The sequence below is a fragment of the Gracilinanus agilis genome, chromosome 4, assembly GCF_016433145.1.
Source record: "Gracilinanus agilis isolate LMUSP501 chromosome 4, AgileGrace, whole genome shotgun sequence".
Taxonomy (NCBI): domain Eukaryota; kingdom Metazoa; phylum Chordata; class Mammalia; order Didelphimorphia; family Didelphidae; genus Gracilinanus; species Gracilinanus agilis.
Window position 1 is genome coordinate 199,211,133 of NC_058133.1, and position 65,010 is coordinate 199,276,142.

The 65,010-nt window shown below is 45.0% G+C and overlaps 1 protein-coding gene across 2 annotated transcripts; it reads right to left on the reverse strand.

Annotated features, from left to right (window-relative positions):
* Positions 1-33,185: 33,185 nt before the first annotated feature.
* Positions 33,186-60,390, reverse strand: MPP2 (MAGUK p55 scaffold protein 2). Of its 2 annotated transcripts, none has more exons than XM_044673153.1 (12): positions 60,360-60,390; positions 53,590-53,708; positions 45,946-46,098; positions 45,234-45,383; positions 43,512-43,739; positions 42,698-42,829; positions 42,292-42,397; positions 42,134-42,202; positions 41,660-41,821; positions 38,229-38,431; positions 36,845-36,973; positions 33,186-33,362 (listed from the first exon to the last, which is right to left on the reverse strand). In XM_044673153.1, the coding sequence occupies exons 1-12, from the start codon at positions 60,388-60,390 to the stop codon at positions 33,186-33,188; spliced, it is 1,659 nt and encodes a 552-aa protein (XP_044529088.1). The 2 variants fall into 2 exon arrangements, with proteins under 2 accessions (XP_044529088.1, XP_044529087.1); XM_044673152.1 differs by lacking the exon at positions 60,360-60,390 and adding an exon at positions 56,543-56,624.
* Positions 60,391-65,010: the final 4,620 nt, after the last annotated feature.

Here is a 65,010-nt window from a genome sequence, read left to right on the forward strand (position 1 = left end):
GTAGTTTAAGGGGGAAGATCATAGCAGGAAACTCCCAAACATTTCAGATTTGTCTACCACTAACCTATCTGATTTTTTTTTCTCACTCGACACAGCAAAGTGAGGAGGGAGAGAAAATGCCTGGTGTCTAGAGATGGGATGTCTTATAGAAAGAGAAAGGAAGGTGGGAAGTAGGTAGCACAGTGGATAGAGTACCAGTTGTGAACCAGGGTCATCCCAACTCCAGGTCTGACACTATCCACTGTGCCACCTAGCTGCCCCTCACAGATTTTCTCTGATCCTGAAGAAAATAGGAAGCTACTAGTTTATTGAATAGGGGTCTGGCATGGTCTGATCTGTGCTTTAGGAAAATTAATTTGACAACTGAATGGGAGATGGAGAGAGATTTTGGGTGCCAGAGATAAACCAGTAATCATCCATTTGTGAAGTAATGAGGGCCTGTACCGGAGTGTTGGCAATTTCGGAGGAGAGAAGGAAGTAGATGCTAGAGATGTTACAAAGGTAAAATCAACGGGCCTCACAATAGATTGGATGGAGTGGAAGGGTAAGGAGTGAGGAATAAAAGTTCACATCTTGGTTAAAGCCAAAGTGATTGGGAGGATCCCTTGACAGTAATAATGAACTTAAGGGAAAGGGAGGGATTGGAAGAGAAAGATTATGAGTTCAGTTTCAGATGTGTTGAGTTTAATATGTCTACAGGACAAATCTGGCCTCAGACACTTCCTAGCTGTGTGACCCTGGGCAAGTCACTTAACATCCATTGCCTAGCCCTTACCACTCTTCTGCTTTGGAACTGATACACAGTATTGATTCTAATAAGGCAAGGGAGGAAAAAAGAAAAAGAGGAAGGAAGGAACCTAGAAAGAGGGTAGCCAAGAAAATAAGTCTCTTAACTAAGTTTAGAATAAAGGCATTAATAATAAATATGTGAGACCTTGGGATGGTTAGAGAGTACAAGAGTCAGGGAGGTAGAACCAAGCTGGAGACTGAGGTCAGAGGTCCCATGCCAGAAAAGGATTGGGCTGTGAAAAGCCTGCACTTCCAGCCGGGGCCAGACAGGGAGGTTTGGTCTTTGAAAAAATGTACATGACGTTAGGAGACTAATAAATAAAAGACAAGTTGCTTGCATTTTTGTGGACTGGACAAATAAACAGAAGTCAACAAGCCAGGAGTCTTTATACCCAGCTAGTCAGGATAAATCTTGTAGCTAGAAGAAAACAAATTCTCAGAGTTCTGAACTGGTTTGCACAGATTGTCCGTGATGACATTATATCAGCCACTGGAAAAGCTTACAATTAACCAGGAAAGAATCCACCGAAACATCCTGTGCTTTAACTAAAGAGCCCCCATAAGTCATCTAGTGATGACTGACCTGGCTGAAGTCCTAGCTCTAATTCTCTTCATCTGAATGACTTTGGACAAGTTACTTCACCCCATCTGGGCCTCTAGTGCAATCCAATCCCATTCATCAGAACAATTATAAAGTGTTTACTAGTGCAACAATTATTAGCTCATTTTAAGTCTTGGAGGTGAAAGAATGGACCTGTAAGATCCACTTTGTTCCTTGCTCTTTGACTTTGGGGAATTTATTTTAGAGGAAAAGTTCCAAGTTCAGTCCCAGTCCCTCTGAGCACCCAGCAGGAAAACCCTGGGCCAAAGAAACATCTAGGCCAAGATTCGGCTCTCTGACTAACCATACATTAACATCAGTTGGTTGTCGTGTCTGACTCGTTTTATTTATTTTTTTAACTCTCACCTTATGTTTTAGAATACTACAAGGGCTAGGCAATGAGAGTTAAGTGACTTGTCCAGTGTCACATAGCTAGGACATGTTTGAGGCTAGATTTGAACCCAGGACCTCCTGTCTCCAGGCCTGACTCTATCCACTGAGCCACCTAGTTGCCCCCTATGTCCATCCAACATTTAATGACTCTATTTGCAAAAAATACTACAGTTTGGCAAACTACCATCTCTTCCAACTCATTTTATAGATAAGGAAACTCAGGTAAACAGGGTCACACTGCTAGTAAGTGTCTGAGGCCAGGTCTTAATTAGCTTGTGACCGTGGGTAAGTTACATAACTTCAGTTTGCCTTAGTTTTCTCATCTGCAAGATGAGGATAATAATAGGCACATGTCCCACAAGGTTGTTCTGAAGATCAGATGAATGAAACAATATTTGTAAAGTCCTTAGAAGAGTTCTGGCACATAGTAAGTGCTTAAGAAATACTTGTTTCCAGAAGCAGCTAGGTAGCACAGCAGATAGATGGCCAGGCTTGGGAGCATAGAGGACCTGGGTTCAAATCTGGAACCTGACACTGCCTAGCTGTGTGATCCTGGCCAAGCCATTTAGCCCCAATTACCTAGCCCTTGCTGTTCTTTTCTCTTAGATTGATACTAAGACAGGAGGTAAAGGTTTTGAGGGGTGGGGTGGGGAGAAAGAAAAATATTTGTTTCCATCCTGAACTGGGGCAGAAATTGTTGGAGTCAAGAAAGAGGGATGGATGTAAGTGATATTGGGAAGGTAGAACTGATGAGCCTTGAACGGTAAGGGAGCATTCAAGGGAGAGAGACTGAGCTGAGGATCTGAAAATGGATGACTACATATATGTCTTTTCATTTGTAAAATGGTATAGTGCTAGGTTTTTAGCTCTTTTTTTAACAGATGCGGAAACTGGGGCAAACCCAGTGACTTGGTGACAAGGTTAAGTGACTTGCCCAAGGTCACACAACTAGGAAATGTCTGCAGTCAGATTTGAACTCAAGAAGTTGTCTTCCTGACTCCCAGCCTAATACTCTAGTCTTTGCTCCCTTAGCTGTTGGATATAATAACTGAGATCAAAGAACAAGGACAGCCCAATCAGATTGCACTGCCTATGGGACTTCAAGCTCTAAATCCATGGTCTTCCTCCTCTGGCTTCCTTTCCAAAATCCAATCTCCCTCCTTGGTTTCAGTCTTGCAAATTAGGAAAAAAGAATCATTTTAGGGAAAACTGGATCTGGTTTAATTGACAACATAGGAATGGGACCTTCCCAAGAGGCTGTCCCCTCCTGAAGTTGCCTGTGCTGTTTTTTTCTCTATAAGAGACATTAGAGTCCTACTATTTTCCATGGTCATCAATGGTCTGCATCCACTCATGTTTGTCATCAGTAAAAAAGATACTGAAGGGACAGGTAGATGATTCAGTGGATAGAGTGCCAAGCTTAAGAGTCCAGAGGACCAGGGAACAAATCTAGCTTGAGAATACCTTCCTAGCTGTGTGACCCTGGGCAAGTCATTGAATCTCAATTACCTCCTCTGTCTCAGAATCAATACTTGTATCAATTCTAAGGTAAGAGTTTAAAAGAAAAATACTGGAGTTGTTTGCCATTTTCTTCTCCAGCTCATTTGACAGATGAGGAAACTGAGGCCAACAAGGTTAAATGACTTGCCCAGGGTCACACAGCTAGTAAATGTCTGAGGTCAGACCTAGCAAAAAAAAAAAAATTCTCTTGGGCTGGTTCCCGGTAGAGAGAACCGAATTCCCAGGCTTTGGGGCTGCCCCATGTTCAAAAGGTTCGATGCTGGAAAGGGAGGAGAGTCATTCAGGCTGGACGAGTGTATATGCCGTGGGAATTGTTTGGATTCATTTCTCTGACTCCGATAAAAAGGACTGGGTACACCCGCTTCTGAGGAAAGAGCCTTCACAGCCACCGAGGCAATAACAGGATGAAAGGAGGCGTTTCCCTAGAAAGGATGGAGGTTCCCGGTTATCCAACCCAGAGAAGACAAAGCCACGCCCTCCAGAAAGGGGGCGGAGCCAAGGGGTGAGCAGCAGCCTGCTCTGAGACAACCAAACAACGGAGCTTGGGGGCTCTGACCTCTGTCAGGTGGCGCAACTGAGAGGTGGGACCGCAGCGCTTGATTGAAAGATATAGCCCGAGCTCCAGATCTAACCAACTGCTGAAAATTTCCAAAGCTGCTCCTTACTACGGCTGGTCACAGTGACCACACAGTGCAACCCACTTCCTAGCAACCATTAAGCTTGAAGATATATTAACTAGAATCATAATAGCTGGCATTTATAGGGCACGTTAAGCTCTGTGGAGCACAAAGTGGTTCACATGTACGACGTCACTTGAGCCTCCTGACAACCCTTTGTGGTGAGCGCCATTTTGATTGATTGATCCCATTTTACAGATGAGAAAACTGAGGTTCAGAGACGTGATGGGGTGGCTAGCAAATGTCGGGGGAGGGGGGTGTTGAACGTGATTCTCACCTGACTCTGAGGCCAGGGCTCTTTTCTTGCTGTTGACTTTATCTGTTGGTCTGCTCTGTGGAATATAATAGCAAGCATTAAAGGAAATTATTTTTTAATATTTTTATTTAAAATATTTTTTTAATATTACTTTACAGTCAGCTAGATGGCTCAGTGGATAGAGACCTAAGCCTGCGATCTGGTGGGCCTGGGTTCAAATATGACCTCAGATATTTACCAGTGGTGTGACCCTAGGCAAGTCACAACTCCAGTTGCCCTGGTCCTTGTCACTTTTCTGTCTTAGAATTGATACCAAGATAGAGAGTGTGTGTGTATATGTGTGTATATCTATACACATATATACATATATATGCGTGTGTGTATGTGTGCATACACATATATACTCACATTTATTTTTTATATATATGTATATACATATATATACATATACATATTGTGTGTGTATATATGTGTAGCATAAATAGATATAAATCACTTTATTTTCATACCTGGGAGGTAAGAGCTGCTATTAACATTCCCATTTTACAGATGGGGAAACTGAGGCAAATAAAGGTTAAGCGATTTGCCCAGTGTCACACAGCTAGTATGGATCTGAGATTGGAATTGACTCCAGACCCAGCACTCTGTCCACTTCACCGCCTAGTCACCCCTAATACAAAGTGACTTCAGGATGAGGTGTGGGAGCACTAGCATCTAGAAGAATCTGAAAAGGGACTTCCTGGTTAAGATGGTGGCAGAGTAAAAAGCAGCTGCTTAACCTCTCCTAACTGAAACATATAGGACTCCTCAAGAAGACATAAAAACAAATCCAGACGAATGAAGGAACCCCACAACAGGGCGCAGCATTGAAGTTACATGGAATTGGGGCATTTCCATGCTACAAGGGGGTGAAACAGCCCTCACTAAAATGCTAGCTGAGCAACCCCCTCCCCCACACACACACCACCTACAGGGCCAAAGCCAGCACAAAAGACTTAGAGCAAGTTTGGGGCACCCATTAAGTCCTTGGAAGCTACCTGGGACCAACAAGGCCTGTTCCTGAGAGCAGCAAGACTTAAGACCCCAAGAAGCTAAAGAACACACAGTCTTTGAACACAGACCCTGAGTGCACGCGTGGTTGCAGCTGCAGACGCGAATTCTGAGCTCAGGTACGGACCTTGAGTGGGGACCCAGTGCAGAGGGGTGCACGACTGTGGAAGCAGTCTTGGGGCAGAGGAACAAGCAAGGGGACCACCAGGAGGCTTGACCCTGAGAACAACTAGACCTGAGACCTCAGGAGCCTAAAGAGCACAGACAGACCCTGAGCATGAGGATAAAGCTGAGAGGACACTGGGCTAACAATGGCAAGCCAGAGACAACCCCAAAAGAGAAAGATCATCAAGAAGAAATCTGGGGGCAGCTGGGTAGCTCAGTGGATTGAGAGTCAGGCCTAGAGACAGGAGGTCCTAGGTTCAAATCCGGTCTCAGACACTTCCCAGCTGTGTGACCCTGGGCAAGTCACTTGACCCCCATTGCCTACCCTTACCACTCTTCCACCTATAAGTCAATACACAGAAGTTAAGGGTTTAAAATAAAATTTAAAAAAAAAATTAAAAAAGAAGAAATCTGTAACACTCAACAACTTTTACACAGAAAAAATCCAGACAACAGAGCAAACAGCAGAGGAGAACAAACAAGTAATCATAGCCAAACCTTCCCCCAAAAATGAAAACTGGTCACAAGCTATTGAAGAGTTCAAATCTGAGATTATGAGAAAGATGGTAGAGAACTGGGAAGAAAATAACAGTTTAAAAGGCAGACTTTTGCAATTGGAAAATGAGGCTCAGAAATCAAATGAATTGATAAGCAAATTGAAATCCAGAAATAACCAACTGGAAGCCTTGAAGAACCAAACAGACCAGATTCAAAAGGAAAACCAAAAGATTATAGCTGAAAACCAGTCTCTAAAGGCTAGAATTGGGCAATTAGAAAAAGATGCCCCCAAATCAAAAGAATTAATAAGCAAATTGGAGACCAAAATCAAACAGCTGGAAAACAGGATAGACCAAATTGAAAAGGAAAATCAAAAGAATATAGCAGAAAACCAGTCTAAAGACAAGAATTGAACAAGTAGAAGCCAATGATCTCTCAAGACAACAAGAACAAATAAAGCAAAGTCAAAAGACTGATAAAATAGAAAGGAAATGTGAAATATTTCACTGAGAAATTGACAGATTAAGAAAACAGTTCTAGAAGAGATAATCTGAGAATCATTGGTCTTCCTGAAAAAGCAGAAATTAATAGAAATTTGGACTCCATACCAAAGGAAATTAGTTATTCAGCAAGATTATCCTGAAGTTCTAAAACAAGAGGGTAATATAGACATTGAAAGGATCCATAGATCGCCCCCTACACTTAACCCTGAAAAGATAACCCTCAGGAATATAATAGCCAAATTCAAGAGCTTCCAAGTAAAAGAAAAAATTTTACAAGAAGCCAGAAAGAGACAATTCAGATATCAAGGAGCACCAATCAGGATCACACAGGATCTGGCAGGCTCCACACTACAGAACCACAAGGCTTGGAATATGATATTCAGAAAGGCAAGAGAACTGGGTCTACAACCAAGGATCACCTACCCATCAAAACTGACTATATACTTCCAGGGGGAAGTATGGGCATTCAACAAGATAGAAGATTTCCAAGTATTTGCACAGAAAAGACCAGGACTAAATGGAAAGTTCGATATCCAACCACAAAAACCAAAAGAAACATGAAAAGGTAAATAAGAAACAGAGGAGAAAGAAAGAAAACTCTTATTTTTAAAGTTGCCTCTTTAAGGGCTTCAATAAGATCTAATTATTTGTATTCCTATAAGGAGAAATGTTATGTGTAATTCTCTGTAGTGAACTCTATTCACTATTATAGTATCCACTATTATAGTAATTAGAAGAATTATTCACAAGGAGAGGTTGGAGTACTAAATGGTCTAAGATGATAAGGGGGTAGGTGGGAAAGAGGGGGGTGAATAGTAGAGGACACCAAGAGAAACTTGAATGAATAAGAAAAATAGGATATTCTATTACACACAAAGAGGGCACGGGAAGGGGAGGGGATGAATACTATTATAAGAAGGAGAAGAAGAGAGCATTAAGAGGTAATATGTAAACCTTACTCTCAGTGGAATTAACCCTGAGAGGGAAGAGTAGCTATATCCATTGAGATACAGAACTCTATCTAACCCTACTAAGAAAGTCAGAAGGGATAAACCAAGGGAAACAGAGGAGTGGGGAGGTCAAAAAAGGGAGGGAAGGAGAAGGGAGAGGGAATTCATTAGGCCTTAAAAATAAAAATAGGGGAACAACAAGGGAGGGGGTAAAAAGGGTAGTAAATCAAGGGAGGGGACAAGGTTACTGGTTTAAAACAAATCACTGGTTTAAAAGGAAAGAGCCTAAGAAGAAGGGTTAGAACTAAGAGAGGATACCAAAATGTTGGGGAATACACAACTGATAATTATAACTCTGAATGTGAATGGGATGATTGATTATACTAAATTAAAAAGCTTTTGTACAAACAAAAACAATGCAACCAAAATCAGAAGGGAAACAACAAATTGGGAAAAAATCTTTATAACAAAAAACTCTGACGGGGCCCTAATTACTCAAATACACAAGGAGTTAAATCAATTGTATAAAAAACCAAGCCATTCCCCAGTTGATAAATGGGCAAGGGATATGAATAGGCAATTTTCAGATAAGGAAATCAAAACTATCAATAAGCAATGAGAAAGTGTTCTAAATTCTATTAATTAGAGAAATGCAAATCAAAACGACTCTGAGGCATCACCTCACACATAGCAGATTGGCTAAAATGAAAGAAGGGGAGAGTAATGAATGCTGGAGGGGATGTGGCAAAACTGGGACATTAATGCATTGCTGGTGGAGCTGTGAACTGATCCAACCATTCTGGATGGCAATTTGGAACTATGCTCAAAGGACTATAAAAGATTGCCTGCCCTTTGATCCAGCCATACCATTGTTGGGTTTATACCCCAAAGAGATCATAGATAAACAGACTTGTACAAAAATATTTATAGCTGCGCTTTTTGTGGTGGCAAAAAACTGGAAAATGACGGTATGTCCTTCAACTGGGGAATTGGGGAACAAATTGTGGTATGTGCTGGTGATGGAATATTATTGCGCTAAAAAGAATAATAAACTGGAGGAATTCCATGTGAACTGGAAAGACCTCCAGGAATTGATGCAGAGAGAAAGGAGCAGAGCCAGAAGAACATTGTACACAGAGACCAATACACTGTGGTAAAATAGAATGTAATGGACTTCTGTACTAGCAGCAATGCAATGACCCAGGACAATTCTGAGAGATTTATGGAAAAGAACACTACCCACATTCAGAGGAAGAACTACAGGAGAGAAAACACAGAAGAAAAGCAACTGCTTGAACACATGGGTTGAGGCAGACATGATTGGGGATGTAGACTTGAAACTACCACAGCAATGCAACTATCAACAATTTGGAAACAAGTCTTGATCAATGACACATGTTAAAACCAAGGGAAATGCATGTTGGCTATGGAGGGAGAGGGGAGGAGGTCGGGGGGTGAAGGGGAAAGTAAGAGCATGAATCATGTAACCATGATAACTTTTCTAAAAAATAAAAATTATTTTAAAAAATCTGAAAAGGCATCTTATGGGAGGTAGCACCTGAACTGAGCCCTGAAAAGTCCTAGGAGCTGCCAAAAGCAGAGGGGAAGAGGGAGAGCATTCCAGGGATGGCTGATAACCTGAACAAATGGTTGGAATGACCTCAGACACTTATTAGCTGTGTGACCCAGGGCCAGCCGTTTATGCTCTCTTTGCCTTGGTTTCTTCATCTGCAAAATGGGGATAATAATAATACTTACCTCCTAGCGTTCTTGTGAGGCTCAAATGAATTAATAATTGCAAATCACTGAGTACAGTGCCTGGCACCTAGTAAGCACTATTTGGGGGGCGTGGGGTATATACATTAGCTATATTTGTGTCTGAGACCAAATTTGAACTCAGGTCTTCTTGAACTCAAAGAAGCTAAGTGGCACAGTGGATAGATAGAGCACTGCAGATCCATCTTCCTGATGTCAAATCTGGCCTCAGACACTTACTAGCTGTAGGACAAGTCGCAAGTTTGCCTCAGTTTCCTCATCTGTAAAATGAATTGGGGAAAGAAATGGCGAATCATTCCCATATTGTTGCCAAGAAAATCCCAGAAGGGATCATAAAGAGTCAAACATAACAGAAAAATGACTAAATAATAACAAACTTTTGCCTCAATGCCCAGTGCTCTGACCAAATGAATAGAGATGAAACGTTGTATATGGGTAACATGATTCCCCTTTTGCTAGAATATATAGTAGCTATGGGAGAGTCGTGTCTGGTTGACTTGGAAAGATAAATTGGCTTTGGATAATCAAGCGCTTTAAAGGATAAATAGGGAAGTTTGTATTTTGTCCTAAAGGTAATAGGGAGCCACAACAGTTTCATGATCATGGAAGAGACATGGAAGTGTACAGTCCTAGAGCACTTCCATGTGGCTTGGAGGGGGAAGGGGCTTGATGCTGAGAAGCCAGTTAGGAGGCCATGGCAAGAATTCCAGTGAGCAGGACTGAACCAACTTGGTGGCCATACAAATGAAGAAAGGGAGCAATTGCAAGAGATGTTAGGTCAGAATCAGAAGGACTTAGCAACTCGATGTTTGTCCTTCTGTTCCAAAGACTAAAGACATTACCCTTATGAGTTGATGTCTTGTGTTAAAGTTAAATTAGAAGCTCCTGGTTTTTAGTTTCCATAGAGTTTCTTAATCACTTGAAATAGAGAAAGCAGATTGGTAGAGATTAAAGCCTATCTCTAATGTAATTCTAACCATGTGTCTCTCCACATGACTATCTCTCAGCCACAGTCCTGTGCTGCCACCGTCCAAGGAAATAGAGATCACCCACACACACACACCCTCTCTTTTATCCTTTCTTTTGGCCCAACCTGTAACCTTTAGTTCTGGGTCATGTCTAGGACTCTTCATCTGTGACCTATGTTTGGAGCATTCACATGATGTCCAGGGACGCAGGTCAGCTTTGCTCTCTCTCCCAGAGTAATCCAAGTCCAGTGGCAGGGCAAAAGTCGGGATGACTGGCGATGGCCTGGGATGCCATCTGGGATGCCTGACTTCTTCGATGTCTGACCAAGCTCTAAGCTCTCCACAGTGCCAGTTTCAGTCACCTTCATGGCTGTTAGAACAAATTGTTCTCTTCTGCCCATTCCTCCAGGGTTGTCTTCCCATGCTTGGGGTAGACATTCTCCCAACTCCCAACACACCAACTAGATTTGAGTGGTGTGGTTTACCCTCAATCTGATTAGTCCATCTTCTAAGATAATTTTATCAGGATGTGGTTTCGGCACATGCTACAGCTTTTTGGAGCCATGGGTGAGAGTTGAGTGTGAGATGGACACCAAAGGTGGATGGGCAGCCCTGGAAGTCCTCACAGCTCACACCAAAGATACCAGTCCTCCATGAGCACCTCATACACCCTACTGCAGTGATGACTAATCTATGGCACAGATGCCAAAGATAGCACACAGAAAGTTTGTTACTAGAAAGCCAGAGGGATTCAGGATAGAGCTGTTCCCCTTCCCCCTCTCCTTGTGCCTGAGGACATTCTCCACTTCTTCACCTCTCTGCCCAGCAGCCCAATGGGAGTTCTTCATCCCTCCCCTCTCTTAGGTAAGAGGTGAGGCTGGGGAGTGGGCACAGCACTGAGACTGGAGAGCGGAGTGGAGATAGGACCTGGCACTCTGTCTCTAAAAGGTTCGCCACCACTGCCCTACTGATTGTATATGGAAGAGAGGGATGAGAGAAAATTTCAGAGAGAAATCTAGGATGACTCTTGAGTTTGGCTACCTAGAAGGGATGCAATGTCTTCCACAGAAATAGGAGAATTAGCAAGAGGTACCCAAGCCCCAAGTCTGCTACTTAACTACCTCTGTTAAACTGGCCCCTCACTTTAGCTTCCTGTTTCCTCATTTGCAGGCAGCAAGGTGGCTCAACGAAGAGAACGCTGGATTTGGAACCAGGAGGACTTATCTGTCTGCTTTCAAAACTGGTCTCAGACACCTGCTAGCTATATGACTCTGTGCAAGTCACTTAACCCTATTTGCCTCAGTTTCCTCTTCTTCATTGGCAAAAGGAGAGGGTTGGGCAAAGGAGAGGGTGATCTCTAAGGTTCCTTCCTACTCTGACATCCTTTTTTTAATTTATTTTTTAGAAAAGTTAACATGGTTACATGGTTCATGCTCTTACTTTCCCCTTCACACACACACACACCCCATTAGCCAATGCACATTTCCACTGATTTTAACATGTGTCATCGTTCAAGACCTATTTCCAAATTGTTGATAGTTGCATTGGTGTGGTAGTTTCGAGTCTACATCCCCAATCATGTCCGTCTCAACCCATGTGTTCAAGCAGTTGCTTTTCTTCTGTGTTTTCTCTCCTGTAGTTCTTCCTCTGAATGTGGGTAGCATTCTTTACCATAAATCCCTCAGAACTGTCCTGGGTCATTGCATTGCTGCTAGTACAGAAGTCCATTACATTCTATTTTACCACAGTGTATTGGTCTCTGTGTACAATGTTCTTCTGGCTCTGCTCCTTTCTCTCTGCATCAATTCCTGGAGGTCTTTCCAGTTCACATGGAATTCCTCCAGTTTATTATTCCTTTGAGCACAATAGTATTCCATCACCAGCATATACCATAATTTGTTCAGACATTCCCCAATTGGAGGGCATCCTCTCATTTTCCAGTTTTTTTGCCACCACAAAAAGCGCAGCTATAAATATTTTCGTACAAGTCTGTTTATCTATGATCTCTTTGGGGTACAAACCCAAATGATATGTGGGATCAAAGGTATGGTATGGCTGGATCAAAGGGCAGGCATTCTTTTATAGCCCTTTGAGCATAGTTCCAAATTGCCATCCAGAATGCTTGGATCAGTTCACAACTCCACCAGCAATGCATTAATGTCTGACATCCTTTTTAAAGATTTTTTTTTTCAAACCTTCCATCTTAGAATGAATACTGTGTATTGGTTCCAAGGAAGAAGAGGGGTAAAGGGCTAGGCAATGGGGGTTAAGTGACTTTCTCAAGATCACACAACTAAGAAGTATCTGAGGCCAGATTTGAACCCAGGACCTTCTGTCTCTAAGCCTGGATCTCCATCCACTGAGCCACCTAGCTGTCTTCCCCACCCCATACTCCCAGAGCCCAATTTTAATGCCAATTCCAACACTCCTAGAGGGTGAGGTAATTAGATGTGGGCAAAGATACCTTTGTGGTGTCATTTCAGTCAAGTCCCATTGTTTGTGACTCCATTTGGGGGTTTTCTTGACAAAAATACTAGAATGGTTTGCTATTTCCTTTTCCAGCTCATTTTATATGGGAGGAACCAAAGCAATCAGGATTAGGTGACTTGCCCAGGGTCACTCAGCTAGGAAATGTCTGAGGCCAGATTTCAACTCAGGAAGAAGAGTCTTTCTGACACCAAACCCAGTGCTCTATCCCTTGTGTCACCTAGATACTCCACAAAAGAAATCTACCCCACAGTCTCAGAATAACAGACCTCTAAGCTTTCTAACCTAATCTTGAACTCAAGTTTCGCAGACCTATCTTGGCCCATCCTGATTTAGGTTGGCCGTCTTGTCCTCTCAAAACCCAGCATTCAAAGGCCAGTTTTTTGCTACATCCCACATCTTAGTGGATTTGAGCATTTGCTTACCTGGATTCTATAGATTACATTTATTGGTCCATTTTCCAGACCCAAACTCCCTCTTTGCCAACCACAAAACCCCCAGTGACATTTTGTCATGTCTCTGTGACCCCTGACTGCAAATATCTAGGCTTCCGCAACAGGTAGGGGGGAAAGGATGGGGTGTGGGGGGGGGAAGAGTCAGAAGGTCGACAGATCATAGATCAGAACTGGAAAGGAACTTTGAAATCATCCAGTCAGAAGAATAACCCATGAATGTCCACCTCCAGAGAAAGAACTAATAAAGAGAAACAGGAAAGACAGTTTACATAGACAAATTGTTTTGTTGGTGATCAAATGATGCCTTCTCTAGTGTGGAAGGGGAAGGAGAGAGGGAGATAAGTGGGAATTTTAAGGTGACCAACAAACAAATACATTAAATTTTTAAAAATCATCTTAATTTAATCAATACATTCTAATCCATTTAATTAAACTGAGCTTCAGGGCTCAGTTGATTGAGATCCAGGCTCAAAGATGGGAGGTCCTGAGTACAAATGTGACCTCAGAGACTTCCTAGCTGTGTGACCCTGGGCAAATCGCTTAGCCCTTACCACTCTTCTCCTTTGGAACCAATACACACACAGTACTGATCCTAAGACAGAAGGTGAGGGTTTAAAAAAAAAAAAAAGAAAGAAATCCAGTCTAAGCCCCTTATTGTATAAATAAGGAAACCAAGGCCAACAGAGTGAAATAACTTGCCCAGGGTCACACAGCTAGGAGTTGTCACAGGTCAGATTCAAACTTGGGAAGATGAGTCTTCCTGACTCTACCTAGCTGCCCCTTACCCCTAGAGCTGCTTTACTTTGCCACTAAGAGGTCTCTCCAGGCTCCCTGGCCCTCCTCTGCCAATAACCATAGTCAACTTGGCAGTAAAAGGGCCTGTTTAGAAAACAGAAGATGTGGTCCTACGTGTAAGAAGTTGCTAAGATTTACCTAGTAAGCCCTAGATTTATTTGTGACCTGTTGGCCAAGGAGAGAGTTCCCACACTTAGAGATTTCCCCAGGCAGAACAAAACATGATACCCCTGACTGGCCAGTTCTTCTCAGATTTTCCTTTTTTTTTTTTTTTTTTAAACCCTTACCTTCTGTCTGTCTTGGAACCATTACTGTGTATTGGCTCTAAGGCAGAAGAGTGGTAAGGGTAGGCAATGGGGGTCAAGTGACTTGCCCAAGGTGACACAACTGGGAAGTGTCTGAGGCCAGATTTGAACCTAGGACCTCCCATCTCTAGGCCTGACTCTCAATCCACTGAGCTACCCAGCTGCTCCCTCAGATTTTCCATTTTAAGGAGGAAGCCCAAGTCAGCCACAGCTTTTTTCTCTTCCCTTTCTTCTTTTTTAAACTCTTGCCTTCCACCTTAGAATCAACCCTTTGTTTTGTTCCTAAGGCAAAAGAATTGCAAGGGCTAGGCAACTGAAAGTGTCTGAGTTCAAATTTGAACCTAGTACCTCTTCTCTCTAGGCCTGGCTCTCAATCCACTGAGCCACGTAGCTGGTCCCATTTTTTTTCCAAATTGCTTTCCTCATCATTTTGGATTTATCCTCTGTTCACTTCTTCACCCTCACCCCCTGCACTTTTCAGCTTCCTTTCATTGTAAGTTCCTTGGGGCTACTAGGTAGCACAGAGGATAGAGAGAGTGCGAGGTCTGGTGTCCAGAGGTCCTAGATTCACTTGACCTCAGACACTTCCTAACTAAGTGACCCTGGGCAAGTCACTTAATCCCAGTTGCCTAGCCCTTTGCTGTTTGTCTATCTTAGAAATGATACTAAGACAGAAGGTAAGGTAAAAAAAAAAAATTGTAAGCTTCTTGAGAAGCTCATCTTTTATTCTGCTGGTATTTGTCACATACACACAGAGCACAGGGCTTAGCCCATAGAAAACATTTAATAACTAGTATTTGACTTGATTTGACCATTTGTGTATAGTGTTCTGAACATGTCAAAAGTTACGAATAACTCATCATAGTAGGTCAACCCTGCCCCAAGTGTTTATAATGAGCAACCCTAAAACTCTTCAGAAATTTGAGAAATTGATGGTGAATAAGAACAATGGCCCAAATGGTACTGTAGCTATCAATGGTAAAAATAGAGCGAGTTAACAAAGAGAACATTATATACAGCAACAGAAATATTGTTTGAAGAATGAATAGTGTACGAGCACCTCCCCAGAAAGAACTGATAAAAACAGAAATAAGCAAGATAAAAAAAATTTTTTTAATCTTACTTTCTATCTTAGAACTGACACTAAATGTCAGTTCCAAGGCAGAAGAATGATCAGGGTTGGGTAGTTGGGATTAAATGACTCACTCAAGGTCAAACAGCTAGGAAGTGTCTAAATTTAGATCTGAACCCAGGACCTCCTGACTCTAGGGCTCGTTCTCTAGCCATTGAACCACCCAGCTTCCTCTATATATGTCTTTATCTCTAGTGGGCAGGGAATTCTGGAGGGGAGGAAGTTACCAGAGAATTTAAAAGTAACAAACAAATACATTTAAAATAAAATAAAAGCCTGGCACACAGTAAGTGCTTAAATAATAATAATTTTTTTAAAAAAAAGAATAGATTGAGTTACACATAAATTAGAGAATTTAGAGCTGGATGGGAACCATAAAGTTCATTTTATCCAGGGATGCCTAACTTTTTTTTTTTGTAATGAGTACCTTGGTAGGTTTGATGAAGCCTATATAGACTTCTCCTAGAAATAATGTTTTTAAATGCATAAAATAAAATATATAGGATCACAAAGAAATTCAATTCTATTAAAACATAGTTATCAACAATAACACATGTAAAACTCAGTGGAATTGCGAATCAACTACTGGAGGGGGAGGGAAAGAACATAAATCTTGTAACCATGGAAAAATATTCTAAATTAATTAATTAACTAAAAATGTCCAAAAAATAAAAATAAATTTAAAAAAACATAGTTATCAAGATATTGAAAACAGAAAAACAGGCTCACAGATCCTATGTTAAGAGTCCCTAATTTAGTCCAAACTGCCTCATTTTTCGATAAGGAAACTGAAGCCCAGAGGGTGAATGATTTGCCTAAAGCCAAAGAGCTAGTAAGTGGCAGAGCTGGTAGTGCAACTACAAATTCTCTGACTCCAAACAAAGCATTCTTCCTCGATGCCTCAGTGAATAGGAAATGTTCATACACTCAGTGAAAAAACATTTGGTTCTACATTGGGTCCAGTGGGCCTCATCTATCCTTGAAGTTCTAATCTGTGAAGCGCTCTCCTGGGAGCATAGAGTAGCAAGCATAAATGTCCCCAGTGATCCTGTCAGGCTTGACAAACTGCTGGTGGAGCCGGGAACAAAAAGGTCCATTTCATTTTCCGTTGGGTAATGGTTGCTTCTCAAGGTTGGAGCATGCCCTGGAGTCATTTCATGTCAGATCTCTATCCATTTTTTAAAATCTTTATTTTATTCCAATAATAAATTTATACATAGGTTTTCCAAAGACATGATTCATGTCGGCTCCCTCCCCTCTTCCCTCCCACCTCTGGGAGTTGACAAGCAATTCCACCGGGTCCTATATGTTGTCACTCAAAATATATTTCTATATTTATTTATTTTTGTAAGAGAATAATCTTCTAAAACCAGAACCCAGATGAACAAGTGATAAATCCTGTGTTTTCACCTGCATTCCAATTCCAATGGTTCTTTCTCTGGAAATGGATGGCATTCTTTTCTCATAAATACCTAAGAATTGTCCTGGATCATTATTTTGCTCTTATTTAGCAAAGGCTATCACAGTTCAGCATTCCACACTATTGCAGTTACTGTGTATAATGATCTCCTGGTTCTGTTTATTTCACTCTGCATCAGTTCATGTAAATCTTTCCAGCTCTTTCTGAAGCCGTCCTGTTCACCATTCCTTATAACACAATAGCGTTCCCTCACCATCATATATCCCACAACTTGTTCAGCCATTCCCCAACTGAAGGACATCCCTTTAGTTTCCCATTCTTAGCCACCGCCAAAAGCGCAGCTATAATATTTTGGTACAAAAAGCTCCTTTCCTATTTTTTTCAAAACCCTATTCAAATATTAGAAAATGTGTTAAGCAAAGGCTAGCATTGAATGCAAACGAAAACAAGCCTGAAGATTCCATCCAACTGGCACAGAAAGAAGATGGATAGATATTGTCAATGTTGGAAGTACTGAGGCACAGAGAAATACTCTCTGTAGAGCTTTTAACTGGTCCAACCATTCTGGGAAACAATTTGGATTTATGTGAGGGAAGTGACTCAAGTGCTCATTCATCTGCCTGAGTAAATCAGAAAAGAAGAAAGGTCCCCATCGGGACCAAAATTTTCCGAGCAGTGCTTTGTGTAGTAGGAACAAAACCAATGCAACAAACCATTGGTCAAGGAAATATAACAGACGCGTCCCAGAGCGGGGGAGACGCCTGCCCTCCGGGTGAGGTGTCATCCCTCTACGCTTGGGTTTTGCCTGTCTCCTCTCCGTTATGAATGTAACCAGGCTCAAAGCTCATTTGCATAAGACCGTCCTCATTGGTTTTCCAGGAATCAATCTCCACCAATGAGGACGGTCGTATGCAAATGAGCTCTGAGTTTCCGGATTTCATAAAGGGACTGATTCGATGGGTCGGTGGGGGCATAAAGGCGTATCTAACAATGACTGCGGCTCCGGAAAAACAAAGCAAAAATAAAATGCTAAGTTTAAAAACAGGAGAAGAAACGTTGGTCTTAAGAGCTGAGAAGTCTCTGCATAATGAGAAAGATCCCGGAGCTGGGAGTTAGAAGATAGAGGTGTGAGGCTCAGGTCTGTCGCTTTTTGGCCAATGCAGATGGAAGGAGCCATTTTAACCTCTCTAAGTCTTTATGTGTGCTTGTCGTTGAGTCGGGTCTGACTCTTTGTGACTCGGGGGACCATAACCATCCATGAGGTTTTCTCAGCAAAGATATTGGAGTGGTTTGCCATTCCCTTCTTCAGGAGATCCAATAGGTCTTTTTTTCAGGCAGTCAAAGGTTAAGTGACTTGCCCAGGGTCACACAGCCAGGAAGGTGTCTGAAAGCAAATTTGAACTTAGGTCTTCCCGACTCCAGGCTTAGTATCCTAACTACTGAACCTCAGCTGCCTTGGAAAACACCTACGTGGTTTTCCATTTCCTTGGACAAATGAGGAAATGGAGGAGAACAGGGTGAAATGACTTGCCCAGGGTCACAGAGCTAGCAAGGGTTTGAGCTTAGATTTTGAGTCTTCCTTGGTTCCAGACCCGGCTGTCCCAAAACTTGTGTCACCTGCAAGTCAGGCTAGTAATCTTATTCTTTTTTTTTTTTTTTTAAACTCTTACCTTCCATCTTAGAATCAATACTATGTATCAGTTCCAAGACAGAAAATAGATAAGAGCTAGGCAATGGAGTTAAGTGACCTGCCCAGGTCAATTTATCACTTGTTCATATGGGTGTATGATGTGGGGTTGTGGTTTTTAAATGATTACTCTCTTACAAAAATGAATACTATGGAAATAAGATCTGAGTGATAATATTTGTAGAACCCAGTGGAATTGCCTGTCAGTTCTGGGAGGGGGGGGAAGGAAGAGGGAAGGGAGAGAACATGAATCATGTAACCCTGGAAAAAAAGTTAAATTTAAAATTAGAGGACAGCTGGGTAGCTCAGTGGATTGAGAGTCAGGCCTAGAGATGGGAGGTCCTAGGTTCAAATCTAGCCTCAGACACTTCCCAGCTGTGTCACCTTGGGCAAGTCACTTAACCCCCCATTGCCCACCCTTACCACTCTTCTAACTAGGAGCCAATACACAGAAGTTAAGGGTTTAAAATAAAAAATAAAAAAAATTAAATGACAAAAAAAGTGTCACAGCTAGCAAGGTTTAAGCTCAAATTTTGAGTCCTCCTTGATTCCATACCTGGCACTCTATCCACTGTATCACCTAGCTAGCTGTCCCAGAATTCAGTTGTGTCACCAGCAAATCAGGTTAGTAAGCTTTTCTTTTCTTAAACCATTAACTTCTATCCTAGACAAATATGGTGTATTAGTTCTAAGGCAGAAGAGCAGCAAGGGCTAGGCAAAGGGGGTGAAGTGACTTGCCCAGGGTCACACAGCTAGGGAGTATCTGAGGTCAAATTTAAACCCGAAACCTCCCATCTTCAGGCTTGGATCTTTGTCCACTGAGGCACCTAGTTGTTCCCCCTTCCCCCAATAGTATTGATTCTAAAATGGAAGGTAAAGGTTTAAAACAAATTGATACTAAGACAAAAGGTAAGGGCTTAATAATAATAATGATCATAATAATACCTGCCTGCTTTATCTTGGCAACAAAGATTCAGTGAAATAATATATGTAAAAGACTTTCTAACCCTTCAAGCTTTAAATAAATCTAAGTGATTATTATCTCCCAGAGGCAGCTTGTGGAGAAGAGAAGGAATGCTAGGCTTGGAACAGCTATGTGACTCCAGACAAGTCACTTAATTTCTCCATGCCTCAAGCTAGTACCTCCCCAGGATACATCTATTAGGCTGCAGACTAATTACAATCTGTACTTCCTCAAGATGATAAAATTCCAAATTCCATTTAAGGAGAGCACCCAGGCCAGCCCTGGCTCATTCCTCTCCCCGCATATACCCCCCATGCTGGGTAGCTTCATCCCATCCTGCCCTTTTGAGTTTCTTTTTATCTGTAGTCTTCATCAGTTCCATTTTAAGCTTGGAGAGGAGGAGGGACCTCTGCTTTTCCTTGTATCCGCAAGCCAGCTAGGCGGCACAGGCACAACAGAATGTGGAGCCTGGAGTCAGGAAGACTCCTCTTTCTGACTTCAAATCTGGCCCCAGATACTTCTTAGCTATGTGACTCTGGGCAAGTCATTTCACTCTATTTGCCTCAATTTCCTAATTTGTCAAATAAGCCGGGAAAATGTCTTACGTTATTGCACTTGTAAAATCTATATCAGATTACTTACTATCTCAGGGAAAAGGGAGGGGAGAAAGGGAGAGAATCAGGCTCCAAAAAAAAGTTTAGAAAATAAGCTGGAGAAATGTTTTACATTATTGCATGTATTAAATCTGTATCAGATTACCTACTATCTTGGAGAGTAGGGAGGGAGAGAATTGGATTAAAAAGAAAGATTTAAAAAATGAGCTGGAGAAACGACTCCAGTATTTTTTGCAAAGAGGCAGCTGTGGCTCAATGGTTAGAGCACTGGGCCTAGAGTCAGGAAGACTCATCTTTCTGAGGTCAAATCTATCCTAGACACTTACTAACTAGGTGACCCTGGGCAAGTCACTTCACTCTGTTTGCCTCAGTTTCCTCAAATAAAATGAACTGAAAAAAGAAATGGCAAACCACTCCAGTGTCTGCCAAAAACAAAAACCAAAAGGGGGTCACCATCACCAAGGCAATACCGAAATGATGGAACAATAACAAAAGGGTTTTGCAGTGTCTCAACGAAGGCCAGTTGGCTGATTGACATTATCGAGATCTTCTTTGTCTTTGTAAATAATCCCCTGTAAATGTCCACCTAAGCCATTTCGTAGGGTGCCCGACACTCCATTCTTAAGGAAAATCAGCAACTAGGCAAGCTCAGACAGTTCAAAGGTGATCTAGGTACTATAAACATACCACAAAGTAATTTCACCGAGGACTCGTTATAAATAGCCTAGCCTTTGCCATAGAGAACAAAGAGGGTGGAGTCCACAGGAACTTTCAAAAGGGGTTCTTTATTTTTTTAAACCCTGACCTTCTGTCTGAGCAACAATTCTAAGAAAGAAGAGTGGTAAGGGTTGGGCAGTCGGGGTTAAGTGACTTGCCCAGGGTCACATGGGTAGGAAATGTCTGAGGCCACATTTAAACCCAGGTCCTTCCAGCTCCGGGCCTGACATTCTATCCACTATGCTACCTAACTACCCCTCCAAAGGGGTTCTTAACCTTTTCTATGGGATACCCCTTTGGCTGTCCTGTGAAACCTGCGGACCCTTTCTCAGATCGATGTTTTTTAAATCCATAAAATAAAATCTAGAGGATTACAAAGGAAAACCAATTGTGTTGAAATAAAAACGTAATTTGTCTTCTGTCTTGGAATTGATATTTAGTATTGATTCTAAGAAAGTATGTGTTTGAGAGAGAGAGAGACAGAGGGAGAGAGAGAGAGTGAGGCAGAGAGAGGAGAGAGATAAAGAGAGAAGGAGAGAGGGAGGGGAGACAGACACACAGAAAGAGACAGACAGAGAAAGAGAGAAAGAGGGAATCTATTCACACACAGGCTCACAAACCAAGCCAACCGAGGACATAGATTCATCACCTTAGATCTAGAAAGAGCTTCGGAGGACATCTCATCTAATCCCTTCATTTTACAAATAAGGAAACTGAGTCCCCCAGAGGTGATAGGGACTTTAATTAGTTTGCTCAAGGTCACCTAAGTAGATACTAGCAGAGATGACTGTCTGGCTCATCAGCCTGTTCACTTGCCCGATACCACCCGCAGCCCTAACCCTGGACCTCACTCCTGATTAGTCCCTTCAAGGCTATCTGGTGAACCCCGCTTCTGTGGCCCCTTCTCTTTCAGAGCTAGCCTCTTGGATTTGGCCCTTCCAACACCTCCAGGAATATGCCTGGTTCTTCCTTATGGCTTCTTTCTAGCATGACTTTGACTCAGAACTTTTCAAGGACTTCCCAACTGTAATCTTCCCAGAATTCCACCCCAATTCCCTAGACTGGGGAGGGTCCCCCTGTACTGTGCCTCTTGCTTAACTACAGCCTTTGAGCCAGGGCATCACTCCAGATTCTCCATATCTCCCCTAAAACTCATCGTTCTTCAGGGCTTGGTGCCTAGGCTCATGGTCTATGGCATGGGTGTGGGGAAGGGTCCCCAAAGCCCCATAAGAATGCTTTCCCCCAAACTAATGTAGAGATCTGGATATGGAAAAGGGGCCCAGGCCCACCATGGCCATAGGCTAAGGAGTCTGATGTCAGACAAGGCAAGGAAGGAGAAGAGAGAACATTAGCTCTCTGAGTTGTGAGCGGGGTGAGTGGGGGCACACTTAGAGACACAGGAAAGTTACATCATCCCCTGCCCCATCACACAGAGATCTTGCAAAGTTACATACAGCTATGTACTTGTGGATGCATTTTTTTTACCCTTACCTTCTGTCTAAGAATTACATGACTGAAATGATCAAACACACACACACACACACACACACACACACACACACACACACACACANTGAAATGATCACACACACACACACACACACACACACACACACACACACACACACACACTCCAAATGTATTTTTCTTAAATCCTTACCTTCAGTCTTAGAAGCAATACTAAATATTGATTCCAAAGCAGAAAAGTGGTAAGGCAGTTAAATGACTTACCTGGGGTCACACAGCCAGGAAATATATGGATCCAGATTTGAACCCAGGACTTCCAATTTCTAGGTCTGGCTCTCAATCTCCTGAGCCACCTAGCAGGATACATTATTTTTGTTAGTTATTTGGTCGTATCTGACTCTTCCTGATCTCATTTGGGGTTTCCTTGGTGAATATAGTAGCATGGTTTGCCATTTCTTTTTCTATCTCATTTTACAGATGAAGAAACTGAGCACACAGTGTACAGTTACTTGCCTACTTATCACACAGCTAAGTGTTTGAGGCCAGATTTGAAAATAGGAAGATGAGTCTTCCTGACTCCAATCCCAATTCTCTTTCACTGAACCATTTTATAGGATTAGATTAAAAGCTGGCATAAATCTTAGAATCCGGGGGCAGCTAGGTGACTCAGTGGAGTGAGAGTCAGGCCTAGAGACTGGAGGTCCTTGGTTCAAATCCGGCCTCAGACACCTCCCAGCTGTGTGACCCTGGGCAAGTCACTTGACCCCCATTGCCCACCCTTACCACTCTTCTACCAAGGAGCCAATACATAGAAGTTAAGGGTTTTAAAAAAATCTTAGAATCCATGTTTTACAGATGAGAAAACTAAGACCTCATCATTTTTTATGCTTACAGCCAAGTCATACAAACCACATATATAGTCTTAAAAGAAAAAAAAAGACATTTTTTTGTTCCAATAACTACTTTGGGGCAGAAGGGCAAATGCTAGGCAAAAGGAATTAAGTGACTTGCCACACAGTGTCATATAGCCAGGAAGTGTCTGAGGCTAGATTTGAATCCAGGTCCTCCCAATTCCAGGCCTGGCTCTCTATCCACTGAGCCACCCAACTGTCTTTACTTACCCATGCACCCATACTCAGTCACCCACAGAAAAGCATATATGAGACAAAATGGCGCACACATCTAAAGAAATGCTCACATACCATCTGAACGTTTGTCTAAAGTTACCAGGTACATGGCGTTATGGGAAAAAGCTCTAGATTCTAAGTTAGACATTCAACGTTATGATCCCTGCTTTGCCCCTTGGGGACTCTGTGAACCTCATCTGTAAAATGGGTAGTCAGAGATGTCCTCTAGAGTTCTTTTCAGCTCTTAATCCGAGGACCCTACATACACAGAGAAAATCACATGGCCCTCTCCATCTACCCAGTCCAGAGGGAGGGGAGGAGAGGGTAAGAGCAAAGATCATACATGACCTGAGGGCTGGGAACTATCTGTAGCTGACTCATACATGACCTCAGGGAATTCACCTTTCACCATCTCTAACCTGGGAAGAATTTTCTCACTTTCCACCAAAAGGGGGTGTGAGGGTGTGATGAGCGGACTATTTAAGAGGGGGAAATGCTGGAGCTGCCCATTTTGTGGTGGTACTGCAGCCAGCCCTAGGATGAAAGCCGAAAGGGATCTTAGAGATGGTCTAATCCAACTCCTTCGTGTTTCAGGAGGTAAAAAGAAAACCACTGGGTTTTTGTACAAACAAAACCAATGCAACAAAATTAGAAGGGAAGCAACAAATTGGGGGGGGGGGGAGTCTTTATAATAAAAACCTCTGACTAAGGTCTGATTTCTCAAATTTAGATGGAACTAAATCAAATGTGCAAAAAATCAAGCCATTCCCCAATTGATCAATGGGCGAGGGGCATGAATAGACAATTTTCAGATAACGAAATCAAAACTATCAATAAGTACATAGAAAAGTGTTCTAAATCTCTTATAATTAGAGAAATGCAAAATGTGAAGTACCACCTCACACCTAGCGGATTGGCTAATATGACAGCAAAGGAAAGTAATAAATGTTGGAGGGGATGTGACAAAATAGGGACATGAATGCGTTGCTGGTGGAGTTGTGAATTGATCCAACCATTCTGGATGGCAATTTGGAATTATACCCAAAAGGCTCTAAAAGACTGCCTGCCCTTTGATCCAGCCATACCACTGCTGGCTTTGTACCCCAAAGAGATAATAAGGAAAAATACATGTACAAAAATATTCATAACCACGCTCTTTGTGGTGGCAAAAAAAATGGGAAATGAGGGGGTGTCCCCAAAATGATTGACTGAACAAATTGTGGTATCTGCTGGTGATGGAATACTATTGTGCTCAAATAAATAATGAACTGAAGGAATTCCATGTGAACTGGAACAACCTCCAGGAATTGATGCAGAGGGAAAGGAGCAGAACCAGGAGAACCTGATACACAGAGACAAATACACTGTGGTACAATTGAATGTAATGGATTTCTCTACTAGTAGCAATGCAATGACCCAGGACAATTCTGAGGGACTTACGAGAAATCCAGAGAAAGAACTGTGGGAGTAGAAACACAGAAGAAAGACATTTCCTTGATCGCATGGTTCGATGGGGGTATGATAGGTGATGTAGACTGTAAATGATCACTCTGTTGAAAATATTAATAATATGGAAATAGGTCTTGATCAATGATACTTGTAAAACCCAGTTGAATTGCACGTTGGCTACGGGAGGGGAGAGGATGAAGGGGAGGGAAAAAACATGAATCATGTAACCATGGAAAAATATTCTAAATTAATTAAATTTAAAAAGTAAAAAAAAAAAAAAAAAAGAAAAAGAAAAAGAAAATCACCAGGAGGAAGTAGGGTCACAGGCTTGAGAAGATTCAAGGGAGAGATCCCCTTCCCTATCCCTGCCCACACAAACACGCATACACTCACCATTAGGGGCACAGGTTTATGGATGGGCAGATAGGGGGTGCAGTAGACAGATTGCTAGACCTGTAGTCAGGAAGACCTGAATCCAAATCCAGCCTGATTCATACTAGCTGTGTGACCCTAGGCAAGTTACTTCACCCTGTTTGCCTCAGTTTCCTCATTTGTAAAAAGGAGCCAGAGAAGGAAATGGCAAACCATTCTAGTGTCTGTCCCAAGAAAACCCCAAATGGAATCACAAAGAGTTGAATATAACTGAAAACCAACTAAATGACAACAGGTTTATGGAATTATAAATCTAGAGCTGGAAGGAAATTTAGAAAACCATTAAGTCAATCCCCTCATTTTATAGATGAGAAAACTGAGTCACAGAATTGTTTAAAGAGACTTGCCCATGACCATAGAGCCAACTTCTGAGATGGGATTCAAGGTAAGGTACTCTGGAGTCCTATTCCTGAGTTACCATACTGACTCAATGCCTAAATGACTTGTCCAAGGTCACACAGTAAGTTAATAGTATATGGGAAGCATATTGGCTGTGGCTTTAGGAGACTTGCATTTGAACCCCTACTAGTTTTATGGCCGTGGACAAGGGTCTCAGTCTCACTGAGCCTCACTTTCCTCACCAGTAAAATATCTCCCAGAGATGTTATGAGGGTGATAGATAGCCCTTTCCTTCAAAGGCATCTAAGGCCAACACAGATGAGGAAACTGAGGCCCTGAGAGATTAAGTGATTTAGAGGCCAATAGATGGCCCAGTGGATAGAACGCCAACCCTGGAATCAGGAAGACTTGAGTCCAAAGCCAGCTTCAGATACTTTCCAGCTGTGTGAGCCTGGAGAAGTCATTTAATCACTGATAGTCTCAGTTTCCTCAACTATAAAATGGGAATGATAATAACACCTACCTCTAGGGTTGTTTTGAGGATAATGAAATGATATTTGTAAAGCACTTGGCACAGCTCCTGGCACATAGTAGGAACTTAATAAAAGCTTGTTCCTTTCCCTTCCCTCACTTACGCCAAGTGTAGGGTTCCAGATATAAATGAATCATGAAAATATTTAAAGATGTATTCAAAAGCTGACTCTAATGAGCAAAGTGCTCATGGACCAGACTTATGGATATATTTCTGATATTTCACAGGATTGATGTCGGAATCCTTGAATTGAATTGAGGCTCAAATTTTATGGAACTCGAACCTCTCCCCACCTCTGCCCTCTGGAAGGCTGACATGCAATTTCTATAGCTTCTTTGTAATGGCAAAGACACACACTCAGCATTTGAATGAGATGGTGCCAGGGCTAAAGAGGAAGTAGAACTTCCAAATGATCTTCTGATCAGGGCATGTCTATGCCATTATGTTGGTATCCTTTCTTTTGTCTTGTTGCTGATTGCCAATATGATGCTAATGTTTCCATCACACCACCTGCTGGATTGACAACCCCCCATTCCCCCATTCCTGGAAACCTCAATAAAGTTCCGTTCGCCTGTCCCACTCCAGACTCTCTCACCATCCGAGGAGGAGCAGGCAGGCTGGACAAGATGCCGAAGAATCCTGTGTCTTTGACTGTTTTCTCTACCCATGTCCTTTGTCCCTTAATCTTTAACCCTTCCACCGTATTCCCTCAGGCCCCAGCCTCCCTTCCAGGTGCTCAACCCACGCAAGAAGATCTTGCAGCAGCAGCAGGCTGCTACAGTGGGTCACATATCGAGGAAGCAGCAGAGCTAGGATTTGAATTGAACTTGCCTCTCAGACCTCTTTCCTCTATCTGGAGCCGCCACTAGGAGGGTGCTGGGCTAGATGTTGTCCAAGGACTCTGCCAACTCTAGACCCGTGAGCTCTATATGGGAATGTGAGCAGTTATCTCCAGGATCCATCAGAGCACAGACTGTCTTCTCTGAAAAATGTCCTCCCTAGTGTAATAGGGTGGTGTTGGGGATGGGATATGATGGTTAGCATTGGGCCAGTATCAGGATATTAACTGTGGTTTGGGAAGGCCAACAGAACCCAGTCCAGACAGAGCCTGCTCTGAGACCACTTAGTAACAGAGAAGTTGTATTTATTCTAAGGGGAAAGGATAAATGGGAATTGGGATAACCCTAATACTAATGTCAACTAACTAAAATTTCCCAGATCTAATTTGTCCCCTCATGAGAAGTCTTCAAAGAGTTTGATCTACATCAGTGGTTCCCAAACTTTTTTGGCCTTCCACCCCCTTTCCAGAAAAAATATTACTTAGTCCCCTGGAAATTAATTTTTAAAAAATTTTCATAGCAATTAATAGGAAAGATAAATACACCCGTGGCCATCACCACTTCCCTGGATCCCTGCAGCACCCACCAGGGGGTGTTAGCACCCACTTTGGGAATCACTGAACCCTCCCTTAAGTGATATAAGAGGTAGTGGTCTATGGCAGTTTGGCAGGGCCCAAGGGAAGGTCCTAGATCCAAAAGGAACCCAGAACTGGTCTTACAGATGTTCCAGGATCACAAGGAAACACAGCAGACCATAGCAAGGCAGCAGGCAGGATGGAGAATCAGGGTAGAATCAGCCACTAAGGAAAAGCAGCTACCCTCTCCAGAAACCTCTAGCTACCCTCAGTTAACTGTCCGACCCCCACTTTCACATTCTAGAATCTCTATCCTCCTGCAACTCTCCCCTGCAGATCAAACTCACATGCTATAATCCTCTCTTACTTATAACACTAGTAGATAACTCAATGCTCTGCACATAGTAGGTGCTTAATACATTTCCGGGGGAAGGAGGGTGCAGCTAGGTGGCTCAGTGGAGAGAACAAGGTCTAGAGAAGAGAAATCCTGGGTTCCAATCTGGCTTCAGACATTTCCTAGCTGTGTGACCCTGGGCAAGTCACTTAACCCCCACTGTCTAGTGATTACAGCTCTTCTGCTTTGGAACTAACACACAGTATTGATTCTACGACCAAAGTAAGGGTTTAAAGAAAAAAATACATTATGGATGTGTATTTGATCATTTTAGTCATGTCCAATTCTTTGTGACCTCATGTGGAGTTTTCTTGGCACAGATACTGGAGTAGGTTGCCAATTTCTTTCTCCAGATCACTTTACAAATGAGGAAACTGAAACAAACAGGGTAAAATGATTTGCCCAGGGTCACATAGCTAGTGAATATCTGAGACTGGATTTGAACTCAGACCTTCCTGACTCCTGGCCTGGCCCAGTGCTCTATTCACTAGGCCACTTAGCTATATATATATATTTCTTCAGCTCAATTCAATCATCATTTACTAAGTCCCCGTTATGGGTCAAACACTGGGGTAGGCACTGGAGATATAAAACAGTTCCTGCTGTTGAGAAGCTTACCTTACTTACTGGGGTGAGACAACATGTAATCCTGACAAGTAAATATAAATATATGTAAGATAAATGCAAAGCAGGGGGAAAGGTGGCTCAGTAGATTGAGAGCCAGCCCTAGAGACAGGGGGTCCTGGGCTCAAAACTAGCTTCAGATACTTCCTAGCTGTGTGACCCTGGGCAAGTCACTTAAGCTCCACTGCCCAGCCCTTCCTGCCCTTCCCCCTTGGAACCAATACACAGTATTGTTTTTAAGACAGAAGGTAGGAGTTTTTAAACAAATAAATACAAAGTAATTTGGAAGGGAGAGGAGAGTTAGAATTAATGAGGGGAGGAATCAGGAAAGATCTCTGGCACGAGTGACAGGAACTGAGCCTTGAGGAGATCATTCCATGCAAAGCAGGGACCAGACCCAGACTAAAGCCTTTCTTATGCCCAGTTTCTCTCAGCCCCTTTCAATCCCTGCAGTTGCCTGGAGAACCGAGTTAGCAGGGCTGCTAAACCTACTCCCCAGCCAAATAGAAACTGGTTCTGGATTAACCGATGTCGTGCTTCATCTGTCACCCTGGACTCTAGAGCATACTTCCTTCCCTGGGTCTGCTGATTCCTGACTCTGGAAGGTGATCCCCTTTGTCTTACCTGGTCTTGGATACATCACAAGGGGGCCTTTCTTTTTGAAAAGGTAATCCAAGAAACAAGAGGAGAATGAAAGGATAGATGGAGACTAAGAGGCTGACAGAAACAGAGATAGAAAGATAAGAGGGACAGAGACATGTGGTGGGGGTAGGGTGTTGGCCAGTGTTGAGAAATAAAGTAGCCTGGGGCAGCTGGGTGGTTCAATGGACAGAGAGCCAGGCTGGAGCCAGGAAGGTCCTAGGTTCAAATGTGATCTCAGGCACTTCCCAGCAGTGTTATCTTGGGCAAGTCACTTAACCCCAACTGTCCAGTCCTTGAAGCTCTTCTGCTTTGGAACGAGTACTTAGTATAGATTCTAAGATAGGGTAAGGATTTAAAAAAACAAACAGGCTAGAAATAAGAACCTAGGAATGGTGTGTGACTTCATTATTCTGAAAGTTCTTTAAATATCCAATATCACACACACACACACACACACACACACACACAATCTGTCCAAGCTGGTGATTTCCTCTTTTCCCTAGGAATATTTGGTCCTTAGGAAGGACATGGAGGTAGCAGACAGCTAGGCTGTTGGATATTGCCTACAGTGGGGGAATGGTGGTAAAAAGAGACTGGGGAACAATGCCAAAGCATTTCCCTTGGACAGCATTGTGGGAAGGGGAAGATGAGTGGTGCCAAGTAAGTGTGAAACTCTATTGTGCTCCATCAAGGCACAAGGTGCCACTTCAATTACAGGCTTCTCCTTTCTTGGGTAGTGATATCCCCATACATCCTGAACAGCTTCTTAAGAAGAGGATGGGCTCTCCCCAGGATGCTTCCATGGGAATTATGCCAGTCCTTCCATTATACCAGAGTCTATAAACTATTTTGGTGTTTCTGGAGGGGCTCATTAGGGGAGGGTATGACTGTGTATATTATGTATGTCTTTTTTTTTTAACCCTTACCTTCCATCTTAGAATCAATACCGTGTATCAGTTCCAAGGCAGAAGAGCACTAAAGTTTAGGCAATGGGGGTGAAGTGACTTGCCCAAGGTCACAGAGCTAGGAAGTGTCTTAAGACCAAATCTGAACCCAGGACCTCCCATTTCTAGTCCTGGCTTTCAATCCATTAAGCCACTCAGCTGCCCCTTTATTATGCATGTCTTCAAGTGTGGCTGTGAGATAAAGATAATTTGGGAGTTCAAGGAGTGCTATCCATCATGATCATTGTTATATGGTACTGTATTCTAGGGAGACCAAAGAGGCCTCACTCTCCTATAGAGATGGCCCAACAACTCTCTAGGCTCACCCTAGGGAGAGAGTCTGTCTTGTCAGGGGCAGCATTCTCTTCTTAGAGGAGAATTCTATTTTTTCAATTTGTCCACTGGATTACTCCCAATTTCCCCAGACAGAATGAATGGTGGGTAACTCCACTGTTGGCACCAAGGAAGAAATATATATATATTGAAGATCCTCCAATTTGCAAATTATCTGGATTTCCCCAACCTCGGATCCCACAGGGAAACAGGGGACCAGGGAGGAGACTGAGATTTGTACAGGTTATCCCTGTGGCAACTCAGAGAATGGGTTCCCAGGCTGGAAAGGATTTCAATTTTATTTCTCATGTCTCCTCTCTCATCCTGAGGAAAGTATCTTGACTCAATCCCCTCTGGATTGCTCTGGGGGAAAGGGGAAGTGTTGTAATAAGATCCTGGAAACCAGGGCTGTAAGGGACCTGGAAGTCCCCAGCTGGGAATTTCTCCCAGAAGCTATTTGGGCCCCTCCTTGCAAGGGAAGGGGCACAGGGCAGGTAAAATTAACTCTAACAGCAAGGACTAGTTCAATGGACACTAAGGCATCTCTTCTGCCCCTTCTCCCTGGCTCTGCAGGCTAGACCAGAAGATAACAAAGAAGGATAGGAGAAAACTAGAGGGAAAAAAAAAAAGGGATCGCGGAAGAAGAAAGAATGTAGATAGACGCATCATGGATGCAAATCTTTGCAAATGAGATGCAGAAAATGAAGCAACTCAGAGGGCTACTTGGCCTTCTCCATTTCATTTGCTTGAGTTATGTAAGCAATATTTACATATAATGAACTTTCTGCCATTTGTAATAAATAAGTCTGTTTATTCTCTCTTTACTCAAGTCTCTTTATATTTCTCTTCCTCTTCCTCCTCTCAGGAGGGCCCTCCCAGGGAAGGGAGCACTGAGAAGGGATTGGGGGCACTAATTTCCAGGGTCTCCTGGAAAGGGACATCCATCCCTCCCCAATACACCAGGGCAGGGGATCACAGTGGTTCAGGGGCCAGCTGGAGTTGGCATTACAGCAGGAAAGATGAGTTGAGACATAGAAGGACTAGCTGGGCCCTCAAGTTCAGGTAAGAACGTGGAGTGGGATGAGGACTGAGGCCCCAAACAGGGATACCAGGGAGAGGCTCTTTTTTCCCTTCCCTCTGGGGTTTCCTATTGTTTCCTATGGGATAAAAAGGCTATCCTATGGGAAGGTAGGGGGAGAAATGAAATGACCCTGGAAATTCCAAGACACATTTTCTTCTTAAAGGGGGATTCTATTTTACAAAGGTGACCTCTGTACTGCTGCAAACTCCTAAATTAGGGGGTCATGGCATCTTCTTGCAAAACTGAAGGATGGGGCATGGAAATCAGGGTAGGAGATAAAAATCTGACAATTTCTAAGACTGGAATACGGGATTTCTCCCCAGTTTAAGAAAAGGGACCTTCATAATGTGAAAGAAAAATAGGGACCATCCACAACAATCCCACTACAGACTCCAAAAGTTCTCCTCTGGAACAAAGTAACTCATCCCTCTCTGAAAGAGAGGCCCAAATCCTCAGACGTTGGTATCACATACACATATGATCAGTGTGACATGGGCAGAAGAAGCTCCATTCTTCAGGCTGCATTCTCACCCAACTTTCTCAATGCTACTCTTCCCAGGTCACCCAGGCCTCCCATCTCCACCCTTCTAGTAGGACTCCCAGAGCCAGGTCCTGTCAGCTGGCACCCAGATTGCCTGGAGGGATTCAGGAGAAAAGACTGAGCCCTGGAGGAGACACCAAAGAATATTGGACCCAGATCATGAGGTTGATTGGCCCTTCTTGATTTTTCCAAGTTCTTGGAGACCTTCAACAGAAATAGAGGAGGTCTAGCTTTCCTTTCTCAAGGCCAAGGTCTTCCTGCCCATCCCAATACCCCCACGTTGAAGAGTGAAGAAGGGCAGTGCTAAGGGGTCTGGGAGACATAGTAGGGGAGTCTTCGGCAGTGAGTTGCTGTGTTCTTGGGGGAGGGCAAGAGAGATAGGGAGAGAGGCTAAGCCCTGGGAATCTTTCCCAATACATATTCCATTCTGTTCTCCAGGAACTTCCAGAAAGAGGACAGTGCCCACTTTCCACCCTGGGCCCTGGCATCATGTGCTTCAATCTTCCCCAGGCTTTGGAGGTAGCACCAGGCAGAACTAGCTCCTAGGCAGGTCTGGACAAAATGGCCAGCTCATTTAGATGGTGACATAATAATTCTCCCATCCCTGGATCCCAGGATTAAGTGACTAGTCAGTAGGAAGGGCACTGGGGTAGGGGCAGATCTGCTAGCCCTGAGGAGAAAAAGGTGACTAAATAGAGGTGGTGGGGGACCTCGGTGCCCACCTAAGTATCAGCTTTTCTCATTAATGGACTGATGGGCACCTTGGGGCTGGGTGCTTTTCCCCTTCCCCCACCCTCCTAAGCACAGTTTGGTCCCTTAAAGAGGGGAAGGGAGGGCACCAGGTAGGCTGTTGGCTAACAGGCATGGGAGAGGTGGGCAGCACCTGGGCACCAAAGTGCCCCATGAACATACCTCACCCTGACAGTGTCTTCTTCAGGGCTGAAGCTAGCTTTTACTGCCCACCTGGCTTTTTATCCCAAGGAATGGACACAGCTTCCCAAGGGAGCTGGGCGAAGGGACATGGGAACCTCTGCACAGGATGCCCAAGGACACCTCAGAGCAAAGGATGAGGTCTGAGTGACTAAGGATTGTGGAATGGGGATGTGAATCCCTGTGCCAGAGGCGGGTGGATGGGCAGCAAGGTTAATATACCCAGCTGACAGGCACCCACTGGGGTTCTGTCCGCAGCTTCTCCATTGCAGTCTGAAGCTCTCGGAAGGTCCTCTCAAGGTTGTCATTCACCAGTGTGAGGTCAAAGTAGTGCCCGTACCCTCTCTGGATCCGGCTGCTCTCTTCCACTGTCCGCTTCAAGTCTGCCTCCTGCCAGGCCCAGGGAATCCACTGAGTCAGGTGCACCCAGCCCATCCTGTTCCTCCCTCCCAGGGATGGGAACCCTGCCAATCCCCCCATTATTTCCCATTGATAACCTCTGAGAGAAAGTTCCAGGGCAGCTGTATTTGTTAATCCTTCCACTCTGGCCTTTCCTCTGTGGTGACAATCAAAGTGGTCACCAACTCTCTGAGATGAGGAAAGATGATCTCTAGGGCAGGGGCATCCCTACCTAGTTCCCCTCAGTGATCACCAGCAGCATCATAGCTCACATTTATACAGTCCTTTATGTTTTTTGGTTTTTTTAACCCTTACCTTCTGTCTTAGAGTCAATACTAAGTATTGGTTCCAAGGCAGAAAAGCAATAAGGGCTAGGCAATGGGGGTCAAGTGACTTCCCCAGGGCCACACAGCTAGGAAGTGCCTAAGGCCAAATTTGAACCCAGGACCTCCTGCCTCCAAGCCTGACTTTCTATCCACTGAGCCACCCAACTGCCCCAGCCCGTTTTACAAAATGCTGTCCAGACAAGAATTCAATTGAACCTCACAACAACTTTCTAAGGTAGGTGCTATCGTTAGCCTGCTTTTACAGATGAGAAAATTGAGGAGTCAGGGAAGTTAAAGGTTTGGGTCAAGATCACACAGCTAGCAAGTATCTGAATTAAGACTGGAGCCCAGGTCTTTCAGTCCAAATTCAGAGTTCTACTCACAGCATGAATTCAGGCTATGCCAAGCAAACCCAGCTCCTACCCTAAACAGACTGCCTCCTTATCGTGCCACCTAGGCTGATAATCACCCACCCTTGGCAACATTCCCCAGATAGCTTGGCAACCCCAAGAGTGCCCACTTATCCCTGCCTAGCAGTGTCCTTCCCTCCCTGGTCACGTTCCCAAGGGAGTACAAGGTGACTCAAGGGTTCCAGGGGACCCATGACTTTGCTACCAGAAATCAAGCCCATGCCTGCCAATAGAAGAGAACCTGAAGTTCGAGGGCAAAGCAGGAACTGGCCAGCTGGAGTAGAGCAGAATTTTTAGCTAAAGAAGTCTCCTCTCTGTAACCCTGCCCTCTCTTCCTTCCCTCTCTCTCAGTCAAATTCATACATGCCCTTCCTTCCCTCCACTGCTGTCCCATAAGCTGAACTTGGATCTTTCTCTCATTCCTTTATTGTTGCTCCTGAGTCAGGCTTGGCATGGAGAGGGAGACAAGCAGGCCTTGGGAGGAAAACCAGAGGGACCCCTGCACAGCCTGCCATGAGAACCAATGGGAGAGCCTCATTCTGATGTTCCCCTTCCCACGTTTGGAGCACTCCAGCCCAGAGGTACTGTCTGTCTCCTCGTGCACCTCTGCTCCCCAGCAAGCCCCACAAAGCCGCTCGCTGACCTTAGAGGCAATATCCAGTATCTGGGAAACCCCAACTTTGGAGCACCGAAGGGTCGGAGGTTTTAGAGTTGGAAGAAACCTGAGACAGGTTGTTTAGTTCAACCATCTCTTCTCTCTACTCGTTTTCTGTTGGTGACCTCATCACTTTCATTGATGGGTTCAATTTCATCTTTATGCAAATAGGTCTCAGGTCAGAGAGACAGAGACAGAGAGAAATAAACTCAGAGAGATATGGAGATCAAGATCTAGGCAGAAATATATCAGCAGATAGATAGGTAGAGAGTTTCCATACACAGACAGATATGAATGACTGGATGGACAGACATGGATTCTCTGGATGGATTGTAGATAGATCCAAAGATAGATTCAAGAGATAGACGGATGGATGGATGGATAGATAGATAGATAGATAGATAGATAGAAACATAGAAAGATGGATAGAGGGATAGATACATACATACATAGACAGAAAGATAAATGGATGGATAGATAATAGAAAGATGGATAGAGGGATAGATGGATGGTTAGATAGATAGATAATGTAGATAGACAGACAGACAGACAGACAGATAGAGATAGATAGATAGATAGATAGATAGATAGATCTTTCAATAGAGCTCCAGTCTCACATCTACTGTATAGAAGACATTTCAAAGTGGGTATCCCTCACTGGCATCTCAAACTCAACGTGTCCCGAACAAAGCCCTGCAACCCTGTCCCAACCTGATCCACCCCTTAGCATTATCCTCAAACCTTCTCTTTATTTCGCCTCACATACTCTCTTTTACTTCCCACAATATCTCTTACATTCATTCTCATTTTTCTGTTCACATAGGCATCATCCTAGTCCAGTCCTTCATTACCTCTCACCTGGATTATTGTAATGGCCTCCTAATTGCTTTCACTTCAAATCTCTCCCCTTCAATCTTTCCTTCATTCGGCCACCAAAAGTATAGATCTGACCAGGTTAGCTATGTGACTCAGTGGTTAGAGCACTGGGCCTGGTGACAGAAAGACTCTTCTTTCTGAGTTCAAATCCAACCTCAGATACTTACTAGCTGTGTAACTCCTGAACAAGTCATTTAACACTATGTATCTCAGTTTCCTCATCTGGAAAATGAGCTGGAGAAGGCAATGGCAAACCACGCTAGCATCTTTGCTAAGAAAATACAAATAGGGTCACAAAGAATTAGACACAACTGAAAAATGACTGAACAACAAATTCCCCTACTCAATAAAGTTCAGTGGCTCCCTATTATTTCCAGGATCAAATATTCATAAGCTCCTCTGCTTGGCATTTAAGGTCCTTTACAACAGTGATCCAAGCTATTTTTTCTAATCTGATTACACATTAGTCCCTTTCTCATACTCCATGATCCTGCTAAACCAGTCTCCTTTCTGTTACTCTCACATGACCCTCCATCTCCATGTCTCTGCCCTGGCAGCCCGCCATGCCTGGAATATAGAGACCTCTGCCTCTCTTCTATCCCTTCACTTCCATTAAAATCTCAGCTCAAATCTCCTTCTACAGGAGGCTTTTCCTACACCGCCTCAGCAGCCAGTGTCTCCCTCCAAAATTATCTTGTATCAACTTTATACTAACATTTGAACGCATCTCTCCTGACTAAATTGTAACCTCTTTGAGAGCAATCACTGTTTCATTTTCATCTTTGTATCCCTAGCACCTACCACAGTTGCTGGAATATAGTAGCCACTTCAGTAACTCTTGTTCCTATATCTCTTACAACACTGTCTTATATTCCATCTGTTTATTCATATATTTCATGTAATGTGCTTGAAGACAGGAACGGGCTTAATTCACCTATTTAGGTCCCACTGGGCCAACCATAGATCTGTTGCTTAATAAATGTTTGACACATGATTAAATGAATAAACATCTGCCCATAATTCCTTGGGCACCTCTGACCTGCCATCCAGGCCCTCTCTCCCATTAGTCATTGTATTCCTTTTCCCCATTATACCCTGAGCACCTTCTGTTCCCCTCCCATTGGACCAGGCCATCCATCCCATCCTTGTACTTGCTTCTTCCCCACACTGTACCATCTTTCTACTTCCCTTCTAGGTCCCCCTCACCGTGAGTTGCTTGGTGGCCACCCCACTCTCCAAGGCAGCCCGGTTCATGGCACGCAGTGTCTCAAAGTCAGGAGCCTCAATGAAAACCACATATGGGACAAACTCTGCAGTTCTTAGCACCTTCACTGCCTGAGGAGAATAGCATTCAGTGTCATTGCTTTAATTTTTATTCTCCACTCCAATATCATATCCTTCATCCCAGGGGGATCTTGATGGCACCCTCCTGCTAGGGTTTAGATGAAATATGAATTGGGAGATGGGCTCCTCAGCTGTAGAAGGCAAAGGTTTCAAATTCAGGGTTCCCAGGATAGGAGTAAATATGTAAGGTTACAGAAGGTCCCTGGAAGATGGGGTATTATTGTCTGTGGCCAAAGAAAGCATTAGAAGAGTATGGAATAGAGCAGCTAGGTGGCTAAGTGGATAGAGGATCAGGCCCAGAGCTGGGAGGACCTGGGTTCAAATTTGGCCTCAGATACTTCCAAACTGTGTGACTTCAGATCACTTAACTGATTGACTAGCCCTTATCATTCTTCTGCCTTACAGATTCTAAGACAGAAGGTAAGGGTTTGGTTTGGTTTGTTTTTTAAAAGAGAAATATATAAAGTCAAAAGAAATATATAAAGGTATTTCAGAGAATTCGTCCAGAAAAGAAGGGGAGAGAGACTCATGAGAAGAGTTATGTGAAGATTGGGGGAGGTGGCAGGGTAGACTGGGGCTGGCTATGGAGCAGGGGAGATGGTCACAAATCATACGCTGAACACTAGCTTGTTACATTTTGTTACATTTTGTTTTTTAGCACTTACCTCCTGTTTTAGAATCAATACTAAGTTCTAAAGGAGAACAGTAAGGGCTAGGCAATTGGGGTTAAGTGACTTGTCCAGGGTCACACAACTAGGAAGTGTCTGAGGCCAGATTTAAACTGAAGAGTCTCATGAAAAGAGTCTTCTTGACTCCAAGCCTGGCTCTCTAACCACTGAGGCATCTCCCTTCCCCTAGAATTATAGATTTAAGGACAAGAGAGACCCTAGAGGTTACCTAGTCTAATTTCCCCATTTTACAAATTATGAAACTAGAGCCCAAAGGTGCTAAGAGATTTCACTGAAATCATGTGAGTAGGAAGTAGTCAGGCTGGAATTCAGCCTCAAGGTCCCCAGGATTGGCAGCATTAGGTAGAGTTATAGGAAATCCCTGGGGGTTAAGTGTTTGGGGAATAAGGAATACGGTTGGGAAAAGGCTCTATGATGTATAGGTGTTACATAGTGTCAGAGAGGGTCCTTGAGGATCAGGCTATCACCTGGGATTAGAAAGGGCCCTTTGATGATGGGGCTATGTCCTGTAATCAAGGAAATGACCAGCCTGGAGTGGAGGAAAGGGGGTGGGTTACCTGGGGATTGACATCCAACACGCACACCTTGCCAGCACTGAGCACGTTTCGGATGGAATCAATTCGAGTGCCATACAGGTTTCCTTCATATTCCCCATGCTCAAGGTAGCGGCCAGCACGGATGTCCGTTTCCATCTCTGCCCGAGTCACAAAACTATAGCCTTGGCCTTCCCGCTCAGTGTCCTTAGGCCGACGAGATGTGTCTGTCAAGCAGGAGAAAGTGAGAAGCGTGTTTGAACATACACTGAAGCAGCTGGAAGGCATAGTCCATGGAGTGCTGAACTTGCAGACAGGAAAACTTGAATTCAAATCCTAGCTCAGACTCTTACTGGCTGGGTGATCCTAAATAAGCCATTTAACTGCTCTCAGCCTGTTTCCTCATCTGCAAAATGGAAATTATAATAGCACCTACCTTCCAAGGGAAGATATCAACTCAAACTGGTAGCATAATCCCTCCATGGTCCCTACACTCAGATTAGGGCTGCTCAGGACACCAGAAGAAGGAATACCTAGGCTGCTTGTTAGATCAGATTGAAGTGAATCTCTTAGACACAGGGTCCACTTCAGGGTCTACCCAATTCAATTCAATCAGCATTTTATTGGATCATAGAATTAGAGCTAGAAAATGGTTTAGAGGCCATTGAATCCAATTCATTCATTTTACAGATAAGAAATCTGAAGTTCAGACAGGTTAAATAACTTTCCTAGGTTATTCAGTTTCTTTAGTCAGATCCAACCCTTCCTGACCCCATTTCATGACAAAGATACTAAAGTGGTTTGCCATTTCCTTCTCTAGCTCATTTGACAGATGAGGAAACTGAGGCAGACAGGGTTAAGCGACTTGCCCAGGGTCACATAGCTAGGAAATGTCTGAGGCCAGATTTGAATTCAGAAAGATGGATCTTCCTGACTTCAGAGAAGCACTCTATCCACTGCACCACCTCAGTCCCCACACAAATAGCTAATCAATAAAATCGCAGGTCCTGCCCTGTCCTTAATAGGATCTTCATTTTGCACTAACAGCAGTATAGTGTCTCAAAATGAGGGAAGTCCTAGCTCCTCCACTCTGGCCAGACCCCATTTAGAATATCATATTCAGCTCTGGAGGAGACATTCTAGGAAAGACACCATGCATTCAGGGGAGGACCATCTGGATGATGAGAAGACTGCTGGTTAAAAGAACTGGAGATGTTTAACGTGGATAAGAGAAGACTTAGTAAAGACACGACAGCTATCTTTAGATATCTGAAGGGCTAGTATACGGAAGAAGGAACATTCTGCTTTCCCTCCACAGGGCCCCAGGGTAGAAGTATAGAAGTTAGAAGGGGAGAGATTTGGGTCAATATCAGGGAAAAAAGCTTCCTAAAGATTAGAGTTATCCCTAGATGGAATAGGCTCCTTCATGGGGTCATGATTTCTCTGTCTTTGGAGATGTAGAGATACACAAGGGGTGGTGAACATAGGGGACTGGGGTGTTGTAGAAAAGATTCTTGCATGGCAAGGGGATAGGAGCAGATGATCTCTGAGATCGCCTCTGACTGGAAATTATCTACATGGCTTGTCTCCCATGCTAGACCATCAGTTCCTTGAGGCGGCTGGGCCAGGAGTGAAGAAGACTTGGGTTCCAGTCTGACTTTGGACACTTTTTAACTATGTGACTGGACGAGGCCCTTGACCACTGCCTGCCTCAGTTTCCCTAACTGTAAAAGGGTGATAATAACAGCACCTACTTCCTAGGGTCGTTGTGGGTATAAAGTGAGATATCCATAAAGCGCTTTGCAAACCTTAGAGTGCTATAGAAATACTAGCTCATTGTTATCATCATTATTATTATTGAAGGTAGAGTAGGAGTTGAAAAGGCTCCATCTCCACATACCACCATCAATGCTGGGATATGGCGCCCAACCTGATGATGCAGTACTCCCTGTCCACCAGCAGAGGGTGCACGCTCACCAAGCAATGAGAAAGCAATAAAACAGGGCTGGCACTGAACAGCCCCAGAGGATTTAGAGCTAGACAGGACCTCGGAGAGCATGGAGTCTGAGGCTGGCATTTTACAGATGGGGAAACTGAGACCCAGGAGAGGAAGTGACTGGCTCTCGGCCACACAGACAGCATGTAGCAAAGCAGGCATTCAGTCCCAAACACGTCTGACTCCAGTCTTTCAATCATCATCAATATCATCATCATCATCATCATCATCATCATCATCATCATCATCATTCTGATAATTATAATATAATGGAGTGCTGAGTAGAATAATAATTAATAGTAATATACCATTTGCATGCTACATTACATATAAATATATTCTATATTATATGTATTGTGTTATACATATCATACATTATGTATATTATAGCTAATTTTTATATATGTGTAAATATAGAGATATGAATATAGATGGGCAGCTAGGTGGTACAGTGGATAGAGCACTGGGTTTGGAGTCAGGAAGACTCCTCTTCCTGAGTTCAAATCTGGCCTCAGACACTTACTAGCTGTGTGACCACGGACAAGTCACTTAACCCTGTGTGCCTCAGTTTCTTCATCCGTAAAATAAGCTGGAGAAGGAAATGGCAAATAGTTCAGTATCTTTGCCAAGAAAATCTCAAATGGAGTCATGAAAAGCTGGACACACCTAACAGCAACAAAAGCATGTGTGTGTGTGTGTGTGTGTGTGTGTACACGTGTGTTTTTTAAGGTTTTTAAAGCAGTTTCCTAGAATTATTTGATTTTAAGCTAAGAACTAAGTGGGAAAACTGAGGCAGACAGAAGTTACCCAGGGCCCCACAGCTAATAAATATCTGGGGTCAGGATTTAAACTCAGTCCTTCCTGGCTTCAGGGATCTCCTTCCTGCCCCATGTCTCATGGATCACCTCAGTTTCCATGTGATGGTAAATCCATGTTGATGTCTTTCAACTTCTTCTCTCGGCATGCCAGCTACCCTAGTTCATAGAGCTCACCCTATCTCCTCTCCTTTGTTCCTCCATTTTCACTTTCCCTCTGTGACTCCATCCTCCAAGTAGGATTATTTCTGGAGGGAGGAAGACCTAGGCTGGCCCTAAATATGCTGGTTAGATTGACTGGGCTCCTCAAATACAGGGCCCACTCTAATTCAATCAACATCTCATAAGACCAGAGATTTAGAGATGGAAGGGACTTTTAGAGATCAGCATTTTATAGATGAGGAAATTGATGAGGCCCCCCAAAGTTAAGTGAATTGCCCAGGGTCACACAACTAGTAAGTATATAAGGAAAGATTTGAATCCATCTTCCTGACTTCTGGTCCAGCTCCTCTTTCCCTCACTCTCTATTGGCAAGATACTGATCTGGGTGCTGAGGAAGAAAAGATAAGCCAATGCCCCAGGGACTAATAACTGAGCTTGGTGCCCTCTCTTGAGTTAGCCTTCCCACCCCAGGGTCAACTCACAAGGCACAGTAGTGCCATAGCGATCTTGGTCCCACATGATGAGCTTGTTCTTCAGGCTACGTCGTCCCACACCCTGGGCCCCAATCAGCACCAGGGTTTTCCGACGGAAAGGGGGCATCCGGGCCACTTCCTCATAGATCAGGAGCTCATGCCGATCAAACTCTGTGAACACAGAGGGCAAAGGCATTGCTCATCAGGCCAGCATGGGTAAGGCAGGGCCAAAGAAGGAAGTGGGCAGAGTCATAGGGGAATATTCAGGGAGAGGAATGTATTGCCTATGGGTGGCATGTAGGGCCAAGTGGTCATGTGTCTGGAGGTAGGAAATGCCCAGGAAAAAAACCTTGAGGTTAGTGCCTGGGGGCAAGGTGAAGCATGCCTAAGGAACACTACAGTTACCACACAGCACCAAGGGAGAGAACACTAAGGATAGGGCAAAGGAAAATATGGGCAGTGCCCAGGCATGAGGGCACTGACCTGCATTCTTGGTAGTGAGATACATCATTCTCTTCTTCTTCTTGCCTGAAATGCTGCCACACAGGGCACCTGGCATTGGGGAGAGGACAGATGGGTAAACTTAGGTATTCTCTCATCACACTCCAAAGTTGGCAAGGCCTTACCCAAAAAGTACATACCTGAGGTTGGTGTCATCTCCAGGTCCCTCTTGACAAAGGCCTTCCGTTTCTCTTCCAGCAGCTGGCTAGGGATAAGCCCAGCACTGCCCCCCTCTACGTGGCATGCCTGAAACACCCACCCATACCCACTAGGCATATGAACTTTGGCACCTCCCCCATTCCTCTCCATTTTCCCTCCTGGCTAGCTCACTTCTGATATCCTCCCTCAGGAAGAGACCAGTCTCAATGGGGACGTTCATGCTTCCTCCTTTCCCACAAGCAGTGACATCCCACTTGCTCAATTGGATTAAGGTGGACCAACAGGGGGCTAATGGGGTGGGGGTGAGGATGAGGCATCCCTAGGGCAGAGGGGCTGGCTTCCAGGGGCAACAAGCTCTGATGTGGGCAGTGCCCCGAGGGCACTCACTTGCCACCAGTTAGCATCATCCTGATTCACAATCTGGAGCAGGTCCCCAGCACAAAAGCGTAGGCCAGCCTCCTTACAGGGGATCAGGCTGTCCCGGGCTGGCTCATAGTCAAAGTGGCATTTGACAAACACCTGGGGGGCAGAGATGGTAGGCACAATATCAATAAGGACATCCAGGAGTGTGAGGGTCCCTTGCCTCCAGGACACCCCAGGACTTGAGTCAAGTACCATCCCTTAGCCTCTGATGTCCCAGAAAGGACACAGACAGACAGACAGACACACACACACACACACACACACACACCAGCCCTTGCCCTTTTAAGAAGGGATGGCACTGCCTCTGCCAGCTCTGCCAACCACTGCCAGGCTCCTTTCATTGCCCAGAACAAAGGGCGGTGCATTAGTTCTGTCCTTGTGAGTCCCTCCCATTTATGGGCAGGGTTATGAACTCTTCTTTATCTCCCTCTGGACACTCTAGTGAGGGGAGAGGGTGACGCCCACCCCAAGATGGGTCCCTCATTCTCCCTCTCCTGCCCACCGGGCTTAGGTTGTGAAATGACACTTTCTAGGTTCTAACAATGCCCATGGGCTGCTGGGAGACAGCCTAAGACCTGAGGAGGGCAAGGAGAAAGTCCTAGCTGCTTGGTCTTCCTGCGTATCCTCAGTGCCAGAAAGAGAAACATTCCACACAGGTTTCTGTGCACACATGCCACACATATAAACACCCCTATATGTGTAGAGGGAAAGGGTGCAGAGAGGGAAAGGGGGTGACGGGGACCCCACGTGGAGGTAGAGGTGCCCACGGGACACCCACCTGTCGAGGCAAGTGGGGCTCCTGGTAACTGGGCAGGATCTTGAGGATGACGCTCCCACTGGCACTTCGGAGTAACTCTTGCAGCCCCCGGGGGTCACTGCCCACAGGCTGCCCATTCACCTCCTTGATAACATCCCCCACGTGCAGCAGACCCTGCTGGGCCACCATGCCCCCGTGCAGGATTCGGGCAATCACCAGTTCTCCACCCTCCACTCGGAACGTCACACCCTGGGCAAAGCAAGAGGGCAATGGGTTAAGCAGCAGTGCTAGGTCTGTGCACCCTGATACTTAAATGTCCCAGTCTTCTCCTAGAACATGGCACTCCCTGTGAACCTAGGAAGACTGGGTTCCCCAACTGTCTCAACCCTAAGGTCCAGGCCCTCAGTTCCCTAGCTTGTCCCCTTTAAACACCAACTCTTCCTCTTCTTCCTCCTCTTCCTCCTTCTTCTTTCCCTCCCCCTCCTCCTACTTCCTTCTCCTTCCCTTCCTCTTCTTCCTCCTCCTCCCCCTCCCCCTATTTCCCCCTACCTCTCCTCTTTTCCCTACTCCTTTCTCCTCCTCCTCTTCTTCCTCCCTTCTCCCCATTTCACATCTCTCCCTCCCCCTGGGCTAGAAGCCAAAGTTGAATACTGCCCCCCTTCTCTCCTTCCTTTCTCCTATTGCTCTGCCTGGCTGAAGTAATTAATAAAGCAGCATTCACTGGGAAAAGGAGAAAATAATCATTATGATTAATAATAATAACAACCAAAGTAATGAAGCTTATAAAATCATTCAAAGTTTTCTCAGCATTTTACATGATCTCATTTGATCCTCAAAGCTCAGCCCAAATGGTGCCATCCCAGAATCCCCACAGCTGCTGGTGCCTCCCCACCCCCAAAGTTACCTTGCATGTAATTATGTTGTATATATTTAGACGCACTCCTCCTCTTCCCTGACTTTCTTTTCTTTTCAAAATCTTTTCAAAATCTACCTTCCATCTGTGTGTTACTGCGTATTAACAAGGCAGCAGAGTGGTAAGGGGGTTAAATGACTTGCCCAGGGTCCCACCGCTAGGAAGTGTCTGAGAACAGATTTGAACCCAGATCCTTCCATCTCTAGGTCTAGCTCTCTATCTACTGAGCCCCCCAGCTGCCTCCACTGATTTATTTTCATATGTATTGAGTATCATTGTTGTTCAGTTGCGTCTGACTCTTTATGACCCAGTTTGGGGTTTTCTTGGCAAAGATATTAAAGTAGTTTGCCACTTCCTTCTCCATTGGATTAAGGCAGATGGAGGTTAAGTGATTTGCCCAGCTTCACACAGTTGGTGAGTGTCTGAGGGAGGCGAAGTACCTTGTTCATAATCACACAATTGGACACTGTCAGAAGCAGAATGGAGACCCAGATGTCAAACGCTTTCAGGTCCAGTCAGTCCTCTTTCCATTCCAACACACTGGTTTCCTCCTGCCTCTCTTTACTTGGCTGGCAGACATCTGTTCCCAGGCACTGGACTTTCTATATTTTCTCCCTTGGAGTTATGGTAAAACCCTCCTAACTGGTGATGCCCCTCACTAGCCTTCTTCCCAACTGCCTTTATGTCTAGCATTCTCAAAGTCCTTCCCAATCTTTCCATTGGTCTGTTCTGTTGTCCCACCCCAGGCATGGCTTGCCCTCCCGGGTACCCACTGTGCTCCCAATGAGCCTTCACTCTCTTTCCTTTACCTCCTACCCCAGCGCCCTCACCAGGTGCTCTCCTGCAGTCTTTCGAATGCCCACCATTCGTACGGCATCTGGGGGGACAGGCTGGTTGTTGAACATGGGGTCCAGGCCAGGGCTGGGAGGTGGAGTCTCATAGCTCTTGGATGCCACGGAATCATGCGTCTCCAGGAGGGACTGGGGAAATGGAGAAGGCAAGAAGCATTAACGCTCAGCTTTCCCCTGCCTGGAGGCCTTCCCATCAAATCCACAGATGTCACCTCACTATCAGAATTCATTGTCCCAGTACCTCTATCCCTGGAATCCCTTATTGAGTTGTCTTCTCCTCACCCAACCTTCTCTCCTCCACCCAATGCCTCTCCTTTAGAATCCTGCCAGACCCTGACCAGATCACCACCATCTAAGCGGATCCCATCATCAAATCTATTCAAACATAGAAGCTCTTTCCAGGGCTCTAGTCCTTCCCACCTTCATTCACCCAGATCCAACCACTTTCTGGCCTAAGCCCTAACCAGAGCTCCATTCCCTATCCCCAGGGCAACATTCTACCAGCTTCTATCCCAAGCACAGCTAGCAGGGCTATGCTCAAATGCTTTTGCACAGAAAGTGATCTCCTCCCCTAAAAAGACAGAAGGGGCTCAAGGTTTAGAAAAGCAAGAGGGCCTAAAACTCTTCTAGAAAGTTCCTTTGCCATTTGTCAGGTATTTTTTACTCTCCTGTTCCTGCCTGGTGCCCCCACCTGGAAATGGGGCTCCTGGAGGATATGGGCGAGTTCAGCCGCTGTGCTACTCTGCTCAGCCAGCTCAGCCAGGTCCCGAAGGATCTCCTGAACCAGCTCCAGGTTATTGTCCCGAACTGCCTCCAGCTTGGTCTCTTCTAGGCGTTCATGGGCCTGGTGGGAGGAAGGAGGTGAGAAAGAACCTAGATTATCCTCTACCACTACCCCGTCAGAGGTTCCTGGTGAGATCCATCCCTTCATGGCTCCTCTTACTTGACACCTGGAGCACCCCCACCCCCACCTCCTCATACGCACACACTTCCAGCTTCACACACTCACCCATACAACCTCACATGCTCACAGGTGCCCATTTGCTCTTTTCCTCTCACCCTGACTAGCAATTTCTTTTCTTAGCTGACACTCAAATCAGGACAAGGAGAATCTTGTGACCCATTCAATGACTCAGTAGACCCCTGTCTTCTGGTGATCATCATGAAGCTCTGGTCATTCATATCAAAGACTTTTTAAAATTTTAACTTTAACCTTCTGTCTTAATATCAATTCTATGACAGAAGAGCAGAAAGAGCTAGGCAGTTGCCCAGGATCACACAGCTAGGAAGTGTCTGAGGCCAGATTTGAGCCCAGGACCTCCCAACTACAGACTGACACTCTATCCACTGTGCTACCTAGCTGCCCCTAGAAGTCTTAAAAGCTTGTAAACCACGTCCACTCCAGACATCTCAGCTAGCTATTTGGGATTTATTATACAATCGTAATAGATTGTATAATAGACAAAATACAAGACAATATATTTATTATATAACTAATTGTATAATCTGCTGGTCTAAGCCCAGTTTCTGCCAGACTGCTTTCCATTTTCCCAGCAATTCTTATCAATTAGAGTTCTTTCCTAAGTGTGTATTCTGCATTTTCAAGTTTATCCAACACTAGATTACAGAGGTCCATTGTTTTGGATTGTCCCTTGTCTTGTGGACATTTACACAGGACTTGACTAAAGCATTCCATGCACATTTGGGAGCCAAAGTTTTGGATAATGAAAACCTTTGGGAGTGGGTTTTCAGTCATTTTTTGCTTTTTTGTGAACCACTCCCCCCCACCCCCATTTTCTTAGCAAAGAATCTGGAGTGTTTGCCATTTCATTTGACTGAGGCAAGCAGGGTGATGTGACTTGACCAAGGTCACCCAGTTAGTGTGACTAAAACTCTTCCATACCACAGCATCTGTCAGAGTTCTCTACAGTGCAGAGCAGTATGACTGGAAGAATGCCTAGATTGCAAGTCTGGAAATTTTACTAAATGGTTTCTTTTTCTTTCATTTTTTTTTTAAGTTTATTTTTGCTCCCTGATATCCTGGCAACTCTAATCTGTGAGAAATCATGGGGTGATTTTTTTTAAGCAGCAGGAAAGATTCAGAAAGCCCAGGGTTCCGGTTCTGATGTATACTCATTAACATTAACATGTGACCCAAATGGAATTAATTCATCCCCTCCAAACCTCAGTTTCCAGATCTTTAAATGGAGATTTACCAATCTCTGTTACAGTGGGTAGAGCAGCTAGATAGATAATAGACAGCACTCCAGGCTTAGAGTCAGGAAGACTTCTCTTCCTGAGTTCAAATACAGCCTCTGACACTTCCTAGCTATGTGACCCTGGGCAAGTCACTTAACCCTGCTTGCCTCAGTTTCCTCATCTGTCAGATGAGCTGGAAAAGGAAATGGCAAAGCACTCCATTATCTTTGCCAAGAAAACCCCAAACAGGGTCATTGGGAGTCAGATAAGACTGAAAAACAGCAAATTACAGTGGGTGCCCACTGCCTACCTCACAGGGCATTGTCTTTCCAGGTGCTCTAAATCTGTATAAAGGATCATTAATATTATCAGAAAAGAGATGGGGAATGGACTTGTGATCTCAATAGCATAGAGGATGCCAGGTGAGGAAACTGATGCTATTTCCCAATACAGCTGGCCACCTTCTCTGCAACGTGTAGTTTGAGAGTCACCTAGAGTAGTTGGGGGAAACAGGAGACAGAAACCTGGCCCCAGAGCCAGGAAAAGCCGACTTTCAATCCCATCTCAGCTCCTGGCTGTATGACCCAAAGCTAGCAAGTCACTAGCTATAAAACCCTAGGCAAATCTCTGGGTTTCAATTTCCTCATCTGTAAAATGGGGGTACATTTTACAACACAGGGTTTTGTGAGCATCAAATGAGAAAACATAATTGACCATTTTGTTGTTCAGTCATTTCAGTTGTGTCTGACTCTTCGTGACCCCATTTGGGATCTTCTTGGCAGAGATACTAGAGTGGTTTGTCATTTTCTTGTCCAGTTCTTTTTTTTTTTTTTAAAGAGAGAGAATGCCACCTTTTATTTATTCATTCATTCATTTATTTATTTATTTAAACCCTTACCTTCCATCTTGGAGTCAATACTGTGTATTGGCTCCCAGGCAGAAGAGTGGTAAGGACTAGGCAATGGGGGTCAAGTGACTTGCCCAGGGTCACACAGCTAGGAAGTGTCTGAGGCCAGATTTGAACCTAGGCCTGGCTCTCAATCCACTGAGCTACCCAGCTGCCCCTTTGACAGATGAGGAAATGAGGCAAATGAAGTTAAGTGACTTGCCCAGGGCCACACAGCTTGTAAGTGTTTGAGACTAGATTTGAACTCAGGAAGAGTTCTTACTGTCTTCAAGGGCAGCACTCCTTCTACTTCATAGCTGCCCAACACAAAAAACAAAGGGTCCACTGTGCCACCTCGCTCCCCAACATAAAAGACAAAGGAGTGGGCAAACTTTAAAGGGCAGTGTGAATGCTGGCTATTTTGAATATTATTAGAGTCCTAAGAGGTTAACTGACTTGACCAGGGGTCATCTGGCTACTATAGGAAAGGGGTGGGACTTGCATTCAGATCTTCCTGGTTCTGAGATGAGTTCTCTATCTGCTGTGTGACTATGCACAATCTCATTATCAGAGACTGAGAGAATAAATGAGGAAATGGATATAGACATAGATAGTAGGCTCATAAAAAAGGGCTAGTGATGTGAAGCGAGGAGGGTCAGTTAACACTCTAGAAATAGCGTCAGGATCCAAAAAGACACTGGCAGGCTAGAGCATTAGGATGAATCGAATCAGATAAAATTCAACAAGAATAAATGCAAATCAACTCTGGGAGTGAGGAGGGAAGAAGAGAGGGAGACAAAACAAATCATATAACTTTGGAAAACACGTAAATTTTTTATTAAAACAAAATAAAGATTTTTTTTAAAAAAAGAACGAACGCAAAGTCTAATACTTGGGTTCAAAATATCAACCTCTAGTGTACAGGATGGGGGGAGGCATGGATAGATAAAAACTTGTCTGAAAAAAGATCCAGGGAGTTAAATGGACCACAAGTTCAATCTGTGTTATCAGGGTGATGTGGCAATCGAGTCAGACAGGTCCCATAATGAGGAGCAGAGCTCCCAGAAACAGGGAAGGCTCTCTATACTCTGCCCTAGTAGGACCACATACAGAATATTGTGTTCAGATCAGAGTGCCATATTTTAAGAAGAGAAGTGATAAGCTGGAGAGTATGCAAAGAGAGGCAACCAGAATGGTGAAGGGACTTGAGTATCGTGTGACATGAGGACCATCTGAAGAAACTGGGAATATTTGATCCAGAAAAGAGAAGACCCAGAGGGGACATGGTAGCCATGTTCAGGTATTGAAAGGGGTGTCATTTGTGTAAGCAGCTGGTGGCACAGTGGATAGAGCTTCCAGACTTGGAGGCTGGAAGACCCACAATGAAATCCAGCTGTGTGACCCTGGGCAAGTCATTTCCCCGTCTGGCTCAGTTTCCTCATCTATAAAATGAACTGGAAAAGGAAATGGCAAACCAATCCAGTATCTTTGCCAAGAAACCACAATGAGGTCAAGAAGAATCAGACAGGACTAGAAAATGACTCAACAACCAAATGCCACCACGTGTAAGAGGAGTTAGACTTGTTTGGTTTGTACCCAGAGAGCAGAGCCAGGAGCCATCAGTAAAGCTATAAAAAGGCCAATTTTAGATTTGACACTAGAAAAACTATTAACCTTTAGAAGCATCCATCCAAAAGGGCAAAGGGATGCTTTGAGAGGTGACAGGTTCCCCCTAACTGGAGATCACCAAGCATTTGTCAGTTATATCATAGTAAGTGATTCTTTTTGGACATAGGTGAGACTAGATTGCCTCTGAGGTCCCTTTCAATTCTAAAATACTGTAGGATGCACCTCCTTCCTTTGTCCAGAGACGTGTAGGACTATGGGTGCAGAACGCTGCTCATACGCTGTCAGACTGGGTCCCTCTGACAACTGATCTGGCTTAACTGTTTTTCCTTGTCATAGGAGGTGAATGGAAACTTGAAGAGGAAGGGTATATCTAGAAATAATTGTGATATAAAAAATTGTCATTAAGTCATTTTTCAATCATGTCTTGACTCCTTATGTCCCCTTTTGAGGTTTTCTGGGTGCCTAGATAGAATCCACTCCCCAGGCTCCTCCTACCCTGCATCCCATTTTGCCTGCATAAGGTGCGGGCTGCAGAGCGCTCTCTCTCTCTCTGGGTTGGTGTTGCGTGGAAGATGGTCCTGAGTGGGAGTGTTGGTGTCTGCTGTGCGCTCAAGGGCTTTTGCGGTTTTTGGCAGCTTGGCAGGCTGCGGATGTTGACTTCCTGATTCAGCTTAGGGTATTTTAGCTAGGTGATATTTTCTGTCTCCTTCCTACATTTCCCTCTTTTTACTTTATCTCCATTTTGATTAAAACTTAATTGTTAAGAGCTACTAACAGACTCGGGACTTGAGAGTTAATTTTATAGACAGTGACCACAATCCTTTTTTAATTAATATTACATTAAATATTTTACTTTCATTACATTGGGAAAGATATCAGAAATGTTTGCTATTTCCTTCTCCAACTCATTTTATAGATGAGGAAACTGAGGTAAACAAGGTGAAGCACCTTGCCCAGGATGACACAGCTAATAAGTATCTGAGGCTGGATTTGAACTCAGGTTTGCCTGACTCCAGGCCTGGAGTTCTATCTACTATTCCACCAAGTAGCCCATATAAAAAACAAGAGGCATCAAAAACAATTTAAAATATATACATCCATAGGATTATAGATCTTGGGCTTCAAGGGCTCTCAGAAGCCATTTAATTCTACCCCTTCATTTTACAGATGAGGAAACTGAGGCAGAAAGAGGTTAGGTAATTTGCCAAAGGTTGCACAAAGTTGTAAGGAGGGAAGACAAAAATCTCCCCTCGATTAGGGGCAGCTGGGTGGCTCAGTGGATTTAGAGATGAGTGGTCCTGGGTTCAAATCTACCCTCAGACACTTCCTAGCTATGTGACCCTAGGCAAGTCACTTGACCCCCGTTGCCTAGCCCTTACCACTCTTCTGCCTTAGAACCAATAGAATTTATATTGCAGGGTCATAATTTTTTTTTAAGAAACTGAAAGCTTCTTCCAAGGGGCACACAGTAATAAATAGCTAACGTTTACACAGCACTTCAAGGTTTGCAATGCACTTTACAAATATTATCTTATACCTTGAGAAGTAGGTGTTATTTTCATCCCCATTTTACAGATGAGGAAACTGAAGCTTCAGTATCACTGGGGTCACCTGGCCAATAAGTATCCTGAGGCTGGATTTGAATTCAGATCTTCTTGTCTCCAGGCCCAGCACTGGTCTCCTCTGGGTCACCCAGCTACCCTCAACTACAGAATTGTAAGATCAGGTATTGCTACCATGGGGTGCTTCCACTTCATCTCATTCCTGCAGATTTCCAGGTCACTTTTCAAGCAGGCTCTAATTAATTTTCGTGGCTAGGTTTTGGCTCAAAGTGCCCTGACCAAGACTGACTATATTAAAAAGTCCATATTGCTCCAAGTGCTCTGGGATAATTAAAAGTGACCATGAACAGATAGTTGCCTCTCCCTGGTCCATCTCACCTTTTCCAAGCTCAGACAAATCTCCACGGTTATCCATTTCCCAACCAGGCCGACTGCCAAGATCCAAGGAAGATGCCATCAGATTCCCAACCCAGCAAACCTGCATTTGTGGAGCCCCTAGCCTGGAGAGTCTCCCCCATTGTCTTTTCTTTTGCCCTGTGTCTCTGGAACTGTGCCCAAAGTTTCACCGCATGTAATTCCAACCAGCAGGTATTCAAGAATAATTCTGGGAAATCAATGTCACTTTCTGTTTGGCACAGACACACTTGTAACCTTTAAAAGGCTCTCCCCACGCCAGCTGCTTCAGAAATCAGAGCAAAAGTCATTCAAGGTGTAGCAGGTTCATTCAATGGGGGTAGCATCAATTATAGAGGTACAGGAAATAAACTTTGACATGCTACCCATTCCCATACCTGGAAACGTAGTCTAACTCTGCTTATTTCTGAATTTAGCTTCCTCTGCTTTTTACAAGGCATCCCCGGAGGCCTATCTTGCATCAGATCTTTTTTTTCCAGAAGGTTTGTAGGCCTTTGGCCAAATACATTGATGTTCTAACCTGTAGCCCACAGACACTCACACACTCGCATCTTTACTTATCCATTCACACGCAACACTGGCACAATGACAACCCAATCATCTCCATGTTCCCCACCTTACTGCAACCAAAGAGGTCTTGCCCCCTTCGAGGAATTGCAGACCCATCAAGGAGTCTCTGAGAAGGCAGGAAGAGGATAGATACCCTGCTACCAGATCCTGGGGTGAGCTGCATGACTGTGCCACCCTAGGTGATGCCAGCTGTGCCTAGACAGAACTCTGTAACAGGCAGAGAGAGCTTTATGCTCTCTGCAGAGAGACACCATTTGGTCCAAAGATGGCAAGGGGTGGGGGGCTCTGGGGTAGATTCTGGAAGTTTCAAATATAGACACACAAATACATACAAAAGTCACAAAAACATACATAGAGGAGGCAGCTAGATGGCACAGTGGATAGAGAGCCCGGCCTGGAGATGGGAGGTCCTGGGTTCAAATTTGGCCTCAGACACTCCCTAATTGTGTGACCCTGAGCAAGTCACTTAACCCCAATTGCCTAATCTTTATTGCTCTTCTGTCTTTGAGATACTTAAAGGAAAGGGAAAGGAGAAAAGGGAGGGAGGAAGGAAGGAAGGAAGGAAGGAAAAAAGGAAGGAAGGAAGGAAGGAAAGAAGGAAGGAAGGAAGGAAGAAAGGAAGGAAAGAAGGAGGGAGGGAGGGAGGGAGGGAGGGACACAAGCATACCCAGCCATTTAGTAAGGTTTATTACACAAACATTATTATTATTATTATTATTATTATTATTATTAATCAGTTATTACACTGATCCCACTGATCCCACCTCAAAACTGCTTAAGCCAGGTCTAGAAGAGGTACATTCCCACTTAAAATCTCCCAACCTCATGCCTCAAGAATGGGTGCGCTTGTGCGTGTGCGTGTGCATGCGCACACGCGCACACACACACACACACACATACACACACATCACCCTGGGCTCTCCCTCTGTGTCCAGATTCTGAGGTCAAGAGCTTCCCAAGGCCACAGGGTAGCACATCCCACAACTTGTCTTCTAGGATAAGAACTGTCTTCTCCACCCCTCCACCCCTTCTGTGCACCACACCTCCACACCCGCACCTCCCTGTGGAACTGTACCTTCGCTAAGGATCTTACTATTGGACTTTCCATGATGCCTCGGAGGAAGATCAGGTCTAATTCTGCAGCTCCCGTGGCATTGGGGAAAGTACCCAGGTTGTCTAGGACTTGCTGCATGGCTGTGGGAAGATAGAAGAGGGAGAACAGAAGAATGGGTGATAAATCCAGGAAGGTAGAAAGGGCAACTGGATCATACTGCCTGCTAACCTCTTCCTGGGGCAGAAAAAGCAGGAAAAGACTCCCTCCAGGCCTCTTCTAGAAGTGTGGGCATAAGCAACCAGAGTAATATTCTTTCTTTGTATCCCCAGAGTTTAGCATGGCCCCCTGCACATGGCATGTACATAATAAATGCTTGTCCACTGAGGCCAGATGGGGGCAACTTAATCCCAAGGGACAGAAATGGCACCAGTGAATAGCTGTTGAAAACATCTATATGGGTGGGGGTTTAACCTTGCTACCCAGAGGGCAAGATGATGCATCTCTGCCTGACACAAATACCTGGTCCCTGAAGATGTCTTCCTGGTCTCAGACAGGAATGAAGGGGAATGGGGAAAAACGAATGCTTCTTGGGCTCCCTCTTCCTGTCTCCTTTAAAGATGCCAAGTATAGCAGATGAAAGATAACTAGCACAGTCAGAAGAGGGACTGTGTATGTATGTGTATGTGGAGTGTATTGGAATGGAGGTTGAGAATAGTGTCAGATTCCAGGCTCACTCTGCCTACAGAGTCAGGTGGCTCCAGGAACTAAAGGCAGAGTTAGTTGGTAGTCATTTCTGCCAGGTTCCATCAAGTAATGGTCAATTAGATCTTTTTTTTTTTTTTTCAAACCTTCACCTTCCATCTTAGAATCAATACTATGTATTGGTTCTAAGGCAGAAGAATGTAAAGGGTGAGGCAATGAGAGTGACTTGCCCAGGGTCACACTGCTAGGAAGTGTCTGAGGTCAGATTTGATCCCAGGACCTTCTGTCTCCAGACCTGGCTTTCTATCCATTGAGCCACCTACCTGTCCCATCATCAATTAGATCTTAACTTATCCTCTGTCTGTTTCCAAGTGGACTTTGATGGGGGAACAACTAGGGCAGTCAATGCTCAACAAGGGTACCAGGACCTGTCCTGATGCTGAAGGAGTACTCATATGAGGGACAGTAGGACCTGAATAACTTACTCATATGTATATAAAGGTCATAAGATAATTTAGATACCTTTAGATTTACAAAGCAGTTTCCTCACAACAAATCTGTGAAGATTTAAATGCAGGTATCATTTACTCCCATTTTACAGATGGCTATACTGAGACCCAGAAGCAAAGTGACTCAGCTCCAACTCCATTTTCTCTCTCTTCCTCCCCCAAACCCCAGATACCAAAAGCAATAACATGTGTGACCACTTGGAGCTCTGGGTGCTTGCCGGACACTGGCATGTCCAGACAAGTTGAAGTCTATGGCATTTCGTGACACTGGGCACTTGTGGACAGAGGCCAGAAAGCAGATTGAGTCAGTATGTGGCCTGGAGAACACACTTGTCTAGGTACTGGGGAGATATAAGTCTAAGCCTCAGCCAAGGTTTACCCATGGCTAGGGACATGAGGATATGAGTGGAGACAATTGGAGCACCCAGGCTTTGTCAGTCAGTGCCCACTATGGTCCCTGAGATATGAACTGAGTCTGTGTAGGCTGTGCAGAGGAGAGAAGTGAGTTTCAGAATGAGGGAGGGTGGAGGAAAATTGGGTGGACCCAGATTGGAGCAGAGATGGACAGGGGGTATCATTAACCAGCCTCAACATGCCACCCACACAGTCATCTGCACCAGCACCCAAGGGGACGGGGGTGGAGACAGCCCCTGGCACCTCCTCACTGTTCCTGTCACTGCTCCCCTCCTTTAGGGAGGGACTGTGGGGGATAAAGCATGGAGTCAGTGGGTGACTTGATCAGAATGGCAGCAATGGGCCTCCCTTCCCCCCTCTTTTCTCCTTCCCTCACCTCCCTGCCTCATTTTCCTTAGAAATAACCTTTCCCTAATCCCTTTATGGTTTCTGGACCTGAATTCAAGTCTCCCCATCCCACCTCCAGCTCTCCTCTCCCATTCTGTGTGTTCACAATCACCATCATGCCATAGCCAGAGAGGGCACTTCCCTAAAACAGATCCCACAGGGAAGCAACACGGGACCTAGTTTAAAAGCCAGAAGACCTGAATTTGAGTCATCTCTCTCTCACTTATTGGCAGCAAGACACTAGCTGCTTCTTTAGGCCTCAGTTTCTCCCTCTGTATGAGAAGGGAATTGGGCTGCATTTCCTCGACTCAGAAATGTTCTGTGGAGCTAGGACGAGGCAGATGTGAGCTGCCTTGCCACTGAACTCTGCCACTTCCCTCTGGATGGGGTAGGCCAGGTTGCATGTGCTATCCTTCCATGCCCCCATAACCTTTTAAGAGAGCACCCCTGGGGGTAGGTCTTTCTCCCTCCCGGGCTTGGCAGCCTTTCCTTTTCAGTTGCCTGTGTGAACGTGGCCAAGCCCTAGTACTTTCGAGAGTGGAGTGATCACACCTTTTCAAGGGAGTATGGGTAGGTGTATTCAGCCCACGATGCATTTTCTCTAATGGCACAGGCTGGTTTTCCATTCTGTCTCATCCTCAGTTCCTAGCACAACATCCCACACATACTAGACTCTTAACTAGAAATGCTTGTGGGGTTGGGTTGGATTGGACTGGTGTAGTCAGAAGCACAGATAGAGTGCCCCCTTGAGTGTCCCTCTTTAAAACAAGTCCTCATTCCCTTTATTCAGACACACAAAGTAGATGCCACCTTCACCAACCCAAGGGATTTCCTTCCTCTGACCCAAGAAGACTGAGCAGGGAAAAGGTGCCCTCTGCCCCTACCCCACCCTCCTGGCTGCTTTGGGTGGCCACATCTGGCAACACTCCTTCCAGACCCAATCCCACCTCTTCTTCCCCTACCTTCCCTCCGGAGCTCTGCTTCCTCTGAAGAGCCCAGGGATATGCCCTCCAAGGAGGCACCGCTGCCTGGGCTGCCCGCCATAACTGCCCGGTTCCCTCTCGTTCCCAGCCCCCCAGCCCCGAGTGCTGCAGTAGCACTGTCTGCCACCCTCCTAGCCTGAAGGTTCTAAGCCTGGGGAAGGAGGGCCCTTAAGAGCCCCTCCAAGGGGCTAGCCAATGGCAGGGCTCAGCTGCCTCCAAGGCTTTCCTGATTGGCAGAAGCCAGAGTGAGGAGGGGGGAGATGTGGAGTCTCTTCTTCTAAGGGGCGGCCCCTCCCCCGTATAGATGTGAGAAGGTAGGGTAAAACCGGCATGGGTCCACCCCTCAGGACTGGCACGGTGCCCAGAGGACCACCCACTACCCTCCCCACCACTCCATAAACCTGACACAAGAAGCCCTAGTCATGGAGAGGGAGGGGACCTTCGATCTCAATTTCTCCTTCCGCTTCATTTCCCTTGAAACATCTCACATCCCAAATACCCTCCCTGTTCCACGGTTCCCCCACCACAGCCCCAGAACCTTCCACTGCCCTCTCCAACCCGGGAATCCCTTCCGTGCTCACCTCCTCCCAGTTCCCTGATCTTCTCTGCTCTTAACCCAGTCAAAGAAGATGGCCCAGGAATGACCCCCCCCCCCCCCCCCGGCTCTAGCCAAAGGACTGATGGGTACTGAGTCTGGCACAGAGATGGGCTTAATTGAGCTCCGCCTCTCACTCCCCCTTCCCAACCAACAAAATCAGCAAGCTCAGTCCTCACTCTTCCTCCCTCAATCATATGTCTACTCTATCTCTCCTCTGGGAGACGGGCAAGGGGGCCGCCTGTCTGGCGTGATTGGCATTTTGGAATGGAGGAAGAGGAAAGGAATTCCTAACTCTCTTCACCTTCCAGAAAGGTCGGGAGGCAAAGGAAGAATGAAAGAGCCCTTGCCCGTTCCCTGCCCTTTTCTCCTCATTCTACGCCTGAGGTGCCCGGGGAGGGCGGTCACCAGGGTGCTACTGCTGTTCCCGGAGGAGTAGCGGTGGGTCGAACTGCACCCCTAGTTGCTATGGCAGCAGGCAGGATTATACATTAGGACATTAACCCAGAGATGTGAAGCAGATTTAAAGGGACAGCACCGCCCGGAAACAGTCCTGCAGACCCCCAAGGTTCCCTCCCCCTCCCCTCTCTCCCTTTCACCATAACCTTGAGAGAAGGGAAGGAGACTCGTGGAGCAATTGAAGTAGATGAATCCAGAATAGCAGAGATGCCTACCAAGGACAAGCTTCTCCACCTCCATGCCCACCCCACTGTCACTCCCACATCCACTCAAGCCCGGCAGAAGAAATAAAGAAAAACCATGCCCCAAGTTCCTTGGGATCAAGTAAGAGAGAAGTGACCTGGAGAAAGCACCTCTGGGACATGTCAGGATTATTATGGAGGGGTGAGGAAGTCATAGCAGGGGCCTTGTTCACTTCAACCTCTGCAAGCTACTGTCTGCTAGAGATCCAGCTATCTATCTTTAAATAAGACCCAAAAAGGAGCAGGGTCCAGTCACAGATTTTGCTACATAATCCAAGAGAGCAGGAAGGGTAGGGTATGGGAGGATTAGATAAAGAAGCATCCCTCCCCAAAATAGGAATATCAGAGCCTAATTCTACCTCCCCCACCTGCCAAATTGTCCTTGTTCTCAAATAAGCCTATAGTGAAAAATACGCTGGATTTGGAAGCAGAAAACCTGGGTTCAGATTCTGACTTTCTACTTAAAAGATTTGTATCTCCAGTATACTGCACACAATAAGCTCTTAAAAAACAAACAAACAAACAAACAAAAAAAACTTTACCTTCTGACTTAGAATCAATACTAAGCATCACTCCAAGGTGGAAGAGCAGTAAGGGCAAGCAATCCAGCTTAAGTGACTTGCCCAGGGTCACACAACTAGGCCATGTCTGAGGGCCATATTTGAACCCAGAACCTCCCATCTCTAGATAGATAGATCCATCTCAATGGATAAACCTGGTGCTCTATCCACTGAATCACCTAGCTGCTGCTGTACTGAGCTTGCACTGCCTTGCATCCCTCTCCAGTACCTTTGAGGGCCCTTCTGTAAGCTGCTTATGATCTAATTAAACCCATCCCCCTGAGCTGATGATTAGGGACAGTAATCCTGGACCATCCAGTAAATCCATTAATGGGGTGGGGAGAAGAGGGTTGGGGTGGGGTGTGGACAGACCAGAAGCTATGTCTTCCCTCCCTCCCGCCCTTGCTTGCTTCCTTCCTTCCTTTCTTCCTTCCTTAATTCTCTTCTTCTTCTTCTTCTTCTTCTTCTTCTTCTTCTTCTTCTTCTTCTTCTTCTTCTTCTTCCTCCTCTCTCTCTCTGTCTCTGTTTCCCCCCATTGTCTATATCATTCAAAATCATTTACCACACAGACTTTGTATTATAGTTATCTGTGAATCTATTCTATCTCCCCTCCCAGATATAAAGCTCCTTCAAGGGAAAGGCTGTGTTTTACCACATTAGACTTGTCAATTTTCCCACCTCGAGTCTCTCCCACTCTCAATCTAGCCTACATAGTAATGCCAGAGTATTCTTTCTAAAACATAGGTCCCATACCATCTGATCCCATCATTCCCTTACTCAGAAGTTTTCAATAGTCCTTTATTGCTCATAGATAAAGGCCAGACTTTTAGCTGGCATTCAAGACTCTCCATCTTTTGATTCCAGGTTCCCTTTATAGCTTAATCTAATCTTATTCTGCTACAAAAACTTTATGCTCCAGTCAAATGAAACTATCTAGTGTTCCCAGAGCATAGACCACACTTTCCTTCCTCCATGAATTTGCTCATGTTCCCTGGTTCCCATTCTCAGCTGGTCCACCATCTTTTGAAACCCCCTTCATGGGACAACTATGTAGAACAATGGATAGAATGCCAGACCTGGAGTTAGAAGGACCTGAGTTCAGACACTGTCTAGCTTCGTGATCCTGGGCAAGTCACTTAACCCAATTTTCTAGCCCCTGTAATACTTCTGTCTTAGAATTAATACTCAGATAGAAGGTAAGGGAAAGAAAGAAAGGGAAGAGGAGAGAGAAAAAGAAAGAAAGAAAGAAGAAAGAAAGAAAGAAAGAAAGAAAGAAAGAAAGAAAGAAAGAAAGAAAGAAAGAAAGAAAGAAAGAAAAAGATCCTATTCATCCTGAACCTCCATTCTTGCCTCCCTAATCTTCCCAGCTGGATAATCTCCCTTTTCCCATTGATCTGTAATTGCTTTTTGTACCTCTCTTTAACATTTGTCATGTTCCAATCTGTATTATATGTATTTGGATATATACCTTATCTCCCTTTCTAGTCTGAAAGTAGTTCAAAGGCCTGTCTATCCTGCTCAGTGTTTTTCACACAATAAATGCTTAATTGTTTGTTGACTGTATTGAATTACTTGGTGCATCTATGTATACCTTATAGTATAGGGCAATGTAATCAATGCCAAGTGAATGAATGAATGAGTCTAGGGAAGAGATTAGAATTTTTCCTTTTCCCAGGTGAAAAGAGACCAAAGGCCTAAATCCTTTAACACATTATCTGGTACTATGGGGTGTGTTAGACAGGCTCTTGGGAGATTGTTGCCTTTCCTTGGTGCTACTTTTCACAAATACCTCCATTCTGCCCATACCCAACTATCCCAAGTCTAAAAATTCTGGACATTGTTTGGTGTAAGACCTTCTCATATCCTCTGCACCCACTGTTAATATCCATCGTTTCCCCAAAAGGGGAGTACTAACTAAAGGGATACCCCTACCCTCTTACCAGACTCAGAGTTGGTGGCAGCAACTGGCATGATGAGGATAGTTGTGGTTGTCAGGCAATTTTCCTGTGGGGAGAGAGAAGAGGTCATGAGAAAATGATGTGGTGGGGTTGAGGAGAGGAAAGGAAGGGAAAAGTTAATTTTTTAAAAAACACAGAAGAGCAGGTGGGTTGCTCAGTGGATAGAGTGCTAGGTCCTAGATTCAACTCTGGCCTCAGACACTTCCTAGTTGTGTGACCCTAGCCTTACCAGTACCTACTATTGATTTTAAGACAGAATGTAAGGATTTTTAAAAAAGAAAAAAATACAGAAAGGCCTACATGAAATTGTGAAGAGTAAAATGAACAGAACCAAGAGAACACTATATACAGTAACAGAAATATTATTTGAAGAATAACTAAACATCCACTTTCAGGAAAAAAAAGAATTTATAAACAGAAACATGAAATGGTTTTATATGTTCTTTTTTTGTCAAATGATGTTTTCTCGAGGCACAGGGTGGTGAGGGAGGGAGGTACCTGGGTAAAAGAAAGAAGGAAGGGAAGTGGGAAGGAAGGATGGAAGGTCTACATAGAAAGAAAGAATGGTGGGAAGGAGGGAGGGAAGGAGGAAAGGAGGAAGGAAGGAAGCAAGCAAGGAAGGAAGACACTACTATATTGGAAAGCTTTTGAGCTTCTGATTGGTCCAGTAGTAACCAGGATGTCTGCTACTTATCATTCATTCTCCTATCTTGATACTAGCCTAATACTCCTAAGAACAAACATGCTGCAATAAGAAAGAGAAAAGAGGCTGGTTGTGATAGGAAGTAGGATACACTGCCTTACAGAAGAAACCCAAACCCAGTCTACCTGTGGGGAAAAGGAGGAAACATGGTGGGGGAGGAGCAAGATGGAGAGCCTGAAGGTTAAAAAAGCCTGTAAGTCAGCATGACAATATGGTACAAATAAATCAGTCCTGGATTTGGCATCAGAGGACCTAGATTTGAGTTCTGCTTTTGCTCCTTACTACCTGCATGACCTTGAGCAAATTTCTTAGCCTCAGTTTTCTCATCTGTAGAATTAAGTGGTTGGACTAGATGGTCCCAATATCCTCTAGGTCTCCAGATAAATTTTCTCTGTGACCCTTGAAAGGGCAAATTAGAGCAAACACACACACACACACACACACACACACAAACTTTTCTATCAGGGAGGCTATCCATGCCCTTTCCAAGATCTCCAAGCCCTCTAAACTTTAATAGAAATTGAGTGATACTGGGTGAAAATGAATAAGCAGGTAGTCAGGATCATCTATGAAGCCTGGAGTTACCATATTCCTTTTGGTGCTCTTTGGCTGGTGCCCACAGCCTAAGGACCCTGCTCACCTCATGCCAGAAGATTTTTAAAAAATTAAACAGATCCAGGACAGGGCTAGAAAAAGTGGAGGTTTGGTGTCTTACTTCCTCTAGGGCAGAAGAGAAGGGGAATAGTATACCCAGAGATCATCATCCTCCTTCCCCCATTAAAGCTCTAAGGGAGGGGTTGACCTGCCAGATAAAACTCTAATTCCCAGTTGTCATGGCAACAAGCGCCTGTGGCTCATGAAGCAAGGGGAAAGGAATGGGGGGGGGGCAGGGGAAAGAGAGAAACTCAGAAGCCTGATGGTAGTGCCCACTATGAGGCATGATGCCCACTGTATCCTGTGTCTTGGAGAAAAGGGGAAAAGAGAAGATATGCCTCTACTTTAATGCCTCCCCCAAAAAATCATTTTCAGAGACTTATTTGATCACTCCAGCTTTTCTTTTCCCCCAGCCCACAAAAAGTGGGCCTCTCTGGGTCTGAGTTGGTCCTATGCTCATTTGGGCACTGTAAGAAAATCAGAAGGGGTAGGGACTCCTCTTTTTAGCCCCTCTCTGTTCCCCAGTCCAAGAGCAGGGTTGGAGAGAAAGTCCAGAGAAAGGAAGAGCTCTCAAGCCAATAATTAGCCCAGGAAGGATGTGGGGAGATGCCGTTTCACCAGGCAGAATGCCAGTGTCCCCCTGCAGTATGGTGAGATAATCCTTGCTTCCTGATTCTACTTTCCCAGTGGCATCTTCTTCCACCTCCATGATGCCTGCCATTAAGCAGTACCTAATAAGAGATGGGCCAGCACAATACAAAGGTAACTCAGAATAAGCCCCTCCTCAAAGGGGATGCATGCTAGGGGTATGCAGGGGGTGAGAAGAGAACCTTCTAATCCATGCTCCTGGCATTACTGGCCTAACCCCAACAAGTCCTGGATCAGTTCTGGGTCGAAGGTTGTTTCCCACGATTTCAACTCCCCTCCTCTTCCTCTTGCCTCTCCCTCCCCCTCAAGCTTAGCTCCAACCCTCCCAAGGGAATGAAGTGAGAGCTGTGGTGAGGCAGAAACTTCAGTGCCAGTTAAACCAGCCAGTCTGGTCCAATGCCAAGGACTAAGGTCTCCAACACAGCTGGGGAAATGCTTTCCACATTCTACAAAGTCAGGCACAGGTGCCTTCTTCCATTTTTTCTCCTGTTTATAGCCACACCTCTAAGCATCAACAGCCCCCTCCTACCATCACCACCACCACCACCAAAGCTTCAGGAGTGGAAAACAACAGGTTGGGAGAAAACCTCAAGAACGAAGAGGTAGGATGGGTTCTCAGAAGTCTCAACCACAGTTGATTCCCTGAGAATCCCCTGTAACAAAGAGAGACAAGCATTCCTCTAACCCTCTCGCCCCCTCCCCCCATCTTCCCAGGCCCCTATACATTCTGTAAAGGACTCAGCTGCCTTATCTGTGAAAATGGAGGTGTGGGGTAATACCTGATCCTTCTAAATCTTCAGATTGCTACTGTGAATGGGAGGAGGAAGAGAGGGAAACTCGGAGAAAAGAATGGCCTTACTATACCTCCCTCCCTCTCCTGGATAAACGAGATAAAAGAGAAGCTGAAATGACCGAGGTCACATGGGCTGAGGGCTTGGCTCCCACTATCAAAGCGACAGACTGGCCTCCAGGTTCCCCGTCCCAATCCCCGCCCCCTCTCCTTCGCATTCCTACAGCTCCCCCCACCCCCCATCCCCATCCTAACACTTCCGGCACTAGGACCTGGGAAGGGGGTTGCGAGTGTTGTGCAGGATAAAAAGAAACAGCATCTTGAGTGCCTTAGGGAGAAGAACCGATGAGGTCACAGTGTAGTCCTCCTCCTCCGCCTCCGTAACCTTATCCCCTCAATATCTCCCAGTCCTGGGTCCCTGATCCCCACCTGACACATTCCCCGGTCATCGCATTCCAAGTAATTGAGAATACCCTTCCCATCTCCCTGCTCCACTCCCAATAGAGAGCAATCCCCCAAACCCAAAGCACCCGAAGCAAAACCGCCCCTTCAGTGAGGGTCGTCCTCACTAAAGGGCATTTGGTACCAGAGGGACCCAAGGAAGCCTCTATCCCTTGTCCTCCATCCTCTATCAACCTCTGCTCTCCCCCAAGCCTGGGATATAGGGTGGATTAGAGGGGACGGGGGAGCGGACAGACGGGGCAAGGCGACCCTTATGTAACGTTATGTTTTGACTATCCGGATTGGCATAGCATCTATAAGGCGTCCAGCGCCCCGAGATGCCACTCAGATGACAGCTCCCCAATTCCCCGTGCTTCTCGACGTCACCTCTGAGCCCTTCATATGGTGGGTAGGAGAGGTCTCCCGGTTCCACTCCCTACATCCCCATCCCTCTGGAGTCCGAAGCAAGCAGGATCAACAGGAAGACGGCCAGACTGAGGGAAGAGGGCTCACAAGGGATGTCAGCCCCCTCTTTATGTTCTCCTCCCCCTCGGGGAGCCCCGGGAAAAGAGTCTGGGGTAGAAGATTCTTCTGGGAGGGGCCAGATGGATGATGGGCGGTGGGCTGTCGGTATAGGGAGGGGGTGGTACAGGCAGGGTGCCAGGCCCCCTTGCCTAGACTCTCATCTTGTGCATCTCAAGGATGTACTAGGACAGAGGTAGGGCAGAGGCCCTAGGACGGTGTGCAAGAACCTGGGACAGAGGAAGGGATGTAAGGGGACGCCTACCTGCGCCCCGGGGAGTCCTTTGCTCCGGGCAGCTCCGGCTCAGCCTCGGTTCTTCTCGGCTGTTCTAGCTTGTCAATCTCTCCTCGCTCTTAAAGCGGCAATGCCTCCTTGGAGAAGAGAGGGGGCGCGCGTCTGGCGGGGGTGTGGGCCTAAGGCTGAAATAATGGGCGGAGGGACCGAATCTAGGAAGCCGGGTGGTGAAGCTAGGAGGGGCATGGCCAGTGACAGACTTTCCAGCTCTAAGGAGCCCAAGGGGGAGGAGGCGAAGGAGGCGGGTTGAGCCCCGAAACCTTCCCTCTGTATTTAGGGAATCTCTTAAAGGGGCGATGATGAAATCGTTCGAGCTATCTCATCATCCTCACCCTCCTACCAGGCTGTGGGGACCAAGGCGTGCTTAAGGGCGACAGAAGAGGTTAAAGGGCTTCTTCACCTTTCTTCTCCCAACCACAATTTTTTACAGACATTCCAAGGAGTGGAAGGATTTGGGAAGATCCTCTCCCTCTCCTTCTCACTCCCTTTCTCGGTCTTTCCTCTCTCCCTTCTCTCTCTCTCTCTCTCTCTCTCTCTCTCTCTCTCTCTCTCTCTCTCTCTCTCTCTCTCTCTCTCTCTC

What these genes read in the sequence shown, in the direction of transcription:
- MPP2 (XM_044673152.1), bottom strand. Translation starts at nt 56,624, where the DNA reads ATGGCGGGCAGCCCAGGCAGCGGTGCCTCCTTGGAGGGCATATCCCTG. An exon ending in TCCAGGAGCCCCATTTCCAG is followed by an intron (nt 45,384 to 45,945) that starts GTGGGGGCACCA and finishes CCATTTCCCCAG; the next exon opens with TCCCTCCTGGAGACGCATGA. An exon ending in TGGCCACCAAGCAACTCACG is followed by an intron (nt 33,363 to 36,844) that starts GTGAGGGGGACC and finishes TGGGCCTGGCAG; the next exon opens with GAGGCAGACTTGAAGCGGAC.